General features: G+C 54.8%; 1 protein-coding gene and 1 long non-coding RNA gene across 8 annotated transcripts; both read left to right on the top strand.

Annotated features, from left to right (window-relative positions):
- The first annotated feature begins 2,563 nt into the window (after window positions 1-2,563).
- On the top strand, window positions 2,564-5,922 carry LOC121018268 (uncharacterized). The gene is made up of 3 exons (XR_005785113.1): window positions 2,564-2,997; window positions 4,266-4,438; window positions 5,398-5,922. It is a non-coding gene; the product is annotated as an uncharacterized LOC121018268 (long non-coding RNA).
- A 21,889-nt stretch (window positions 5,923-27,811) lies between these two features.
- RSPO1 (R-spondin 1) lies at window positions 27,812-49,707 on the top strand. 7 transcript variants are annotated; one of them, XM_040469629.1, is made up of 6 exons: window positions 27,812-27,833; window positions 36,874-37,257; window positions 45,357-45,548; window positions 47,549-47,698; window positions 47,986-48,174; window positions 48,895-49,707. In XM_040469629.1, exons 2-6 carry the CDS (start codon window positions 37,164-37,166, stop codon window positions 49,059-49,061), a joined length of 792 nt encoding a protein of 263 aa, XP_040325563.1. In that variant the 5' UTR covers window positions 27,812-27,833; window positions 36,874-37,163; the 3' UTR covers window positions 49,062-49,707. The 7 variants fall into 7 exon arrangements, with proteins under 7 accessions (XP_040325563.1, XP_040325536.1, XP_040325588.1 ...); XM_040469602.1 differs by lacking the exon at window positions 27,812-27,833 and adding an exon at window positions 32,278-32,599; XM_040469654.1 differs by lacking the exon at window positions 27,812-27,833 and adding an exon at window positions 34,582-34,601.
- Window positions 49,708-61,876: the final 12,169 nt, after the last annotated feature.

Genomic DNA, 61,876 nt, shown 5'->3' with positions numbered 1-61,876 from the left:
GGTTCTGTAGGGTAAGGACAGAACCACGCAGGCTGTGATCTCTGTAAGAAGAATTTCTTGGTGGGGAGAGGGGTGCCTGAGTGGCTCAGTTGGTTGGGCATCTGACTGGCTCAGGTCATGACCTCACAGCTTGTGAGTTCCAGCCCCTCGTTGAGCTCTGTGCTGACAGCTCAGAACCTGGAGCCTGCTTCGGATTCTGCGTCTCCCTTGCTCTCTGCTCTCCCTTTTCATGATCTGTCTCTCTCTCTCTCTCTCTCTTAAAAATAAAAAAAAACATTAAAAACAATTTTTTTTTAAGACGAGTTTCTTGGAGTGCCTGGGTGGCTCAGTCAGTTAAGCGTCCAACTTCGGCTCAGGTCATGATCTCACGGTTTGTGAGTTCGAGCCCTGAGTCGGGCTCTGGGCTGACAGCTCAGAGCCTGGAGCCCGCTTCGGATTCTGTGTCTCCCTCTCTCTCTGGCCCTCCCCCCGCTCATGCTCTGTCTCTGTCTCAAAAATAAATAAAACATTAATAAAAAAGATGAGTTTCTTGGGCTGTAGGGGAGCTAGCTTGCATGGACTGAGGGGTGACATGGGATGAGGCCACGGAGTGAAGAGTGCAGACTTTCAAGAGGGAAAGTAAGACAATAGCTTGCAGGAGATGTAGAGGCTCTGTTAGAATGGAGGGGACAGGAACTGTTTGTGTAGGTGAGAGGGGATGGTTGGTGGCACCGAGTCCCAGGGCACAGGTGGAGAGGCTGGCTCAGGCCCGGGCAGGGAAGGACACAAGCAGTCCCAATGGGTGTGGGGGGAGGGAGGAAAGGGAAGGAGCATCATCTGGGTGGCAGGTAGGAGGCAAGGTGGTTTGCTATGGGGCACCAGCCAGCGGGGGCTTGAAGAGAGAGGGAAGGTTTGGACGGCTGCCAAGGAGGCTACGTGAGGAAGTTTCAGGGCTCACAGAAAGCCTGGCTTGGGATTCTTCTGCCCCCCACCCCCACCCCCCTCCACCCACAGTGGACCCAGGGGCTCAGAGGACACCACAGACTGGCTTGAAGAAGGACTTCCCTTCAAAGAGCTCCTCATAGCTTCCCCTAGAACTTCCCACTTACCCTCTCCATATTGGGAGGAAATGGACGGAAGAGAGGTAGGAATTAACATCTCACTTGATGTGGGGAAATAGAGGCCGAGGGAAGGGAAGGCTTCACAAAACTGAACGCAGCCAGGACCATAATGCAGCTGTTGTTTCCCTGAGTTGGGGCCCGTGGGGTCGTGCCTTCAGCAGAACCCTCCTCTTCCTCCCCGCCAGGGCTCCCTCCCAGGCTTATCCACCTTGACTCCTCTTCTTTCCTGCCTCCTCGTTCCCCTCCCCCATCCCCCTCCAGGTGAGGTGGCCCTGTCCACCCCTCTCACAAATCTGTCCTTCCCTTTTCCTGCTGCCGGGACTGTTGCTGCCTCTGCCCCCAGTCTCCCCCCTTCCAGTCCACCCTCTGCCAAGAGGGTTGCTGCAAAGTAGAGCTCTAACTATGTGGTCCTCTTACTTGTGAAGTCTTTCAAAGATTCCCAGAGTGTCCAGGTAGAGACCCAAACTCTTCATGGAACGAGCAGGATATTCACAGCCTCTCCTTAGCCTGCTGACCCCGCTCTTCATCTCCCAGCATACTGCTCAGGTCTCCCCTGCCCCCATCCCTTTGTCCGCAGGCTTCTGCCCAGAAGTCCTTGTCCCTGTATCCACCCAGGGTCGTTCTTTTTGCTTGCGGTTGAAACATCACCTCCTTTGTGAAGTCTGCCTTGATTACCCAGGCCGAGTCGCCTCCCTCATCTGAGGCTTCCCAGTACCTCATACTCCGGGAGAACAGCCCATCCCGTTCTATGGTGACCAGCTATTTTTATACATCGATCTCCTTCCCCTGGACTGTGAGCTCCTCCAGAGCAGTGGCCAGGCTCGGTCCTCTGTCATGTCCCAGCAAGGAACAGAATCGGGAGCCTCATGGGTGCTGAAAATGGGGGAAGAATCAATCAGTGTTCTCATGGATCTCGTGTCATCAGTGTGGGAAGCACTGCTATAGCTTGTTATCTGGTTTTGTACAATCCAAAAGTGCATAGGGACTCCAAGACCCAGGGAAGGGGCTTTGCAGCGCGTGGAGGAGGACTCAGGCCCCCCGGGAGCAAGAGCGTGTACAGAGGACCATGGCACCTTGCTTCCAGGTGCCCCTGCAGAAGCCCTCCATGAAGCCATTAGCCAGCACCACGGCGGAGTCACCCCCTGCCGGCTGGGCCTCTGGACAACACAGACCCTAGAAGCGCTGATGGCCAGGAGGCCCGAACGAGGTAGCAATCACTCATCAGTTCAGGCTGGCACAAGTCTGCCCTGTCCGGCGGCAGGGGGCTGCATGGAATGGACCCGGCTCCGAGAAGCCTTGGCTCCCCGAGCCTGCGTGACAGCCCAGACAGTTAAAATGGTTGTGCGCAGTCACATCTGCAGGTAATTTCTGCATCCATCTGCACTGGAATGGATCTCAGTCAATTAATTAGAACAACACCCTCTGTCCCAGCGCCATCTCTCAGGAGGGGGGCGGGGTGCCCCGTGTCCCCTGGAGAGCACGTTGCTCAGGCTCTGTGTTGGAACCCACCGTCTCCTAGTGGTCTCTAATTGCATTAGGGGGAACCATGAGGTCAGCCGGCATGCTCGTTCCGGTCGGCCTGGCCCCCAGCCGCCTGGGTGCGTGCGCAAGGAGCTCCCAGGCCGTGCTGCCTGACATTTGCAATCGTTTAATGGGAACAAGTTCCATCTTTGAGCTCTGCGCAGCCTTTCATACAGCAGCCAAACTGTCCGCCCTAGACGGGACATAAATCCTGCTGGCGAGTCACTGGGCCAGTTCTCCTCCTGGAGCTGCTTCATTCCCAAAGCTGGCCAGGGGCAGCTCTTCGCACCCCGGTTTGAGAAAGACCCCAGGGAACTGATGGGGTGCAGAGGAGAGAGCACTGTACTGCGAGGCAAGGAGCATCATTCCAGGCTGGGTAAGCCACTTCACTCTCCGAGCTTTAGATGATACCTGCTTCTCTTAATTGGTCTAACAACTAAAGGCCCCAACTATGCCTGACACCCTGCAGAACACAGAAAGTGCTTCTTTCCACATGTACTAGCTGCATGACCTTGGGTGAGATACACAGCTTCTCTGCGCTTCCGTGACCTCATTTGCAAAAATGAGACCGTGATGGAGTGCATCATCCACGGCGGTTGTGAGGCTGGATGTGAGCATGAATGGGGTGTGATCAGAGCGGTGCCTGGCACATAGAAAGCACTCAGCACACGTCACTATACTCTTAGCACAGCTGTCTTTGGTTTTACTCCTTTGTAGGACACAGTTATAGGAGAAAGACCTGGTAAACACATTTCTTGGGATGTCTTGGAGGTTAATTCTCTCCTGGTGGGATCCTGAGCTGAGACGAGTTGCAGGTTTGGAGGAGAAAGGAGGCCAGTGGGAGGGGAGGACTGAGTTCCAGACTGACCGAATGTCTTATTCATTTAACAAAAATTGATTGAGGTCCTAGTGTGTGCCAAGCGCGAGGCTCAAAATGTACAGTTGATAGGGATGTCTATCCAGGATACTGTCACTCATGTGATCTGGTGATTTCATTTTCCTCTTTGCTGGGCTATCCATTTTCTGCAAATCACCCATGAAAGGGAAAGGCTCCCTGACACGAGCCCAGCTGAGGTTCTGGGTGCATCTCACTGGGGCACAGGTCCCAGGCCCACATAGTTCTAGGATCTTCCTCTGTTCGGGGCTTTCCTTCTTTTTCTGGTCCAAGCCCTCTTCCTCCAGGAAGTCCTCCGAGTTCCCCTCTTGACTGGCTCACGTGTCCTGTCATCAGCTCCCCATTCTCTATCACTAACAACGTATACCTTGACGTTGCCCAGTTCCTTGTCCATGACCTCGGGTGGGTCGGCACTGTGTCTCTTGTTGTCTACTCTTGTCCAGAACCCAGTAGATGTCCAGCACAGAGTAGGTGCTCCACAAATATTATTTGTCAAACAAACGAGTGAAACACGGACTTTGGGCCTGTGACCAGGTGTAGGACTGGGGCCCTTGAGAGGTAACCAACCTCCACCTTGGACAGTCCCTCAGGCTTCCCCCACACCCAGCCAGTATGGACTATCTCCAGGGCCAATGATCTCGCCCTCTTCCTCTGGTTTCTGTTCTGGTTTCGAAGTCCCTATTGGTCAGGAAGTTCTTCCCGATGTCTGCCTAAATCTCCAGGAATAACTTAAGCCTGTTGTCCCACAGCCAGGCAGCATGGGGGCAGATGGGTGTCCTCCCTGAACACCTCTCCCTGCTTCCCTGAGGGAAAGACTGCGCCAGGGACCAGAACAGGAAAGCGAGTGGGGGTGAGGGACAGGTTGGAAGTGGAACTTTCAAATGTCAAGCCCATGTTCCCGAGGAAATAGAACGTAGTTGTGGTAAGTGGGGCTTGGCAAAGCAGAGCTGTGTATGACCAGAACCTTAAGAGCTTCCCTGGTGGAGAGGCACCCATGATGGAGGGGGGTGATCTCTCAAGCCATGGGCAGCCAGGCCTCCCCGAAGCATGGCAAGTGCTTGCTAAGTGCATGTCCTGAGGCAGCGGGAATCCTGGAATGCCTACCAGGTGGTAGTGGAGGAAGCAGTGGGGTGGAAGTCTCCAGAACCTTCGCCTCCCAGGCTGGCGTCGAAAAGAGAAATGCAGCCTGACCTGGACAGAGGACCCCAGAACCCGGGCCAGGACTACTCACCCCCCGGCAGCCCAGCAAGAAGGGCAGGCCCTGTGCTGGCCCAGAGAGATGATGAAACGGATTTACAGGGGCCCAGGAAACCGCAACCCACACTCTCCTCCCCACTTCCTCGCTCCTTAAAGTGATGTTTTCAGTCTCCCAAATTCATGCTGGTGATTCCAGCAGGGTCGTGGTGGGACAGCCCTGGACCAGGAGGCAAGGAACTTGCAGTCAGGACCCAGTGTGTGTAACCTTGGGCAAGTCTCTTCTCTCTGAGCCCTGAGTTATTTCTGCCATACGGAGTGGGTGAGGGGCGAGACGATGAAGTGCTCCCTTGCTTTTTACAGGAGTAGGCACTTTGGCATTTGGAGAGAAATCCGAGGTAGAATGCCCAGAAGGAAAACAAACAAAAGTGGGGCTGCTCTGGTTGGGGTGGGGGAGGGCCTGGGGTCCCACCATGCCCTTGTGCCTCTGAGCATCTCTGCCAAATTCATGGCTAGAAGCCATGGGACTGCATGGTCTCTAAGACACTTGTTCTCAAGCTCAGTGGGGCTCCTAAGCAGGTTAGGACTGGGAGGTTCAAGGGCAATGCTAGAGCCCAGTTTAGTAGTGGAGACAGAGGATGCTAGGCCCGCTGTGGCATGCTTGTGAAGAGGACATTTCTCAAACAGAACTAGGTTCCTGGGGATGTCCTGCTCCACCTGAAGGACCAAAATGAACCGCCTCCCTCCTGAAGCTGTGCACGGAGGCAGACCCAGACTTTCCTCGGGATGCCGTTGGGGACACACTGCCTAGAGGAGACTGATCTGATGACCTCTGGGGGCCTGCGCCTTGGGCAGGGACAGCAGGAAGCAGGCGTGGAGGAAAGCTCCGAGCACGAACCCCGACCCCGTCTAGAAGTGACTTGAGTCCTTGTGTCCAGACTTGCTCTCTCCTGGGGGAGCTAACTTTGAGAGCACCGGGCCAGCCCCTGCCTCCAGCTTTCTGCCCCGGAAACCCCCTCATTCCACGCTATCTGCTTAATCCCTGTTAACAGCAGGCTGACCTCCCGCCTCTGCGGCCTCACATTGAGCCTGCCCCAGTCTTCACAGGCCTCCTTCGAAAAATAAATAAATACTCTCTCCATTATCCCATTAGCAGCTTCACAGGTTTTTCTGATATTAGTTCCCAACTCCAGTGAAAGTGGAAACACGTGTCCTGAAAAACCTCTGCTCGCCCACCGGCCACGGGGGTGAGGCAGGCGGATGCTAAACTCCAGGCAGGAGTTGGGCCGGTCCACCTGCAGCTGCGCCCCCCCCCCCCCCACCCCCAGGAGAGAAGGCTTCAGAACCAGCTCAGCTTCCCTCAAGCTGGGCCAACCCCAGCATCTACTGGAGGCCTCCCCACTCCAGACTCAAGGAGCTGGAAGATGCAGCTTCCGCACACGGCTCCTTATTGGCTGTGTGTCTTCAGGCAAAGCTCTTTACCTCTCTGGGCCTCATGTTCTTTCTTAAAATGGAGATTGTAACTCCTATCTTGAAGGATTGGAGGACCAAAATAATCTGAGAGAACAAGGAAGGGTCTTAAAAGGCACAAAGTGCTTTGCCAGTGGGGGCAGGGTAGCTGGGAAATATTTTACTTTTCTGGCTTTTGCTTCTGCAGATTTAGAAAAGGAATCAGCCAGGCCTTCCCTCACCATGCTGTCTGACAGCCCAAGAGAGGGGCCTTTGGGAGCTCAGACACTCTGTGAGTTGGCCTGTCTGCCTTCCACTCGGTGCCCACCAAACTCCACTTATCACGGCCACAGCTCTCTGAGAAGGTTCTAGTATGCCAGACTGTTGGTTCCTTGAGGTGGGGCAGGGAGCTGCCCAGGGGCCTCATCAATACACATCGAAGGCCCCAGCACAGCGCAGAATCAGGCGGGGAGCTGGGGATGTGTTTGTTTCCCCACTCCATCCATCTCTTGGCCCTTTCTCCCTTCTGCCCATGGCCCCGGGCAAGGGGCCCAGGGAAAGGCAAGGCCAGCCCTTTGGTCCAGGTGTGCAGGGGTGTGGGCTGCTTCTGGCTGCCCACTGGGCACCAGAGACGCGAGCAGGCAGGCAGGCAGGCAGGCAGTTCTATTAGTCTGAGCAGAGCCTGTCAGCAGCCAGGATCTGTCAACAGTGCCTGTGAGGTCACTGCTCTGCCTCCCTGTTCCTAACGAAGTAGGACTAAGTCCCAGCTGAAGCCATCTCCAAAACCCTCTTGTCTCTTGGCTCCCATCCTCCTGCCCCTCCCGGTGCCTCCCAGAACCCAGTCCTGCTTCATTTCTGTGCAGGACTTTCTTCCAGCATGCCCAGGCCTCCGAGACAGCCATGCTCCAATCAATGCCATTCAATGCCAAGTTTGAAATGTGACTCTTCTTGATCGGCTGCGTGACGTTAGACAAGCGGCCTAACTTCTCCGCACCCCTGACTCTCTCAGCTTTAAAGTGCAGATGGCATGTGACATCGCCGCGACAGTCTGGTGAGATCAGGCGTTAACGCGGTACCTGGTGCTTTGCAAGCCGCCTGGAGAACAAACCGTTGTCAGTTCTCTCCCTCCATCCCTGGGAATCAGCACCAGGAACAGTAGAGCAAGCCAATGAGTGCGTGAAGGCATGCTCAGTCCTCGGCCCCACGCCCCAGCTCCCCCGCTTCTAGTTCCTGGCCAGGTGGGAGACCCTGTCAGCTTTGCCAAAGTGTGGTTTCCTGGCGGACGGGAAAGGCTGTCCAGACACCTGGGAGCAGCAGGATGAGTATGCCCGGACAGCCTCCCTGGGCAGACAGGACCCTGGAGCACATTCCTGGCTGGCGAGCCGAACTTGCCCACCTGTACCACCGCCCTTGGCTTCAGTGCTCCGTCTGATGAGTTGGCCTCATCTTACTAATCCCACTGCTCACTGTGGGTCCATGTCAGCTGCATGGCAGCGTCTGGCCTTCCTTTCCCTGAGATTGGACCAGGACAGTCTTCCACCGGTGACCCTTGGAGGGTGCGGGGAGGCTGGTGGACGCCTGTAACCTATCGTAGGCATCGTTGGTCCTCAAGGGGGCAGAAGGGAGGGCTGAGCCTTCTCTCTCCTAGGATCTTGGGCTCTCTCCCGCTGGGGGCTAGAGAGTCCAGGGAGGGTCTTGGAGTCAGCTGAACACTTTGGCATCAGGTCCCTCATAGGCTGGGGTGGGGGTGGGCAGGCCCAGCCCCCTCTTGCCAGACATTGGTGGGGGGCTGGGCACGGCCTTGTGGGGAGCTGGCCTGGACACGGCAGGGGGGGCTGGACCGCCTGACCTCCTGTGCGTCCAGAGGCTACAATTCATGAGTGATTCTCCCCTCTGAGCAGCTCTCCTGGGAAAGCAGGCAGGTCTGGGTCAAGGGGAGGGAGTCTGGTATGGACCATATTCAGGGGCGGATTAGCTGGGGGAACTGCTCCCACCAGCAGGGAGGGGAGAGATAAAGCCTGTGAGCTGGAGAAGGGGGCCCAGCCCGGAGACATTCCCTCCCCTGACCCCAGGCCCGTGCAGAGCTGATGTCTGTGGTGGGGGAGGGGGCCGCCCCCTTTCCCAGGGTACTGGCCGGGGGAGCCCAGCACTTTCTCAGGCCCTTTATTAAATTTCTCAGGAGCAAGAGGGGAGGTTATCCCTCCCCTTCTTCCCTGAACTCCCCTCCTTTTGTCTCCCTCCCCAGGAGGGTCGGAAAGGAGCTTTTCTCATTATTGTGGTTATTAAAAAGTAAATGAGCCAGAGACACACACACACAGAGACAGAGACAGAGACAGAGGCAAGCAAAGAGAGACAAAGAAAGGCCGGCAGATAGAAGAGGGAGCTGGGAAGACAGAGACCGAGGGAGGTAGACACAGAGACTCTGAGAGACAGAGAGAAATAGATGGCCGACGATTCATCCGGGGCACCTTGGTGAACTGGCAAAAATGGAGGCTTTGCACTTTCAACCTCTTTTAAAAGGCCCACCTGGTATGCAGTCGTGTGGCCTTGCTTTGTTTAGTATATGTGCTGCCGAAGCGAGCACTGGCCAAGCTCCTTCGTCTACTTGAGTCTCAGTTTCCTCATCTGCAAAATGGAAAGGATAATTCTTACTTTGTAGCATCACTGTGAAGTAGAGAAACACATCTGTACTGAGTGCAAAGCCTGGAAGTTCAGAGGCGCTCAAAATATGGCTTTAAATGCACGGTATATGCTACCCGTGTATATAGGGCATGGGGGCCGTGGCAGCAGGCACTCAGCGGTGCCTTGGGAAGGCGAGGGCAGAAGCCCCTCCCTGGGGAAGGCCTGTTTTGGGGGCTCGGTACCCCCTCCTTGCTCCTCACCTCACTTCTGTGAGTCAGTTCTTGGCTACTGAGTGGAAAGAGTAAACTGGACTCGGGATGTCCACCTCCGGTTGTTTGTTCATTTTTTGTTTTCGTTTTTAATTTTTGAGAGACAGAGACAGAGACAGAGTGTGAGCAGGGGAGGGGCAGAGACAGAGAGAGAGACAGAATGCAAAGCAGGCTCCAGGCTCCAAGCTGTCAGCACAGAGCCTGATGCAGGGCTCGAACCCACAAACCTCGAGATCATGACCTGAGCTGAAGTCGGACGCTCAACCGACTGAGCTACCCAGGCGCCCCTGTTCGTTTGGTTTTTATCTCCCAGATTGAAGGACTGCAATACTGGGCTTTGGAAGCAAACAACCCTGGCATTGAATTCCAGAAATTTCCTGTGAATTTTTTTAAGCACAAAAAGACTAATAATGTTCGTCTTGTATGTTTTTTTAAATAGCTTTCTCGAGGTATAACCCTCACTCATAAAACCCACTCACCTGGAGTGTATAATCCAGTGATCTTTAGTGAACATACAGAGCCGTGCTCATCACCCCTGTCCAATTTTAGAGCATTCCCATCACCCCCCAAATGTCCCCTGTGCCCGTTTGAGGCCACTCCCTGTTCCCACCCTGCACCCCGGGTTCTGTCTCTATGGGTTTGCATTTTCTGGACATTTCCTATCAACGGAGTCACACAACATGTGGGATTTGGCGTCTGACTTCTCTCACTTGGCATCACGTTTTGAGGCTCACCCATGTTGGAGATGTAGCAGCACGTAATGGCTTTTTATTGCTGAGTCCTATTGTTTCCAGGCGGGCCACGTGTTGTCTGTCCATTCACCAGTTGATGGACATTCGGGTTGTTTGTACGGTGTTTCAAGGGTTAAATAAGATCCTGTCTATCGAGTGATTGGATCAGTAAATCACAGAGAATTTTAAATAGATTAAGAGAGAGAGAGAACTTTCTCTGCAGGCTGACCCAGCGCCAGGCACCATCAGGAGCCCTTTACGGTAATTTAGTTCTCCCGTCGCCACTCTGGTGTAGGTAGTACTGTGATCCTCTCTGCTTTACAGCGGAGGAATTCCCGGCCTCCGGAGGGGACTGGCTTGTCCCCGGTCACACCTGCTAATCGTGGAGCAGGGACCGAGCCTGGCACCTGGCCCCAGCCCTGCGCTCTGTCCTGCACACCCTATGGTACAGGTGCTGGGACCTGCACACCACCCTGGGGGAGTCTGAGGGGCAGAGCAGGATTTCCCATAGGCCTCTCATCTGAACACCCAAGACTGGCCTCCACCCACATTAGCTAAAAAAAGACCCCCTTCCCTGCATTCCCACCCCCAGAGTCTCCAAGTGCCCAGCGCCTACCGTGTCAGGCACTGCTTCACAGTTGTTGAGTTAATGATCTACTTTAATCCCCGGGCAACCCCTGGGCATGGAGGTGTTGGCACGAAGGCTCAGAAAGGTCCAGAAACATGCCCCGGGGATCACACAGCTCATGTGCAAGTGGTGGAGCCTGAATTCCAGTGTATACATCTGTTTGACTCCAAAGGCCATTCTCCCTCTCTCTCCTTCTGCTCCCCCCTCCCTCACAGAGGCTGGAGCTCCACATCTGGCTCCCAAATGACCCCCCAGGAGGGAAGGCGAAGGCCTGGGGACCCTGTTGCAAGAGAAGGAGGGGAGAGGTGGGGGGCTGGAGGAGATGGGCAGAGGGCCTGGCTGGCCTCCTTCCCTCGGGCTTGGAGGCCCTCCCCAGGGCGGCAGGGCACTGAGCTGCCCTCTCCTCTCCTCCCAGCTTCTTCTGGGAGACAATGTGCTTCTCATTAGGCCGGCGTTGGGTTTTGCAAACCGCACGTCTAATTGTGAAGGTTTGAGGGTGTGAGTAACTGTGCATCTCGTGTGAGGGGAGAGCCGTCAGGCCTCTCCCACTTCCCAGAGTGACTCGGAGCTGTGCCCCCAGCCCTCGCGAGCTGTCCAGAGAGGCAGGGAACAAACAGGCTTTTTGAGGGGAGTCCTTTAAAGCATGGAGCTGGGGTGGGGAGGGGGGGCGGGGGCGCTGAGACCAGGCCACACTGCCTTCATCTGTATCCTTTAGGGACATGGAAGAAACATCCAGCCAAAGGCATCTTTATACCATCTCTCTGATTAGGGCTCCCTGAAGGCAGGGCTGGGGCCCCTCACACCCTTCCAGAACCAACGCTCTCTCCCTCAGCCTTTCCCCATACCCTGAAGGAGACATGGGGGTGGGGGGTGGGGGGCAGTGGCTGCAGAGCTGCTAGGGATGGGGGCACATTGGGTTCACAGTGGAGAAGCTGTGTAATGAGCGTATAACTGAGTTAGGCCCACGGGAGCCTCCAAAGGCTCCGGTTTCTTCCCCACCCAGCGGTTTGTCTGGGTGACTACAAGGGGCCAGGATGCCGCCTTCTCCAACGGTCTGAAATCCTCTGAGTCCGAGCCAGGTTCCCGGCAGTGCAGAGGCCACCCCGACAGGGCAGGGTGTGAAAGTCGAGCTGCTGGAGCCCCTCATCCCTTCCCAATCCACACGAACACGCCCTGTCCCGGCCGCACGGGCACATGGAGACACACGTGAGACCCTCACTCCTGGTTAGTCACGTGTACCCGTACACGCGCGCGTGCGCGCACACACAGGCACTCACAGCTGCCTGTACTTCCAGTCACACGCACGCAATGCCAGGTACTAACACGTGAACACACACAGACAGCCACCCTAGGTAGACACTTAAGGGTCACTTACACACTCGAACACGCTTCTGGGGGCACGTGCTCAGGCATGCACAAACAGGCACACTCAACGACGCACACGCTAACGCCTGTCGCAGACACACTCAGGCGTGTCCTCATTCTTAGGGCAGGGTTATATGCAAGGAACCCTTGGCTCCAGCGCTAGAAGGGACCTTGAAAGTGTATGGACCTTGAAAATGCCTATGCCTGGCAGGCTCTCCCCAGCCCTCCCCAGCTGCTGCAATATCACCCCGGGGGGAGACCAGCTCTTGGTCCTGGCTCCAAGGTCAAGGAGCTCTCACGACATCCGATTTTGGTCAGATGGATCTTACTGCTCTGGTCCTTTGGGATCCACCTCCAGTGACTCAAAGCCTCAGGTGCTAGAGTCCGAGGCTGGCTTTCAAAGAGATGGGGCTCTGGGGAGGGGAGGGTGGGGAGGAGGATTCACAGGGAGCCCTTGCCAAAGGGAAGCATTGGTTTGGATTAGGGAGGACACCTTGTCCGGTCCAAGCTGAGAACGTTTGGCTTGTTTGCTTAAACAAAGGAGGAGAAGTAAGAAGCTCAGGCCCCTGTCCCTATGATGCCGGATGCCCTTGGCCGACAGGGAAAATGTGGGGGCGGGGACAAGGCGGGGAAGGTCAGGAAACCTGGGCAGGATAGCTGATTTGGACCCCCTCGTCTGGGCAGGGACTTAGCAGGGAGGGACAGGATCCTGGGCTCTGAGGTGGGGGGAGAGGAAGGGGATGAGGGTCATTTGAAGGAGGAGACACCCTCCCCGCCCCGTCTGGGGCTAAAGAGATCAGAATGAACACTTCGAGAATGAGCTAGAACAAAACTCGCCTCCATTGGGCCTAAGGCCCGAGCTCCAGGTGACCCTGGCTCCACTAATTTATTCCACTCATTCATTCCTGGGTTAGAGCCTTCCTCTAACCCAGGGCGTGGCTTCTGGGGCTCATTCATTTATTTACTCAGCCTCTCTTACCAGCTGCCCCACCTGCAGCCGTTGACTATCTTCTCTAAAAGATAGGTGGTAATAGTATCCTCCTCAAGGATTGTTAAGATTGAATGAGTTGTGGCTTGTAAACTCACAGCACACCAACTGGCACAAAGTAAGTGCCGGGTAAATGTTAGCTTAAAGAAATTTACAACTTCGGGGGAGCCTGGGTGGCTCAGTTGGTTAGGTTAGGCGTCCCATCCAACTCTTGATATCTGCTCAGTTCATGATCTCAGGGTTCTTGAAATTGAGCCACACGTTGGGCTCTGCACTGACAGCACAGAACCTGCTTGGGATTCTCTCTCTCCCTCTCTCTCTACCCTTCCCCCTTCCCCCATCCCCCATTCCCTCCTCTCTAAAAATAAATAAATAAACTTAAAAAAAAAAACCTTGTAACTGGGATCGCCTGGGTGGCTCAGTCGGTTAAGCATCTGACTTCAGCTCAGGTCATGATCCCACGGTTGGTGAGTTCGAGCCCCTGTGTTGGGCTCTGTGCTGACAGCGTGGAGCCTGGAGCCTGCTTTGAGTTCTGTGTCCCCTCTCTCTCTGGCCCTCCCCCATTCATACTCTGTCTCTGTCTCTGTGTCTCTCTCTAAAAAATGAAGAAACATTAAACAAAATTTACAACTGTATGCCAAACACTGATAGGTGCCGGGGATACAGCAATGAGTAAAGTGAACATAGTGCCTGCCCTCAACGAGCTCAAAGTTTTGGAGGCTAGAGAACAGAATGGGGTGCCATCCTTGATCAAGTAGTCACAATAATGTGCAAGGAGTGTTGTAGTGGGTGAAGGCAGGACTTTAGGGAACGCAAAGCAGGGGATCCTAACCTGGGTATTGGATTGGGGGAAGGGCCTCCTGGGGCAGGGACTTTCAAGGCGAAACCCGAAGCGTGGGTAGGAGCAGCCGGCTGAAGAGTGGGAAGAAGGGTGTTCCAGGCAGAAGGAACAGCATGTGCAGAGGCCCAGAGACCCAATAGGTCATGGCTACAAATTCCACAGTCTAGCCCAGAACCTGGCCCAAATCCCCAGAGCCCCAATTTCTAGGGGACCTTTGTCCATCCTTAAGCCTGTGGTCTGACCTCTTCCCACACCCAGCCTCTCGATGGCCTGGACCGGACTCTCCCGCTTACTGGGCCTGCCTCTGCCCATGTCTCCTTCCCTGGAGTTGTTGGGTGCCGCATCTGGCCCCTGTCAGGTTGAGGCCTCTGGGCAGTTCTCAGGAGCGTGTATCTGCTGTGGCAGATGTGAGCCTGGGGTGAGGCCAGCCAGGATACCCCCTGTTTGATGCTGGCCTCCAGGCCCCCTGCCTTCCCTCACCAGCCCCAGCCTCTGTGCTTTTCTTACCAGACCCTTCAAACTAATATATCCAGGGATGCATCTTCCTTTGGAAAGCTGAGGTCCAGGAGGAGGCATTGGTGTGCATTGAGGAGGGTGCAGAAGCCAGGCCCAAGGAGCTCAGGGCCGGGGGGTTGGGGGAGGGGGGTTGGAGGGGGTGGGTGGTGAGGACATCGATCTGTCTGCTGGGTTGCTCAGTCCTGGCTTATAGCCTTCAGCACCATGTCTGCTCAACTGCTACCCTGTCTCCAAGTTCAAAATGCTTCTCCCTTAGGGTGCCGTATTTCAGACCCCAGAACTAACGCCAAGCCCACTACCCAGATAGAAGTACCAAGCCCTGTGGTTGCTAAGAGGGCAGCTGGGGGCAGGTCGGCCTTCCTGTCCTTCTGGGGCGGCCATTCCTTCCCGGGAGAGGGGAGGCCAGTCTGTCTGTCCTTCCACCCACACATCCTCAGGCCACTGGCAATTCCCAGCCCCTCTGGATCCTCCCTGGAGCCCGTCCCCAGCAACCCCCTTGCAGGGAATGCGATGAAAGGTCTATTTATTATACTTCGGCTCGGACAGTTGTTTCAGATGTTTCCAATTCGTTAGCCTCTCAGACATCTGTTCCTGGTTGAAGTCAGAGAAGAGAGAGAAGAAAGGAAAACTCACGCTTCACACACCCTCACTCAAAAGCACATGCATTAGCACCCCCCTCCCCAGCCCCCTCCCCCTCCCCACCACCCTAGACCTTCAGGGTCCGCTCCCTTGCCCTGTCCACTCTCAGGTCTCCTTCACTTCCACCCCACCTCACGTGGGTACGCACACCACCCTTGAGCCCCAGCTTCCGCAGATGTGCACAAGTCGACACACACCGCCCAGCGTGCACAGCCTCACGCCTACACATCTTGGGCACTTGTCCCCTCTTGGGGCCTCGCACGCACCGCCCCCCCAGGTCCTCCACCATCTGAATACTCACGAGTCCTAGGTGAGCCTCGCATGCCAGAGGGTGGCCGGGGTCAAGCCTTAGGCTCCAGTCTGGACGCTGACCCTCTGAGTCCTGTGACCTTGCTCTAGCCCTCTGAGCCTCTCAGTTCCCCGGTTTATAAAATGGGGGTTGTCACCTGGGTGCCTGGGTGGCTCAGCCAGTTAAGCGTCTGACTTCGGCTCAGGTCGTGATCTCACAGCCTTTGAGTTCGAGCCCCGCGTCGGGCTCTGTGCTGACAGCTAGGAGCCTGGAGACTGCCTCGGATTCTGTGTCTCCCTCTCTCCCTGCCCCTCCCCTGCTCGCTCTCTCTCTCTCTCTCTCTCTCAAAATAAATAAGAAAGAAGTTTTTTTTTTTTTTAATGTGGTCATCACCTTCTTTACCTCATGGGACTATTGTGCTGTTTAAAATCTTGTGTGCAAGCACCTGGCCTGGTGCCTAGCAGGCCAGCTGCTGCTCCTAGAAGAGAACCCTGGTTATTGTAACTGTTCCTCGTTCTATCTTCTCCTGCGCACATGCACCCCGCATGCATATTGGCTCCTCCACTAAATGCAAGGGCACAGGGTGGGACTGAAAGGTTTCTAGGGTCCCTGGGAACACTGGGGTTCCGTGATTCCGGAACCCCAGAGGAGCACAGCTGTGCATACGCACGTGCTCGGCAGCCCAGATTCTCCCCAACGCATACACACGCACGTGAACGAGTGGACCTGTACTCAGAAGTGAAACCTCCCACATCCACACTCCTTAATACACCCGCACTTACCTACACACTCACCCACACCATAGTGCACACTCACACTCTCCTCTCAGCCCATTCACACATTCCTACCCAGTTGGGAGGTTTGGGGGGGGTGGGAGGGGCTGGGGATTAGATGAGGGGGGTGGTTACTGGGCTGAGGGAGGGAGTCAACCGCTCTCCTGCTTCTTGGGCAGGCTGGGGACATTACGACAGGGGGAGCAGCCCCCCCCTGACTCTGGGGGCCCGGGGTGGGTAGGGTGGGAGATGATAAACACCCGGAGTGGCAGGCCTCACCCCAGTCACACACACCCCAGGAGAACTCTCCAGAAGCTCCAGGTGAAAGGGAGGCTCTGTGGGAGGAGGGGCGAATCAGGAGGGTGAAGGGTCAAGGTGATGATTCCCCTGCCCAAATAGTCCATGGGTTGGCACCTCCTGTCCACCAACACTAGTTCCCAGATCTGAGCCATGAACTTGGAAACAAGAGTTTCCACCCCCCTCTGCATTCCCGCCAACCACAGGTGGCTTCCATCATGGCTGGGTCAGACCAAATCAGATAGCTCCTGCCTGGGGCACTCCAGGCAGACTCTCTGAACCCCTAAGAGGGCGGGCACAGTATTGGGCTGCTGTGGGACTGAGGAGCTCTGAGAACCGGAGAGCAAGGAGCTGAGGCCCCCAGGGCCCACCCTTCCTCCCTCCGCTTCCCCCAAGCTCACCCTCCTATGAGTCACAGCCCCTGCTCCCCCAGCCCAGATCGCCAAAGCAGGTGGGAGGATTTTCTTCGTTAGATCTCGGTGAGCCCAGAGCAGCCCCTTCCCCAGCAGAACTCGGCACACGTGTGAGCCCCGCTGCCAGAGACCACCCCCCCCCCAGCCCCCGCCAGTGCCCTGGTGCCCCTCCCCTCCCTGCTCACACTCTGGGCTCTGAGGCAAACCAGGGCCTCCTCCTTCTGTTCTTAGAGTCAGAACAGACTCAAGTTCAGATCCTCTCTGCCATCGACTTGCTCTGTGATCTGGGGCAAAGCATTTCAGCCCTCCGAGCTTTGGTTTACTTCCCTGCAAGCGAGGACCCTCTGAGGTCGCCAAAGCACCTGGCCCTGAGTAGGGGCTCAGTAAAAGCTTGTTGACTCAATCCTGAAGCGAGACCTGTCTCCAGTCCAGGGCAGGCTGTACCCTCGGGAGTCCCATCCTTTGGCAAGCACCCCCACGTGGGCGTCCACCTCGGTCGGAGAGCATCCTGCCTGGATGAGCAGGGGCAGCGTGTCCCTCAAGGAGACTCTTCTGGCTCTTACGGTTCTCCCGTCGGTCCCCGGAATCCTAAGGAGCCATACGCCATTGGGAAGGGAGGGGTGCTTGCTGGGTGGCAGGTGGTGCTGGTGATGTTTGGAGCTGCCTAGTGACCCCCGATGGGGACCTCTCCTTGCAGGCGCAAGAACGGCAGTCAGGACAGAAGCCCTTCTTCCCCTCCCTGCCCCAAGGCCAAGGGCAGCACTGGCTACTGCTGTGCTTTTCACTGTTGCACTCCTGAAGGGTTTCACAGCTCTACCCACCCCATTCCTGCCCTTGAAGAAGGCTTCTGCCGGAATCTGGGCTGGAGTCAAGACTGCTGAGGGAGGAGGGGGCGTGAGAGGGGCTCCTTGCCGGGGAAATGATACCAGATGGGAGGAAAGGGTAACAAGTAAACGTTTACTGAGTGCCTACTGTGCGCCAGGCATTGCTTCAGGACAATGCGCGTGTTAGTATGCACTTACCAGAATGTAGCTCCAGGACGGCTGAGATTTTTCTCCGTTTTGGTCAGTGTTGTAAGCGCAGTGCCTAAAGCACAGTGACTGGCATGTAAATACGTGTTGAACAAAGGAATTTGTACCCGTCATGCTCTCATAACTCTGTGAGGTAGGTGCCGTTATTATCTTCACCTGAAGCTCAGAGAGGTTAAGTGAGTCTCTCAAGGTCACACAGCCAAGTGAATAGCAGAGCTCGGGGGGTGGGGGGGGGCACCCGGGTGGCTTAGTCAGTTGAGCGTCCGACTCTTGGTTTTGGCTCAGGTCGTGACCTTGTGGTTTGAGCGCGGCGTGGGGCTCCACGCTGACAGTGCGGAGCCTGCTTGGTATTCTCTCTCTCTGCCCTGCCCTGCTCATGCCCTCTCTCTCAAAATGAATAAATAAACTTAAAAAAAAAAAAAAACAAACAGCAGAGCTGGGCCTGTCTGGCTATAAAGCCCTTTCTCTGTCCCCTTCACTGTTAAACAGGCCCAGAGGACCACAGCTTTTCTGTGTGGGTAGGTGCCCTGGCATGAGAGTGTCCTGTGAAGGGGTACGTTGTCCCCCACAGTCTCACAGACACGCACAGAAGTCCTTACACGTTCTTGTGTCTCAGCATGCCCGTGAGGGCTTCCAGAAACCTGGGCATGCACCAACCCCAGCTTCATGTGACCTGGGCACCCACTGACTATGGACTGGACGTGGGACGTAGGACGCAGGACAAGGACAGGGCACCCGGGCCGCTTGGGGCACACCGCGACCTGGTCGGTTCTTTCCGTCCCTTGAACCAGTGCCCAAAGAGTGTGAATGTGTGTGCATCTTTGTCCTCATACATGGTGTGCACGCGCGTGTACACATGTCTGCACGTGTGGGCGTGTTGGGTAGGCACGCGTGTGCATGTGGCCGTGAGTTGCTTCTCTGCCTCGGGGACCCGGGCCCACCTCGCCCCGGGGGTTCAACTCTTCACAGACAAAACAGGGTCCTGGGAAGGCTGCACGAAGAAGGCAGAAGAAGTCAGCCTTTGGCCTGGTGCCACCGGGTAGGAGTGTATCAGAGAGCAGGCAGCCGGGGGTGGACACCGGGGGTGCAGAGTAATGCTTGGGCCGGGGTTGGCAAATGCTGACCCTCCTCCCCACTCCCAGAAAAAGAGGGGCGCATCAGATCTAGAGTTAAGTGAGAACACATACGCACGCAAGTACACACGGTCGCACAAGCACACGGGTGCAAGCACGTGTCTATGACCATTGATTCCCACACATACAAACACACACACGTGTTCGCGTGTGCAAACGTGCATGGACGCACACACGGACACGGGCTCCCATCCCCAGGGACGCAGGTTCGTGTTGCACATAGCAGGCAGCCACACATATGCAGGTCCTCAGACAGATTCATACTCCTGGGAGGAGCTCCTGCCCCTGCACCTGCCCCATCCACCCTGCCCCTCCACCGATATGCTTTTTCCCCAAACCCGAGCTCGCCCGGGCCCTGAACTGCATTGGAGGTTAGACCGAACGGAACGGAGGGTTCGTTCTAAAGGATGGTTGAGGGGCCATCCGCTGTCCCCTCCCCAGAGTCCAGGGGCCACGGCGCCTGAACCTAACAGGCTGCATGGCCACTCTGGGTCACTCCTGTCTGGGGCAGGCTGGCTGGAGGAGGGGCAGGCACAGCCTTTGTGCACCCAGACTCAGGCAGCCCCCACCAGCCCTGCTCACGTAGCATCATCTCTTGTCACTCCAACTTCACAGTGTGCACTCGGTCATCTCCTACTTCCTGGGTCTCTGATGATAATCTACCTTCAGCCTCCAGGACTTCCCATGTGCTCTTGCCCTCATAGACCTTTCCTGGGGCACCTGGGTAGGTAGCCCAGTTGTGTAGGCGTCTGGCTTCGGCTCAGCTCATGATCTCCCGGTTCGTGGGTTCGAGCCCCGCTCGGGCTCGCTGCTGTCCGCGCAGAGCCCACTTCGGATTCTCTGTCTCCCTCTTTCTCTGCCCCTCCTCCTCTTATGCTCTCTCTCTCTCTCAAAAGTAAATAAAACACTAAAAATAGAGAGAGAGACCTCTCCTCCCCACTCTTGGCCTAACCAACGTGCGCTCTCTCTCTGGTGCCAGCTTGAGAGTCACTGTCTTCAGGAATCTTTATGGCTTGTCCACCTCTGCTCAGTGGTCCCACTACCTCCAATTCATCCCAAAGGAAGCACCACCCCTCTGAATTGTAATAGCTACCTTCCTTGTCCCTCTCCTCCTCTGGGCTGCCCTCACGGGCAGAGATGAAGACTGTCGTGTTGCCATTTTATTTCTAGTTCTGTTTGGTCTTAGCTGAGAAGTTGGTATACAGCAGACGCTTCACACATATGAACTGAGTAAATGAAATGTCTGCGTCCCTGGTTTTGCTTGGAGCGGCTGGGGGATTAGGAGATGGGGGCTTCAGCGAGGAGTGGGGACACCTGGCTTCCCAGTCTCTAAGTTGCGGTGTGACCTTGGGCAAGGCACCTCCCCTTGCTGGGCCTGGCTCCCTCTCTGTGAGGTGGAGGGACGCCGATGGCCATGCCACGTGCTTCCTAAGTTCCTTCTAGCCATGCCACTTCACGTGCCCCCAAGGTCTCGGGCTTCCCTACTGTGGGCCCTGCGGTCTGGGCGGGGCTGGGTCTTGTTTTCTGGGAGGGGCGAGGATGTGAGTGGTCGATCTGAGCATTCTTCACTCCATAAAGTCTGACTCTGGTTTGGCATTCGGGGCCTTCCACAATCCGTTCTCAGCCCCGTTCTCTTCTTTTTTTCATTCCCTCCACTCATCTCATGCAACACACACACACACACACACACACACACACACGGTCATGGACAGTGGGCAAAACCACAGCTCAGCCTGAGACCGTGAGTCCAGCTTGCAAGAAGAAGGGGTTGGGGGCCTACGCCAGCTGCCCGTTGTTGATTTGGGCTTTCCCCAGCATCTCCAAGTGATGGAGGGAGCACGGACGGAGGGTCAGGCGGTAGGAATTCGGATCCAGGCTTGGCCACCGACAATCAGTGCTGCCCACAGGTGGGTCGCTCAGCCTCTCTGTGCCCCGTCAGCAAAATGGAAATGGTAATCCCTTCCCTGTGGGGGAGCCTTTGATCAAAAGGAGGGAGAGTGTCCACAAAGCACACGAAATGTCATGTGACCCAGAAGAACGATTTATTAGAAATCTGCCTTGTGCTCAGGCTCCTGACAAGGATTTGAGAGATACGGGAAAGGTCTGAGGTGCACGTGCTGCCTGCTTTTTGAAACTGATGGTCTAACCAAGCGAATGGATGCATGCTCAGGAGCCCTGGGAGACAAAATAATGTAATCTGAGGCGAAGGGCCCATGAGAGGCTGACGGATACAGTTGCAATGAACATGATAAGCAGATAACTAATATTCTGACCATATGACAATCTTATACAACTTAAGGGGGAAAACAGCCCCACAAAGTCCCGAGAAGATTAACGGGCGAACGATACAGATACAAAATTCAGAGGAGAGAAATCATAGACATTTGTAAAATGTCTTCTCAAGCATCGAAGAAAGGCAAGGGAAAGCCCGTCAAATTAGCAAAGCATTTTTTCTTTATTTTGTTTAAAAAAAATTTTTTTTAATGTTTATTTTTGAGAGAGAAAGAGGCAGCGAGCGAGCAGGAGAGGGGCAGAGAGAGAGAGGGAGACACAGAATCGGAAGCAGGCTCCAGGCTCCGAGCTGCCAGCACAGAGCCCAACGTGGGGCTCGATCTCACGACCCATGACATTATGACCTGAACCGAAGTCAGATGCTTCGCTGACTGAGCCACCCAGGCGCCCCTTTTTTCCTTTAAAGAGAATACCCAGTGTAGTGAAGCCATAATGAGAAAGACAAACACTGTCCCCCTTTTCACGTGTCAAGTCAGTACTTCTCAGGCCTCTACCGCGTGCCCGGCACCGTCTGGGTTCTGGTAAGCACATTGGCAATATGGACGAAGGGCCTGGAAAGGACTCACACCAGCCATGCAAAAAGGAGTCGTGCCTATGACACTGACTGACACGACTGAGCCTGGTGGTGGTTCACACGGATGTGGATCCAAACCCGGAGTGTGTCATTCGTGGCCGCGGCACCGCAGGGGAGCTGCCCGAATGGTCAAGGCCTATTTCCTCATCCTGTAAGATGAGGATAATGATATCCGCTCACAGCATTGTCCTGAGCACGAAACGAACCGCAGGCATAAAACGCCAGGCCTCAAGTGGCAGAGACTGTGAAGACCTGCTACCCATTGGGCATTACTGGTGGTGGGGGAGAAGCCCGCCCACGCGTCCCGACAACCAAAGGGCGTAAATATGTGTTGTTACATTCGCCGCTTCACCTACAGAAGCTGCTTACAGGGGCCCTTCAAAGCCCTTTCGTGACATAGCCCAATGCTTGTAAAATGATCATTGATACACCCTGCACACGACGAGCGATATAATGGTTGCAAAACAGCGTACCTGGAAGGAGTGGATTCTACCACAAACGGGGGATTAAGGGTCACTCTAATCCTCCTGTATGTTTTCTAAATCATTATAATTGCTCCCATAACTGGGAGCTAGTTATACATAATTAAAGCTATATACTATAATTAATGGTTCATGTATTGCCAGGAGGGCCTTGCCAGGCAGGAAGTCAAAAAGCTATTGCAAGTGAGTGACGCAGACCTATCAGGAAACTTCAGGTTTCTTAAAGGGACTATTTCTCACTTATCTTTGTTTTCCTGGCGCATTGCTGGGAAACTAATCAGTCGCTGAGAAAATATACATAGGCCTGCTTCACATGAATGACATCAGTTCTCACAAGGACCCTGTAAGGCAGGAACTATAATAATAATTATTATATTATTTTAAATGTTTTTTTTAATCTTCATTTATTTTTGAGAGACAGAGCGCAAGCAGGGGGGAACAGAGAGAGAGGGAGACACAGAACCCGAAGCAGGCTCCAGGCTCCGAGCTGTCAGCACAGAGCGCGACGCGGGGCTCGAACTCACGAACAGCGAGATTGTGACCTGAGCCAAAGTCAGACGCCCAACCGACCGAGCCACCCAGGCGCCCCTATGTCATATTATTATTATTTCACTCACAAGGAGACCGAACTTGTCAAGTTCAAGAGACAAAATGAGCAGCGCTGGCATTTGGACCCAGGTGTGTCTGGCTCCAAAGCGTGGGGCTTCACCACTCTGCCCCACGTGCATGTGCACACTCATTCTCTAGGGATGGGGACCGGGCAGGGGTCAGGAGGAGACAACCATGTGGGCTGGGTGGGGACAGGAAAGCAGACACTCTGTCCGAGGCTCTTGGATGGGTGAAGGGAGATGCAGGGTTTGGAGCTGGGCTGGGGCAGAGCCAGGAGAACTAGGCACACGAGCCAATTTGGGGGGGAAGAAGAATCTGGCTTTTTCTGAGCTGAATTTGAAGTCACGGAGGGCAGCCTGTAGTATTGACAGGTGTAAAGATAAGAGAGCCATGCTGGAGACAGAGGTATTGGGAAGCCAGAGAACTATGGGCCAGTAAAACGGAAGGGAGGTGGGAAGGGGAGAATGTTTGATGAGGACACACTATGTGCCGGGCTGTGCCAAGTGCTCTGCATTATAGCAGATGTGTTTGGGGGGGTCACTACCTGGTCACGCTCCTTTCTTTGGAATCGGCCCCCATCCACAACCCCTCCTGAAGGCACGTGCCCAGGCAGCCACATGTGCCTCATGACCTCCACATCCCGCCTGCAGGTGATTGTACCGCGGACTCTATTCAGGGCAATTGGATGCTCTTTTTCTGGAAGAGGCTGGGGACCCCGGGAGACAGAAATTCATCCTGGGCAGCGACGCCGTAAGGTAGTAGAGAGTTGAGGCTGTGATGGGCCATGGGTGGCCATGTGTACACAGAAGAAGCTGGTCTTCAGAGAGAAGGCCCAGTGAGTGCAGACAGAAGTGGTGATGAAGGAGCAGGCAGCCTCATAGTGGGAGGGATGGAGGGTGACAGCTATCACCTCTGGGTCCTCAGGAAGTAGCCCATCTCTCGTTTTTGTTTCTTCTCCTTGGATGCTTGAAGATCATGGGTTACAGCCTTCCAATAAACCCCCTTTTCCTTGAGCTGGCTTGAGAGGGCTTCTTTTCTTTCTTTCTTTCTTTCTTTCTTTCTTTCTTTCTTTCTTTCTTTCTCTCTCTTGTCACTGATGACCTTGAACTAAGACGTGAACATTCTTTTTTTTTTTTTAACGTTTATTTATTTTTGAGAGACAGAGCATGAGTGGGGGAGGGGCAGAGAGCGAGAGGGAGACACAGCATCCGAAGCAGGCTCCTAAGACATGAACATTGTCTTAGGGGCACCCTAAGGGGCACCCAGGTGCCCGTAAGACATGAACATTCTATGTGAAACGTAAAGTTCCTAGTGCATTGCTTGACTCATTATTGGCAACAAAAAGTGGTAGCTATCATTACCTCATTTACTCCTCAAAAGAAGCTGATAAGACAGAAAGTAAGATTATTGGGAAGATGAGGAGGGGCACCTTGGTGGCTCAGTCGATTGAGCATCCAACTTCGGTTCAGGTCATGATCTCACAGTTTGTGGGTTCAAGCCCCGCGTCAGGCTCTGTGCTGACAGCTCAGAGCCTGGAGCCTGCTTGGGATTCTGTGTCTTCCTCTCTCTCTGCCCCTCCCCTGTTCACACTCTGTCTTTCTCAAAAATAAACATTAAGAAGAAGAAGAAGAAGAAAAGAAAAATGAGGAAACCAAAGCTCACTGATGTATCCAACAAATACTACTTGAGTTCCACTGCCGGCATACTGGAGCAACAGGGTCCTAGCTTTGAAGACATCTGCGTTCTAACGGGGGAGATGAACAACCAACAAATAAATAATCAGCAAGAAAACATCAGGCACAGATTAAGTCCAACGAAGAAAACAATTTCAAATGGCCCATGAGAGGCACTTTGGACCAGAGAAAGCCTCTCTGAGGAGGGCTGAGGCCTAAAAGACAAGATGGGGCCGAAGAACTTTGGAGTCAGAAAGGAAAGCAAGAGAAAGGCTTTATGGCAGGACTGTGTTTGGTGCATGCAGGGGACACCAACATTGCCTCCATGGGCAGAGTAGGTGAATACGGGCCGGCTCCCAGGGAGGGGGCGGGTGTTGTAAAGCAGGGGAAATGTTTGCTTTTAATTCTAAGTGCAGTGGGGACCCGTTGGGAGGATTAGAGAGCTGAGCTAGACACCCCCCAAAGATGTCTGTATCTGAATCCCCAAAACCTGTGCCTATGTTAAGGATCTTGAGATGGGGACATTATCCTGGGTCATCCAGGTGGGCCCGTCTAATCACAGCATCCTTATTAAAAGGACGTGGGGAGGGTCAGAGTCAGAGGAGCAAAGGTCAAAGTGATCCAAGGAGGGGGCATGAGCTAAGGGTGTGGGCGGCCTCTGGAAGGTGGAAAAGGCACGCAGCCCCAGTAACCCATCTCAGACTTCTGACTTCTAGAACTGTAAGATGATACATTTGGGTGTCTTAAGCCACTGAGTTTGGGGTGATTTGTTACGGCGGCCACAGGAAACTAATACAAGCACTACGGTAGGATTTATGTTTTTTAGAAATCAGAACGATTTTAAAACTCGCTCTGGCTGCTGTAGACTGTAAAGCAGGAGGGAAGGGGGCAGACAGCTCCGGCAGGCAGGTGTCGGCGTTGCGGGGACCAGGATGACAGCAGAGCCGATGGAAGCCAGTGTTTGGAGCCAGGAGACCCTCTGGAGGTGGAAGGGAGACAACTTGCCGGTGGACCAGACCTGGGGATCGGAGGAAAGCTGCCAACCAAATCTCTCAGGTTTTACCTCGAGCGGTCAGGTGACTAGAGGTGCTTTTTATTGATACGAGCAAGACTGGAGCTTAGATGAGATCATCCATCCAGCCTGTGGCAGACTTGGGACTGACGCCTAGATATCCAGACTCTCAGGCCCAACAGACTTGGATCTGTGAGAATAATCTTATTAAGGAAAGGAGTTTGGGGCCGGGCGGCGGGGGGCGCTGGATGGCACAATTAAGCGTCCTGTTCTTGATTTCAGCTCAGGTCATGATCTCACGGGTTCATGAACTCGAGCCCCACATTGGCCCCCGCACGCCCACAGTGCAAATCCTGCTTGGGATTCTCTCTCTCCCCTCTCTCTCTGCCTACTCGGGCACGTGCATGCTCTTTCTCTCTCTCTCTCTCTCTCTCACAAATAAATAAACTTTAAAAAAAAAAAAGGAAAAGAGTTTTGGATTCTTTTGGTTAACTTTCAGTTATCACTTAGTGTATTAGAGTTCTCCAGGGGAACAGAACCGATAATGTGTGTGTGTGTGTGTGTGCGCGCGCGTGTGTATTTTAAGGAGTTGTCTCACACAATTGTGGAGGCTTAGCAAGTCCAAAATCTGCAGGGTAAGCCAGGAGGCTGGCGACCTGGGGAAGAGTTGGTGTTGCAGTTTGAGTGCCAAGGCTGACTGTTGGCAGGATTCTTTCTTGCTCAGTGGATGTCAGTCTTGGTTCTATTAAGGCCTTCAACTGATTGGATGTGGCCCACCCACACCATGAAGGGTGATCTGCTTTCCTCAGACTCCACCGGCTTAAATGTTAATCCCATGTAAAAACACCTAGAATAATGTTTGTACCATGGCCTGGCCAACTTGACATATAAAATTAACCATCACATTTACTTTCCTTACTATTGGATATTGTGTTTTTTATCTGTATGATTAGTTCATGGTTGAAGGGAAGGGCAGAGAGCCAGCAATAACCTTGGGCCTGCCTACAGTTAGGGCTTGGAGGAGAGTAGGCAGAAGGACAAGGAACTGGGACCAGGAGGGTGGAGGGAAGCATTCCAAGAAGGAGGGGGCGTCAAGAGTTGCAGAGAGCGAGAGAAGGAGGAAGACAAAGGAGTTGCAGAATAGGACGATTTGGAGGTTGTCCGTGACCTTGGCAATGGACCTTGCAGGGCATGAGAGGGCTGTGAAAGAGAGAAGGGCTCTTTCCCACACAGGCACCGGGAAGTGGAGGCTGGAAGGGGAGCAAACAGGGAAATGATGAGCAAACACAACGTCCAATAGAAAGGAGGCCGTGGTAAGGGGTGATGGGGGAGCTACTGAGACAGAGAGGTCGGGGTGGCCCTTCTGACACAGGGGTGGGAAGCTGAGAGTGGAAGGAAGCAAGGAAGCTGTCCATCTGGAGGACTGTGCAAAGGCCCTGAGGCGAGGAAGGGTTTGCAGTGTTCGAAGAAGCCCAGCGAGGCAGAGGCTGAGAGAGCAGACAGCTGAAGCCAGAGGGATGCGGCCTTATAAGGGATGCTGTTTGGATTTGATTCCAAGTACAATGGAAAATCACTGGGAGGTTTAAACAGGGTAGCGAGTGATGGGATCTGCCTTATAATTTTTCAGGTTTTTCTCCGGCTACCATGCGAAGCCTGTGCCGGTGGGGGGATAGAGCGGAAGCAGGGGGGGATAGTAGGGGACGCTCACAGTCGGCCAGGTAAGCAGCAGCAGTAGGTGAGGAGTCCGTGGGTTTGGGCCGGGTCTGGAGGTAGACCCAACAGGATTTGCAGATGGAGTGGATGTGGGAGGGGAGAGGGGTGAGAATGAAAACAACTCCCAGTTTCCTGTTTATCAGGTTCACTGCTGTTTACCAAGAAGGGGGCATCTGGGGAGAAAGAGGTTCTGGGTAGGGATCACGAGTTTAGTGTTAGCAGAAGGAAATTGAAGGCGTCCCCTGGCTGTCTCAGCTGTCTTGACGAGGGTGGGGCCCGGGCGGCTTGAGGGGTCAACGCTGGTGGCCGAGGGCCCGGTGGAGCCTGGCTGTGGATTTGCAGCAGCCCCCGTCCAAGGTAGCTGGGGGATTGTCCTGCGGAGCTCAGCAGGAAGAGGCAGAGGGTTTGCCCGAGGAAGGCCAGCACCGAAATCATCACTGAGTCGTCAATATGTCAAGAACCTGAGTTAGGAGGAAGGGAGCAAGGGTCTGGAGCAGAAGGAGGTTATAGTGGGGGGCCTGGGGGCTCTGGGAGGTGGGTCTTAGAGCCTGTGATGTCAGGGATGGAACAGTTTGGGGGCCAAGAGGGCGCGGCCACGTGAGCAGGAGCCTGCAGTGAAGTGGACGAGAATATCAGCACCGTCTGGGAGGTCCAGGAGGTGACAGTGGCGCTGGCGTGGAGAAGGTCCCCAGGGTGATGCTTGAGGCTGCTGTGGAGAAGAGGGCCTTGAGACCGTTGTCAAAGTCCTGTGTGAGCAAAGAAGGCACCACGGGGCCCGTGGCAGGTAACGTGGGTGAGGAGGGGTGGGGAGGGAGAGCAGCAGGAATCGAAAGGATCGGGGGCATTCGAAGGATGGTGGAGGGAGGGCCACGAAGGGAGGGTCAGGGGGAGAGGAGGCCGCTGGCACAGGCTGGCTCCTCACTCCTCGTGAGGGAGAGCCAATGGTTTTCCGGACCCCGCAGGGTGAGAGCTGCGTGTCCCAGGTGTGCGTTAGGGGAACCCCGTCCCCGTTACGACAAGATGGAGAACCTGGGAGGCTGTGTTTCTGGTGCCCCGGACACAGCCGGCCCTCTGGAAGGGATGTGGAGGGGGGAAGGGGAAAAACAGAGCTGTGCTCTTTGGGATGACCCCCTTATCTTCTCTCGCGGGGGCTCCTCACCCCCTGCCATGTCTCCCCCAACCTGCCTCTCACCCACCTCGGCAATGCTGGGGGTGGCCCACTGCTCTCAAGGTAAAGTCCCTGCTGTTTAGCCTGGTACCCAAGCCCCCCTTGGAAAATTATCGTCTGCCGCCCTCCCCCCACCTCACTCTCGTCCTAAATCTCCGCACAGCAGAACTCCTTAGGTCTCCGAGGGCGCCACCGTGCATCAGGCCTCTGGACCCCCACACGCACCGCGCCCTCTGCCCGGAACACCTTTTCCACCTCATGTGCCTAGAAAATGCCAACAAGTCTTTCAAGCTTCTCTGGAGAAGCTTCTCCGACTCCCTCCAGGAGTGGTGATCACCCCTTATTTTGTGCTGTCACTTTTCCCAGTCTTCCTTGTCTTATAAATCGGTCTGTCCCACTAGTCTAGGAGCCCCTCGGGAAGACAGACAGTGTGACGTTCGTGTCTCCACCCTCCATCACCAGCCTGGTGCCTGGGATACAGTCACACTCAGTTAATATTTAATGCACTAGAGGACAAACTCATAGCTAATTACAAGAGCCAGCGCGTACTAAGTACTTGCTGTAATTCCTAGCACTGTGCTAAGCTCTTTAAATCCATCACTTTTGGGACGCCTGGGTGGCTCAGTCGGTTGGGCATCTGACTTCAGCTCAGGTCATGATCTCGGGATTCGGGAGTTCGAGCCCCATGACGGGCTCTGTGCTGACAGCTCAGAGCCTGGAGCCTCCTTCGAGTTCTGTGTCTCCCTCTCTCTCTGCCCCTCTCCCCGCTCACACTCTGTCTCTCAAAAATGAATAAATGTTAAAAATAAAATAAAATAAATCCATCACTTTATATTAGCCCCACGAGAAGGGTAGTGTAGATACTGTCCTTATACCCATTTTACAGATGAAGGGACTGAGCCTCAGGGAGGCGAAGTGACTTGCGCCAAGGACGTTGAGCTAGTTGGTGGTAGAAATGGGCTTTGAACTCAGGGCTAACCGAGCTAATCGCTAATGCAATTAAGCACTATCCTATATTGCCCCCATGAAAGAGAGAATAACAAGATCGCAGAGATTAACAGGGTCGGGGAGACTAAGGTTTGTGGGGGAGTCTGTGATAAATTGATATTAACAAAGTCAGTTTTGTGTGTGTGTGTAACACGGATGGCCACGGTCACTGTTGGTTGCCTGCCCAGAAGCCCATTGTCCCTTCTTCAGTGCAACAGAGTTCTGCTTTTGTCCATGAACACTCTTCCCCACATAATCCTGATTGGTCTAAGCTGATAGCATCATCCTTCTTGTCTGCAATTGGTTCACTGGTGGACATGTGATCCGGTTAGCTTAATTAAAGAAAATTGTGGTCAATATATGTAACACAGAATATACCATTTTAAGCATTTTAAAATGCCAGTTAACTCTTTAAAAACAGACTGCTGGACTTGTTGCTGGACTTAGTGGGGAAAGATGTGGTGCCTGGAGCTCTTGCAGCCATCTTGTGATCAGGAGGGCAGTAGCTGTGGTGCTGAGGTTGATAGAATGAGAATATAGGAAAGAATCTGATTCTCGATGTGGTTGCTGAGCTGCTGGATCATTCCTACCTCTGCCCTTCTTGATAGATGAGATAATAAACCACCCTGCTGTCTAAGCTATTTTGAGCTGGTCTTCTGTTACTTGTAGCTGAAGGTATACTGGTAAGGTGACAACCCCGCTGGGAGAACAGTTCTCACCTGGTAAAGGATGACGTAAACTATAAGGAACTTTGCTGATCTCTAGGAGCTACAGCCCAGGCCTGGATCCACTGACCTTTGGTCTTCTAATGAGAAGGGTGATCTTGGTTTGGGTAAGGAATGATAATGACCTGAGATGTCATCTGAATCAGCTGGCAGGATCTACAAAAGGCACAATCCTAGCTGTCCGGAGGTCCAGTTCACCAAACATCAGTTAGGTATGTTCATGGTGCTGGGGTCCTCAGGATGAATCAGACACAGGTTTTGCCCATAAGAGGCTCACAGTGCAGTGGGAGAGACAATCACAGGCCAGTGATGAGTGATGTGTAGGTCTACACAAGGTCCAGAGCCTGACGTGCAAGGTGGCTGGGTAAAACTTCATGAGGGCATTTTGAAAGACAACAAGAGAAAGGGTCAGAGAGAAAAAAAAGCATTTCTTGGAAGAATGGGCAACATATGCAAATTCGGGACAACCTGGCTCCCTCGGGAAAATTACAAGTCATTTAGCGTAATGGCAACCGGGTTGGCCACCTACAGGTCATATGTCTCTGGGCAAATTACTTGATGTTCCTGAGGCTCAGAACTCACATTTATAAGAGAAAAAGAAAAAAAAAAAAAAAAAAAAAAAAGGAAAAGCAAATGGCTGCAAAATTAGGCAACAGAAAAACATGCGAAGCACAGGGCTTGGCATATATTAGGTGCACAAGAAATGCCCTTTATTTTCGTCACATGGTTCTAATTCATTATCTTCCCTGACCCAGGTGGTTTTCTTCCCTTTCTCACTCATTCCTGAGCCTAGTAGTGAGGCCCCCCCAACTCCCGCAGACTTTTCCTCAGGCAGGAAACCCGAGCCCACGGCCTGGCCTAAGACATCTTCTAGGGCTGGATGGTTTGTGTGATTCCTTCTCTTCTCTCTCTTTTTTCCCCTAAATGCAACAAAATAAAACCAAACAAAAAGCCCAACGCCTGGCGTGGCTTGTCAGGGAGTTATGCAAGTGTGTAAAAAAATAAAATAAAATAAACACTGCGTTTTCGGCATTTGGGGCTGTTTGATTAGGCACGGAGCAGAGCCAAGGGCCGGTGAGACATAGGGACAGCTCAGGGCAGAGTGGACAGGGGAGCGGCTTTGAGAGGGAGCTGGGGGTGGGGGCAGGAGGAACTTGGAAATGGCTGTTTGCCTCTTGCAAACTTGGCAGGGCTGTGGCTGAATGAGCCCAGCCACTGGGCATTTGGGACCCAACTGCTCCACATTCTTTGGCCATTCACCATCCCTGTTCCCTGGCCACCAGGACACTCCAGGGGTCATTCCATCTATTCCCCTGTCACTGTAAAAGACCCTGCACCCTTGTCTCAATAGTTAGGGCTCCCGCCTCCCGTCCTGAGGAGATCCCACAGCCTGTCTTGATTACTCACCACCCCTATCCGTGTGCCCAGCGCCCCGGGCCCCCCCCCCCCGCCATCAGTATAGCTTTTCTGCTCTAACTTAACTCCTGCTAACTACAGTTTTAGCCCATTTTCCTTTAACCAGTCTGAAATGAAGCTGGAGAACAGCTGTTTGCCGCCCCAAGACGTGAGTCTCCCTCCCTCCCTTCATCAGGCTTGACTTCAACATCATGTGGGTCCCTGCGGGTGTCCGCAGCCCTTCAAGACACTCCACAGGCATTCACAGCTCCCCCGCCACTTACCAGGCTGTTGTAGCTTTCGTTTCACTGAACCCTCAAAACAGATGAGGCTCAGAGAGGTTAAGTCACTTAGGTAGGGCCACACAGCTGGTAAGTGATGGAGCAGGGGGTTGACTCTGGGTTTTATTTCAGAATTCCCCCTCGCTCTTCGGCAGCATGTCCGTGTGGAGGCGTCCTCGCCCGGATTTACCAGAATCTCACAGCCTCACATTTCCTCTGAACTGGGAAGATGCTCTGAAGACTCTACCCTGGGAGGAGGAGGGCGTGGCCAGGACCACGGGCCCTGTCGAGCCTGTTCCTTGTCACTTTCTAGATTCCTGATAGGGAAACTGAGGTTTCGAGAGGCTCTCAGACCCAGTTCTGACCCCCACGATGCCTGGAGCTGCGGCGGGTGCTGCGGCTGCGTGGAATCCCCAGAGTGCGGGGCGTGGGGAGGGGAGGAGGCAAGGGCAGAGGGTCTGCGCCAGGCCCCAGAGGACATGTGCCGCGGCCAGCCCCGCGCTCCAGCGCAGCGCCCCAGCTGCGGGCAAGCGCTTGCGGGAGGGGGCTACGGACTCCCGGGCCTGGCACTCCAGTCCGTTTTTTGCTGCGGATCCCGGCAAGGGGGGCCGGCTCGGGGGGTGGGACTGCAAAGGGGGGGGGGGATTCCCTCCCTCGTGCGAGCGGAGGACTGGCCCCTCTCCGGGCTGGGAGCTCCGGCCGAGCGGAGGCGCGACGGAGAGCACCAGCGCCGGGCGGAGAGCGGGGAGCGGACCGCCAGAGTGGGGCTTTGCGGAGAGCGAGGGCCGGACCGAGCCGCCCCAAAGGACCGATGCGCCGGGTGGGGCGCTGGCCCCGGAGGGCGTGAGCCGCCCGCAGATTGAGCAACTTGGGAAAGCGCGGGCGGAGCGGGGCGAGCCGGGCGCCCAGGACAGTCCTGCGGCGGGCGGGCGGGTGAGCCGGCCGCGCCCTCGCCCCTCCCGGGCCTGCCCCCGCCGCGGCTGGCAGCGCGGAGGTGAGTGCCCCCGGAGCTGCCCCGTCCTTCTCCCTGGCGCCCCCTTTCCCGGGACCCGGGGCGCCGCGGGCCGTGCCGTCGGGGCTCCGCCGAGCTGAGTGCGGGGGGTGGGGGCGGGGGGCGACAGCGAAGGGAAGGGGACTTCTGACTGCCGTCGGGTCGGAGGGCGGGGGAGGGCACCTCCCGGAGCCGCTCCTGCTTGTCCCGCCACCTCCGTCATCCCTCAAGCCAATGCGCAGCCCCCTCCCGGTTGCTGCCCACGGTTCCCCTCAACCCCGCAGTCCCCGGTGACCGTCTTCACTCTCAATCTCATCCCATCTGACTCTGACTCTGAAACTGACCGAAGCTGATCGTTCTGGATTCCCCAAACCCATCCGCCCTATTCACCCCTCCTCCCCAAGCCAGAAGTTCTTGATCCCCTGGTGTCATCGCCTCGGATCCCCCTGAATCCCATGGCCCCTGGCTCCCCCCACCCCAGTCCCGCAGCCCGGGTCCGGGTCCGACGTGGCAGGCAGCTAGCACGGCCTCCCCCAGTGCCCTGCGAGGTGGCGCGACTCCCTGACCCACGCGGGTCGGGCGCTGAGGGACGGGGGTGCTGCTTGGTCGGGGAGAGGTGGGGGCTGTGTTCGCCCGGGGTTCAAAGGAGGGCGACGACGGATTCTGGGTGCGGGCGCTTGGGGGCAGGGCTTTTCTTGTGAAACTGGCCTCTTAAACTTGGAGAGTCCTCTTGGATTTGGGGGGACAGCCAGAGGTCCGCCTCCCCTCCCCCTGCACCTGCTGGGCCTCTCCCGGATAGTGGGGAGGGAAGAAGAATTTGCGCGCGTGGGGCGCAGATGGAGGGACGTGAAGGAGCCTTTCCCCGATGCCGTCGGTGTTGGGGGGTGGGGGGCGGCCCCAGCACCTGGCTTGGCTCCGGCCGACACTCTAATCCCGACAGGTCGGGCAGGCACGTACTTGGTCCCGCCCCCCGCCCAGCAATGCTTCTGCCCCCGCCCGCCAGCCGCGAAACTCTCCACCCGTAGCCGGTCCCGGGGAGGGTTAATGAGAAATTATCGGGATGGTTTACATTTTTGGGTCTGTATCCGGCCCCGGACGGAGTACCAATTTATCCTGATAGTGTTACAGGCAAGAAGGTGAAAGTGACTCCAACCTTATGGGGGCACCGAGTCCCCGCCCTCAGCTCCACCCCCGGCTGTGTTCCCCTCCGCAGCCTGTGCCCTTCTCTGACGAGACCACCTAACAGGGAGGGCACCGCCTCTCTCCTGGGTCTCCCGCCCCAGCTCTGCCTCTGCCGCCAGTTCCTTCCCCACCTCCGGGGTCAGCTCCCTGTCCCTTGCCTCGCCCTCCAGACACTCAGTCCTAAGGTTGGTAGCCCTGAGACCCGTAACCTGTCTGGACCAGAAAAAAAAAAAAATGGGAGTAATTCTACTTCCTTCCTAGAGTTGTGCTCAGTGAATGAGGGCCTAGCGCATGGCAGGTGGTGCAGGTACCTGATGAATGTGAGCCTTTCACCCTGACCCTGGCTGAGACAAAATGCTCTTCCTTCCCCACCCCACCCCCCCCCGGGGTGCCTGAGACCTTGATTACTGCCAGCAGTTCCCATCACTGGCTCTGCCCATCCAGGGTAGTCTGTGTGTGTCCACTGCCCTTGGGGGTCGTGGGGTAGGACGGGCAGGGGCTGGCTGGAGCTAGCTGGATGCACCCACCTGTGATCTTCTGGGGCTGGGTTCTACCGTGTTTTCAGTCTGAGACCTGTCCAGCTTTAAAAATTGCATTTCACATGCGATTCTGAATTTTCAGCTTCTCTTTTTAAAAACATCAGAAGGTCTGACCATATGAAACCATTATTTCTGCCCATCGACAATCGATCAACTGAAAGTGCTTGAACTTTTCCCCATCCAGTGATAGGTGAGGGAGGCCAGTGTCATTTGCTCCAGTGAAATTCCTATGTGGATCGTCCTGCCCGTTTTCTAGCTGAGATCGTGGTTCCATAGTGATTCAGGTGGGAGAGGGCCAGGGTGAGCATGGCAAGAGCCAGGCTGAAAGCTAAGCCAGAGTGGGGGTGGGGGTGGAGGCGGGGAGGATTGAAGGGAATAGAAGGAAAGTAGAGGCAGGGCAAGGAAGGGAGCTGACCTTTGCCGAGCACCAAGCCCGATGTGCCAGGCACCGAGCCAGGCAGACACAGGAGATGCATAGGAGACCTTTCCTGCTCGTAGGACCCCATCGATACTGATCGCAGAGTGAGACCCAGGATTTAACACCAGTTGATCTGCGTGGCCTTCTCCTGCAGTGTTTGTCCGGTGTAAGGACCCACGGCACCCCGAGCATGTATCTGCCAGGGGTCCCAGGACCTCACTTCCACACATGCCTCAATTAAAAGTTAACCCTGCCATGCTGAGTGATCGCATTGGGGCCAAGGCAACTGACCATAAAGATCCAAAAATGGAGATTGCGTAACAGTGCTCAGCATCGTGGTTGGGATCCAGATGATACCAAAACAAAATGAAACACCCGTCTCGCTCTTTAGATGACCATTGGCGTGTCGACACAAAATTGTGTCTTCTTGGTCACAGAAAATACAACAGCTCCGAGCGAGCCGTTCTGAGCAGCGGCCTGCATTAACTCGTTTAAGCCATGAAAAACAACCACCCTCTTGCAGATAAGGACACTGAGGCGACCGCCCAGTCCCACCTGCGGTAACCGCTAACACATAGCGTGGCCAATACGGTGATCTGACTTCCGCTCTTAAGCATCGTATGTTCCACGGGCCAACCTCTGGCTGAAGACCCCAGTTCGATAAGCTCAGCCGGATGACGGTGATTTGTAGGCGATGGAAGTGTGTGGTGGGGGCTGGGGAGCATGGGAGGCTCTGGCAGTTCACGCAGGGAGTACTGGAGGGGCATGTAGGGGCTGGCATTTGGGGGTGGCTGGGGGCGTCTCCCCTGGCTCCGGCTGCAGCGCCAGGTGGGACCCGTCAGCCTCGTGTAAACACTTCTCCGGGCAGCTTAACCACTTGAGTGTGACTGGCCTTCAAAGCCGGGCGGGAGAGGCCGAGGAGGGAGGTGCTGAACTCCCTCGTGGGATAATGATTTATCTCCCATGCAGGTGGGCTCACTGGGGCCTCCCTGAGAGGCGAAGGGGAAAGGGACTGGGATGGGGTGGGCGGGGCACTGCCACTCTAGCATTTCAGATTTCTCATTCGTAAGCCAAAAACTCAGCCAACTCTCAGAGCAAGCCTGTGAAATAGGCATCTTTGTCCCCATTCTATAGATGAGGAAACTGAGGTTCAGGGAGGCTCAGTGACTCGTTCAGAGGCATCTAACCAGCAGACGGGAGGGCAGTGCTTCCCTGGCATCTCCAAAGCTTCCCGAAGGCTCGCTGTTTCCTTCTATCCCTGGGTGAGCGTGGGCGGGTCCGCACCAAAGTGTTCAGGGCAGTGCTCGGGCAGACCTCTCTGCTGGGAGAATGTGTGGGAGCGCGCCATCCTGAGCGTGAAGCGGGGTTTTCGGCCTCGGACTCCCCGGTCGGGCTCCAGACACATTTCACTGGGGAGGGACCAGCTCCCCCTGCCCCCATCACCCAGCCAGCGGGTCCAGAGACCTGGCTCTCGCTGGGCTGGGGGATTATCCCCATTCTCTGTGTCTCTGGCCAGGGCGGGCATCGCTGCCTCTTTTATCCTCTCACAAAGGCCAGGCCCGCGGGGCCTGCTGTGTCAGAGTTTCTGTGGCGGGGGGAAGCCTTACTTCCTTTTCTCCCACCAAGCCCAGAGGGCCACGCAGAGTCTGCCGGCTTGTCGGGGGCCACTGCTCTAGCCCCACAGGTGAAAGGCACAGGGGTGACTCAGCACCGGGAAGAGAGGGCTGAGGGGTCCCTTACAGAAGGACAGAGAGAGCTCCTCTTCTAGAGAGAGGCGATTGCTGCAGCATGACGTCCGTAGGATAGACCTAAAGAAGGACTTCCAGTTAGAGCCCGGCCAACATTGGGCAGGGGTGGGGCCAGCTAGTTCCCAGTGATCCACAGATTTGATCTGTCTACCATATTCCAGCTGCTTGGGTAGCCGGCTCCAGTCCCAGGTTAGGGGACTCTGCAAACTTCCTGGGAGAAGGGGCAGATTCCTTCTACAGGGGTGCCAGGTGGGGAGTTTGTAACATTCAACCATTCTGAGTTCTCACAGTCTCCTGGCTAAGGAGAGCCACAGGGGAGGGTAGGAGGTATAAACTGGGGGGGACCGCGTGGTTCCCCAGAATTAACCTTTCTTTCTCCTCCCCTACCAGGTTGGTTTTTGGAGGCGTCCCTGCTGAAGTGACAAAGAGTTCTCCCACGTGACACCCCAAGGTGCCTTTGAGGAACGCTCTCTGGACCTCCCTATGGGCTGATGAAGAAGTTGCCTCCCCACGCCCTCTGTGTCCCCAGCTGAGATTATGGTGGATTTGGGATACGGCCCAGGCCTGGGCCTCCTGCTGCTGACCCAACCCCGCAGGCGTTAGCAAGAGCCCTGCACTGTCCGCCCCCCCCTCCCCAGAGACCACCCCTCCTACCAGGGGCCTGGAGTTGGCGAGTGACTATGCGGCTTGGGCTGTGTGTGGTGGCCCTGTTTCTGAGCTGGATGCATCTCGCTGCCGGCAGCCGGGGGATCAAGGGGAAGAGGCAGAGGCGGAGTGAGTAATGGAGGGGGGCCGGACCACGGCTGGCCTTGGGAGTGGGCGGGGGCCGCCTGGGGACTAGAGGGCCATCGGTGGTTTCCTTCTCTGATGACCATTGCAGATTCTACTTGTCTATCGCCACTTCGTACTTTCCTCAGTAGATTATCCTGCTTGTGGATTATCCAGCTTGTGGATTGATTTGGGGGAGATTACCCACTCTGCAGATTACCCACGTCGTCTGTTTTCCCCTTTGTAGACTCTGCTTTCTAGATTAACCTCTCTCTTGTGAGGATCCAGTTTGTGGATTATGCCCCTTTGACATAACACCAGCTTTGTGTGGTATCCATGGAGATGTGTCCCCTACCGCTGTGGCCTGGGGTTCATGGTCCTCTCCTCACCGACAGGAGTTCAGGGCTCTTTTCTTTGAGTCTTGGCTGGAGTGCAGCCCTCAACCCCTTGGGGCCATGAACTCTGCTCAGCTTGGGCAACGGCTTTCCCTGCCCAGATCACCGGGCAGAGACAGCGGAGCAGGGAGGCCCTTGAGACTATCCACTCCCGTGGTTTTTAACTCTGCCCGGTGGGATTCAGGGAGCCGCACGGGGGGGCTGAAAGGGAGGCAGTGGGAAGGCGTCTGGCCCCACTGCCCACCCAACCAGAGCGCCTCACTCTTCCCTGCTTTCGGTAAGATTCCACGTAAGATGTCACTGGAAAGAAGGGTCCTCCCAGTTTAAAAACTAAACCGAACTAAATTCTATTATTGTACAGATGGGGAAACCGAGGCTAGGACACGGGAGGAGATAATAGGCCTAAAGACACAGGGTCGGTATTGGAACGTAATTAGTTCCCGTGAGCCCAGTCTTCCTAAAAACAGAGCTTGATGGAAATCGCGACTGACTGGGCAGCCCTGAGAGCCCTCGGGCCTCAGCCTGGCTCCAGCAATGGGGCACCCGTACCTGCCCAGTATGTAGTGGGAGTGGCCACTGTGTGTATGGAACCGTGCCAGGGAGAAGGAGGAGGCCGATGTTACAGACCCCAGGGCCTGTCCCCCATAAAAGATGCCACGCCCCCAGGCCGGAGGCTCCACAGAAGTGTGGCACAACCAGACGGAGGCCCACGAGTAAAGGTGGAAAGGCAGTGGAGTTTTGTCGGGCCTCTGCGGGAGCGGCCAAGGCCAGAACCCAGCCCAGGGAGAGAAGCTCAGAGAATTGGTGAAGCTGAAAATCCCCAGCTTAACAAACAATTAGAGACGGTTAGGTTTAATCAGCAGCGAGGCCTTGATTTTCCTCTCTTCCTCTCTGTTGCGGCCAGCGTTTTGGACTCCATGGGCCAGATGCGGTTTAGCGGTTCATAACCAGTCTCCTCTGTTTCCAAGATGGGAGAGAGAGAGAGAGAGAGAGAGAGAGAGCAAACGGGAGGGAGGGACGACTCGTGCTCCCGCGACGCACACTGGCGGTCACGCTTCCCGCTCGCAAGCAGAGCCACGCATCCCCCACCTCCCTAAGCCAGGGGTCGAAGAGCTGGGTTCAAGACTTTTGTACAGAAAAAAAATAAGTGAATAAAAAGCACTGGCCTGAGCCTGCAGAAAGGGCTCGGTCCCTGCAAAGGGCCATCAAATGCAGCAATTTGGATGGGTCTACTTTTTTTTTTTTTTAACGTTTATTTATTTTTGAGAGAGAGAGAAAGCGTGAGTGGGGGCAGGGCAGAGAGAGACGGAGACACGGAATCCGAAGCAGGTTCCAGGCTCCGAGCTGTCAGCACACAGCCCGACGCGGGGCTCGAACTCACAAACTGTGAGATCGTGACCTGAGCCGAGGTCAGACGCTCAACTGACTGAGCCACCCAGGCGCCCCTAGTGTATGTGAGATTTTATTCACATGTATTTATGTGTCGTGAGCTCTTTGTAAAACACCAAGCTCTGTATAGACTTTGGGATGCACGTCACTGTTATATAAACAACGTGTGGGCCATCTTGCGCTCGGGTTTTCAGGGTTGAGGGGAGGGAAGAAAGAGGCCCAAGATGTGGTGTGTGGCTACCCTGGCCTCCTAACCACTGGACGGCAGAGGAGGCTGGCTGGCTGTGCTGTGAGCCTCTGGTCTGTCGACTCTGCCATCATCTGTAACTGCGTGTCAGTAGGGCTGTTAGAAGCCACCCCATGCGGCTCTGATCTGGAGGCACACACCAGTTTTGAGTCCAGAAATGGCTGGTCGCGTGTCTGATGGTCTCCCTGCCTGGAGGGGGAGAGACTGAGCGAAGTGCTCTTCAGTTGTGAGTTTCGAACCCTGGCAGATCGACTTCCTCCTCTCCTGTTCGCTGAGGACGCATCCCCTCCCTGAACCCCGTCTTCACTCACTCCGCCTCTTGTCTTCTCGCCCTCTCCGGAATGCCTTCCCACCTGGATTTTGTGCCCCTCACCCTGCCCTCATGTTCTCACTACTCCTGGCATTGAGGGCTCCTTCCCCTTACTGAGACCCTTCTCCTAACTGATTCCTGGGCCCCTTGCTTAGTCCTGCTCCCATGAAGCCCCCATTCCTTCACTGAACCCTGACTCCCCCATCCAACCCCATCCAGACTTTGTGGGGAAGTGAGATCAGGGGAGACTTCCCGGAGGAGATGACTTTCGTTCTGAGGCTTGAAAGAGTTACTCAGGCTCAGGAAGTGGCAGAGAATGTTCCAGGAAGAAGGACCGATTTGGGCAAAGACACGCAGGTGTGAAATAGTGTGATGTGGCCAGGCCCCCCCCCCCCAAAAAAATAGCTGTGGATGGCTGAGGGGTAGTGTTGAGAAATGAGGAGGGTAGGATCAGCTCAGGGAAGCTTTCCAGGCCAGGCGGAGAAATCTATAAGGCCAGATGGGTCTCAATTCTGCTGGTAATAGGGAGCCATTGAGGGATGTTGGGCAGGGGTGTTTTGGCTTTAGGAATATCAACTTGCAGGGGTTTTGCACAAGGATGAAAGAGCCACACAGGCCGCGGGGGAATGGCGGGGGGAGGGCACAGCCTTGCCTTCCTGGCCTGGGGAAGTGGGCTTCACTGAGGACTTGGGGGAGGGCAGGCAGAGCCGTGGGAGAGGCTTTTGTGAAGAGGTTGGGAAGCAGGCTCCATCCCTACTCCGAGTGCCCTCCACTTCATCCAGCCCACCCAGCCTCCTCAGCCAGACTGCGGCCCTCCAAGGCTGCCTCCCCCGTGTGCCTCCCTCCATCGTAGGCAAAGGGTCCTTTCGTATGGTGAATCTGGCCATGCCCTTCTGCGGTCACCCTCCCTGCCAATAGGAAAAAGCCCTATGTTCCATTCTGTGAATGCACTAGGATGTTCGGTGCCTCAGAGCCTTTGCACAGGCCGTTCCTCCTGTCTGGCACACCCTCTTCACCTAGCCGGCTGGGTAAGGGAGTGCCTTTCATTACTCATCCACTTACACGGTGCTAGCCAGCCCTGCCTGCCGCATCCCTGGGTGGGCCTTTGTTTATATCTCCAGGTCCCCAAGCTCCTAGCACTTCTGGGCACGTGTTAGGTGTGCCATAAACGTCTGTGGAATGAACGAGCCTCGGTTTTTCCCTTTGAATCATGACGCGCCCCCAACACCCACCGTCTTCCTTGGACCCCCCCTCCCACACACAGACCCCCCTCCCTATGGCTGTCCATTGCCCCACTGCCCGTGCGTTTGTCTCACTAAGCCGAGAACAGCGTTGGGTTCCTATCCTTCTTGACCAGCATCCCTTTCCTCACTGAACTTCCCAGCTTCTCTCTGAGCCCCTCCTCCTCTGCTGGCCTGTGAAGCAAGCGCGGCCAGGCTGCTCAGCCTCTGCCCGGGAATGCCTCTACTTCCACGGTGGAACCACGGATGCCCACGGCTTCCACGGACAGATCCCCGGGGTCTCTTCCCCACTCCGCAGCTGATTTCTTGAAGGAGATGGCTCTTCTTCCTCTGCTCCTCGACCACTGCCCTCTGCCCTTGCCCCCACCAGGGGCGCCAACCCCTGTCCTCTGCTGCCTCGTTATCTGACACCTCAGCAGCCAGGGTCCTGCCCAGGGTGCTCTCCTCTTGGCTTGCACTGAGTTAGGTCCCTACCTGTCCGGTTGCCCCCTCGCAGCCTCCTAGCCGCCCTTCTTTCTTCTGTCCCTCCCTTAACTTCCTAATTCCTCCTCTCACCCTCTGTGCCCACTGTCCGCTGCCTCATGGGCCCCCATGCCTTCGGGACTGTTTTCGTGCCAAGGACTCCACATCGAGGTCTCCAGCCAAGGTGTTTTTTCTCTCGAGCTCCAGAGCTACGGGCTCGACTTCCTCATAGACACCTTCCCCCGGATGCCCCACAGGAACCACAACCTCAACCCATCCAAAACCCGACTATGCATCATCTCCCCCACCCAAACCTGCTCCTCTTCCTGCGGTCCCTCTCTCGGTGAAGGGCCAACAGCCACCCTGTCACACAAGCCCGACACCTGGGAGTCACCCTCGGCTTGCACTTTCCCCAGCCTCTCGGCCCCACGTCCAGCCCATCACCTGGTCTGGTTGCTTCTCCCACCTGAATATCTTACCTATGTCTGCTCCTTTGCATCTTCTTGGTTCAGCTGTGTCTCTTCGAGCTGAGGAGTCTTCCTGCCTCCAGATTGCCATCCCCGCAACCCTTTCTCCATACCATACAGTGATCCTGACCACGTCTCCGATTTTAAAGCCCCCAGTAATTCCTCACTGCCTGTAGGGCAGTGTCCAAACTCCTGTGTACAGGTTTAAGACCCTTCCTCATCTGGGCCTGCTTCCCTCTCCAGCTTTCTGTCTTACTCTTCCCTCCGTGGTCCACCCCCCCCCCCATGCTGATTTCAGACCCCGAGTGCTCCACGCTTTCTCTTGCTGTGTCATTGAGAGATCCGAAGAGAAATGCACACAGAGATTTGTTGTCGGTTGAATGTGAGGAGGATTGCAGTATTCTGAGGGGCCTTTTGCAAATCTGTCCTTAACAAAAGTGACAAGGACGGAATGAATGAGCATGGGGACATAGCTATAGTGGCTGGCAAATGGGACACCTGGATCAGTTCGATTATTGAAACCCAGGCAAGATGGGGTGCCTGGGTGGCTCAGTTGGTTAAGACTCCCGACTTCGGCTCAGGTCATAGGTCATAATCTCGTGGTTCACAAGTTCGAGCCCCGCGTCAGGCTCTGTGCCGACAGCTCCGAGCCTGGAGCCTGCTTCGGATTCTGTGTCTCCCTCGCTCTCTGCCCCTCCCCCGCTCATGCTCTGTCTCTCTCTTTCTCAAAAATAAATAAACATTAAAAAATTAAACAACAACAAAAAAGAAACCCAGGCAAGAATAGAGGGAACATTCATTTCAACAATGTATTCAGTAAGAATCTTGCATAACAGAGGATGTAATGTCTTGGGGGTAGAAGCAGTACCTAAAATCTGCAGTACCTTATTAATTTGTAACACAGCCGAATAAAGACTCAAAGTGGAAAAGTAGTCCCCAGGGCTCCCGCGTAACGCCAATGCAACATGTGAGTATTTTTGCTCTTAGAAGAACTAAACCAAGAACAATATTAATTGTTAAGTGCACTGGTCGATTAACACTGACTCTATGCAACTAAATTCTATACTTAAAAAAAAACAACAACAATCGACTCCTACTTCTGGTCCCCACGTCACCCGGCGTGGTCCTGCCCTTGGCCTTCCTAAACTTCGTTCCCTCTGCCTGGAGCACGTGCGGGCCTCGAAGACTTGGCCAAGTCCCGTCACTTCTCCAGGTCCTCCCCCGTAAAAATGAGGATGATAACATAATAACAGCACCTGCTTCATGGATTGTGCGAGTTAAGTGAGTGAACACTCGATGACCTCTGAGGACAGATTCAGTTCTGGACGCTTGGTAGTTAGCGGCCGTTGCCGTGGTTACCGCGTTGTGACATGGTTGTGTTCGTCGTGGTCTTTTTCGCTTCTTCTGCTCGCCTTCTCAACTCCAACTCATTCTCCTGTTCTGAAATCAGGGATCACTCCTCCCAGCAGCCCTCCAGAGTGGACATCCTCACGTCCCTCTCCGGTGGTGGCAAGGGAGGCACACTAGACACTGTGTTTCGCCCCGGGTCACAGGCTGGGGACTTGGCTCCAGCTCTAGGTGACTCGGGAGCCTGAGCTGGGGGTCCACTATGCTGCGTGTAGTGGCAGTGGTCCCGCCGTCTGTTCTGATCCTGCGCTCACCCCAGACTCCTCCCCCCCTGTTGGTCACTTCCGCCTACCGGTTATAGTCCCTAAGCTTTTCTCAAATCTGTTTCTGTCCATCTCCAACTGAGCAGGATTTTCTTTCAGACATTCTCATCTTCCTCATCTGGATGAGCTGGTCCACTTCCTTCCAAATGGTCCTTCAGTCTCTGGTCTCCACCCACGCTGCCGGAGGAACCTTCCAACGTACAAATCAGCCCGGGTCCTGCACCTTGCCGATAGCTTCCTCCTGTCTAATCAGCTCGGAGAAATGTCCCAGGAAAAGCTCTGCAAAACAAGGGTTCTGTGGCCAAAATGTTTGGGAAACAAAGCTTCCTCTGTCCCCCTCTTAGGGAGCCACTGCACGGGAGCATAATAAAAGGGTTGAAGACGCCCTACAGTAAAGAATCCTGTTTAGACTTGTGGGACCCAGCGGTTCTCAGTCTTACCTGACGTAGTGGCCTTTTCTCCACGGCCTTTGATGAACATCTAGGGGAGAACATGGTCCCAGGAATGCTCTTTGGGAAACACTGCCTGGCAGGATCAAGTTCAAATTCCTTACCGTGATATCGAAAGCTCTTATCTTTCGCCATCCCCCTCCCTACCCCTCCTGCACCCCAAATTATCTGCAATTCCCCTGGCTGTTTTACACCTCTGTGGTCCTGTTCCTAGAAGGCTGTGATCTCTACTTCCTAATGGACGAATCTCTACGGATTCTTCAAGAGTCGGCCCAAATGGCGCCTCCTTTGTGACTCCTTCCCTCTCTTCTTTTTGGGTTCACTATCGCCAGGCCTGCGGCTGTCAGCATTTGCCCGTCTGCAGGTCTGTCGGCACCACCGAAAGATCAGTTTGGAGGGTCAGGCGACCTCGTGTCCAGGCCCCTGGCGCTCACACTGCACAGGGTACTTGGGAGGGGCTCGGGGAGTGTTGGTTAAACAAGTCCATAAAGGAATGACATCGAAGGTTTGAGACCCCGTGCGGGGGCTGGAGATCACACCGCCTCAAAGGATGGCCAGGGTTTCTCAACCTCAGCATCAGTGCCATTTTGAACCAGACAATTTCTTGCGGGGGCCACCCCGTGCATTATAGGATGTTTCGTGGCATCCCTGGCCTCTCTCCATACCGGTAACAACGCCCCTCCCCGGAGTGACAGGTCCCTAGACGTTGCTACATATCCCCTGGGGAGCAAAATCGTCTCTGGTTGAGGCCACTGTTCTGGACATAGTTATTCTAGTTGTTTTCCTGTCTCTGACCAGATGATCCTTTGCTCAGATAGGTTAACCCATTGTCCTTCTTGACCTTAAACCTTTCTCAAGGCTAAAAAATACCCGCCTTCCATACCTGAGCCTTCGTACCTGAGGCTGAACCTTGCGTCCTCTGGGGAGGGCAGGGGTAGGTCCTGGGAAGCGTGCGGCTTCAGCAGCTTCTCCCGCAAGGGTAGAGCAAGCCCGGAGAGCGAGCCTGTGTTGTGCCTGGAGCTAGAGAGACACTTAGGGTGGACGAGGGCACTTGCTTCAGGCATCTGTGCTAGTTCCCTTGAGAGATGATGCTGGGGAGGTTTACAAAGCAGTCTTAAAATGTTTATTCATTTTCGAGAAAGAGAGAGACAGAGCGTGAGCGGGGGAGGGGCGGAGAGAGGGGGAGACACAGAATCGGAAGCCCTGAGCTGTCAGCACAGAGCCCGACGTGGGGCTCGAACCCACGACCCGTGAGCTCATGACCTGAGCCGAAGTCGGACGCTTACCCGACGGAGCCACCCACGCGCCCCTATGAAACCGTCTTAAAGAGGTGCCATCCTGGCATGTGCCTCCTGAGAAGCACAGTCATTGCGCGGGAAGAAACCCCAATCTACTCACTTCCCAACCGTGTGGGGGCCTGGGAAAGACGGTGGCCTCGCCTACAGCCCCTCCTTCCCCCTGTCCCACCCTTGCAGTCAGTGCCGAGGGGAGCCAGGCCTGCGCCAAAGGTTGTGAGCTCTGCTCGGAAGTCAACGGCTGCCTCAAGTGCTCGCCCAAGCTGTTCATCCTGCTGGAGAGGAACGACATCCGCCAGGTGGGCGTGTGCTTGCCCTCCTGCCCTCCTGGCTACTTCGACGCCCGCAACCCCGACATGAACAAGTGCATCAGTGAGTGTGGGGAGGGCTGGAGAAGGCTCTGGCCCCCGGGGGAGGGTGCTTCGGACCGTTGGTGGCCGGCAGGAGGAGTAGAGGGGACACCGAGGGGTGGGGGGCAGGGATGAGGCTCCTGATTCAAGTAATCCAGCTGCCAGCCAGGCATCTCAGAGGGTCCATTCTCCTCTCCGGCTCAGCGGGTCCACCTCAGAACCACATCTCCTGCCTCCGGACGTGCACCCACCTGCACTCCCGCAGGGTCCTGAGCCACTCACACCACCGACTGGAGAGCCGGCCTCTCGGCCTCTCGTTGTGACGCCTCCGGTCCATCCCATAACCACATGGTGCCCGCCGCCTCCCCTCTCCCTCCATCCTCACTGCCATGGTCTCACCCAGGCTCCTGGCACCTCTCCTCTGGAATATTGCAGGAGCTTGTTTATCTGTCCTCCAACCCCACCCTCCCTCCACACCACAGCCAGAAAGCCAGGTGCTTCTGAGACGTGTGTCCTTTCCCAGGACACTTCTGCTTGAACCCCCGCCCCGGGCTCCCCTGACTGCGGGGAAATTCAAGCCTCCCCTGCCTCCGCCCAGGTCTTCTCTCTGGCTGGGGTCCGCTCTATCAGCTGCAGCTCCGTGTGCTCTAAGGCACGGCCCGGCCCACCTCTGTTCAGGCTCACGGTGGCACCCTGGGGGACAGGCAGGGAACACACTCTGGTGACCAATGCCAGTGCGCCTCCCAGTTGGTCAGTGCCTCGGAGTTGAGAACGCATTTCCAGACCTCCTATCAGTGGAGCCTCACAACAGCCTTTGGAGGGAGGTGGGACCTAAGTGACAGGGGTCCTTCTTTTGGATGACAACGGTGAGGCCTGGAGGGGGAAATGACAGCCCCGAGATCGGCCCTGGGTTCTAATCTCAACTCTGCTTCTCACTCGTTGTGCAACATCAGGATTTTGCAGCCTCTCAAATCCTCATCTTTGAAATGGGAGTGGTAGTTTTTACCCCCCCTAGGGTTGTCATCAGAGGCATATCGAAAGCCCTAGATGTCTGGCGCTCTGTAAGTGGTACCTGCTGTTGTCTTTACTGTATTTCACCTGCGACCAAACCCAGGAATCAGCAAGACAGGAGGGAGGCTAGCGGAAGAAACAGAGATAAAGCCAAGAGCCCAGGAGGCACAGAGGAAGGGTGGGGTGGGGTGGGGTGGGGTGGGGAGCTTGTGAGGCTAGAGGTGGGGCCCTGGGGCTGCCCTCTTGGTCCTTGGGGTATTTGGGGTAGGAGTTCCTGGCTGTGCCAGCTCCTGCGAAACTGGCAGCCCCAGCTCCAGGTGCCAGAGACTGGGAGGAAGTTAGTCCTGCCCACGATCTGGGAAGGGAGAGATTGTGAAAGGCCCTGCCTACTCTAACCCCCACCCCCCACTTCCCCAGAGGAGGGAGAGCTGGCAGGAGGGGATGGGGAGGGACCCAGGAGTCCAGCCGGGGTGGTTCTTGGAACCAGGCCTTACAGGGGGAGAGGAATTTGCCCTGGGATCTCTCCTCTCCCCGCCCCCCTCCAAGCAGACTCCTTTCGCAGGGCAGGAGGGGAACCAGAGCGTGGGATGTCGTGGGTGCAACGGAGAGAGGAAACCGTCGTATCCCTCCGTTCGACTCTGACCCTCTGACCGGGTGGCCCTCTAGGGTGCCACGACACGCTGGGACCCTTCTCTCTCGTCCCCACTGATCCCACAAGGTGTCCTGCCCTCCTCCTCTGAAAACAGCTGTCTTGGGCCTCACCCTTGGTTCCAGGGCCTGGTGTGGGGTTTGGGGTGGAGTTAGCTGACTGTCCCTGGCAGACCCGAAGAGTGGCCACTTCGGCCTCCTCCCCCCACCCCGTCCTTGCCTTCCCTCCCACAGTCATGGCAGCTCCAGGCCAGAGTCCTGCCCTCGGGGAAGTGGGGGGGGGGGGGGGGGGGGTCCCCCCGGGGGGGGGGGCTTTGGGGATGGGAGATGAATCAGAGGGCCCCCATCTGGCCCTCTCCTCAGAGTGCAAGATTGAGCACTGCGAGGCCTGCTTCAGCCACAACTTCTGCACCAAGTGTAAGGAGAGCTTATACCTGCACAAGGGCCGCTGCTACCCAGCCTGTCCCGAGGGCTCGGCGGCTGCCAACAGCACCATGGAGTGCAGTAGTCCTGGTGAGTTTGCTGGGAGCTGCGGGCAGAGGGTGCGGGACCCCAGGGGAGGGGCGGGCAGGGTGGTGTGGGGGGCAGGGCAAGCCTGGGCTTGGGGGGGGGGGCATGCAGCAAAGCTTACCCCCCACACACACCCACCCACGACCCTGTGGGGTTTCTCTGCCCTCTGCACTGAAGATGCCTCCAGGCACAGAGCAGGTAGGGGAGACTTCCGTGGAGAATTCTGGGTCGGGGGAAGAGGTGTGACCCTCCCCCCCCCTTTCTCTCCCTCTTCCCCCGCTTCCTGCCAGCACAATGTGAAATGAGTGAGTGGTCCCTGTGGGGGCCGTGCTCCAAGAAGAAGAGGCTGTGCGGCTTCCGGAGGGGCTCTGAGGAGCGGACACGGAGGGTGCTCCACGCCCCCGGGGGAGACCACGCTGCCTGCTCCGACACCAAGGAGACCCGCAGGTGCACAGTGCGGAGGACACCCTGTCCTGAGGGTGAGCTGCGGCCTCGGCCTCCCCAGGGCTGGGAGTCAGGGACCGCCACGGAGGTGCGGCCGCTTCCGCCTCCTGCCTGTCGCCCAGGGCCAGATGGGAACCCCAACTCCGGGTGCCAGGTCCCGGCAGAGAGCAGTCCCCAGGACTCTGTGTGGTGGGAGCTGGGACCTTCAGTGTCCACATCCCTCCAGTTTCCCCATCTCTCGGGAGCCAGCAGAGGTTTGGCACCGGAAGGACCCTCGGAGGTCAGATGGGGGCACAGAAGGGGATGCTAAGACCCAGAGAGGTGCGGTGACGTGACCAAGGTCACGCAGGCAGTAGGCGACAATGATGGGGCAGCTGGCCCTGGGGGCAGGGGAGTCGGGGGCTGTCCTGCTTGTCCTGAGAGCTGCACCGAACATCTTGGCCCCCTGGGGCCCAAGGTCTGAGGAGGTCACAAGGATGAGGAGGGCGTCTGGTTCGTCGAGGGGTGGAGGGTGAGAGGCTCCCGGACCCCCGTCTCTGTGCCCATGTTGCAGGGTCCTCTGAAGCAGCCGCCAGTCAGAGGAAGCCTTGAGGGGTCCCCAGCTGCCTAAAGGCAGCGACTCCAGCCCCCCTGCTGCCCGGCCCCCCCGGCTCCCTCACCACCCCCCCCCCCCCAAGAGCCCTCGGCCATGCCCAGGGCCACCTCGCTTGCTGTGGGACATCCTTTGTTGATTCTTCCTGCTGTTGGGGTTGCAGGGCAGAAGAGGAGGAAAGGTGGCCAGGGCCGGCGGGAGAACGCCAACAGGAACCTGAGCAGGAAGGACAGCAAGGAGGCGGGCGCCGGCTCCCGGAGACGCAAGGGCCAGCAGCAGCCGCAGCACCAGGGGACAGCGGGGCCGGTCACGCCTGCAGGGCTCACCTAGGGGCCTAGGGACATGCTTCAGCCTCCAGGCCTGTGCAGAAAGAGTCCAGCGCTGCTCTGTGTGATGAAAGCTTTACTGAACTGGAGCGCTGGGGGCACAGCGTTCACACGCTCTCCATACGTATACGGACACACACACACACACACACACACAAGGGTCCATGGCCAAACATGCAACCAGCGTACATGTGTGCATCCGTGCGCGCGCGCACACACACACACACACAATCGAGGCCACCGGATGACACTTTTATCTCCCGGACGTCACCGTGTGAACAGGGTGGGGAGGTGGAGGGGTCACCTCCGCCTGGCAGAGGGCCCAGCGTCACAGACTTGGTTTGCGATGCTCCCAAGGGACATGTCAGAGAGACCATTTCCCCGCGTGCAAGCCCAAACAGAGTGGAGCCTTCTGGAGGAGCTGATAGGATCAGTCCAGGGTGGCAGACAGGAACCAAAGCTCAAGGCCTGTTCAGCATCTCCAGCTGTGTGACTTTATCATTGGAGAGTATTGTTACACACCCATGATCCGTGTCAGGGCTGCCCCAACTCTGAAAACTGCTTAAAAGTTTATTTCAAATTAAAAACAAAACCAAATGACAACAGTAGCCACAGACAGCACGTTCCTTTTCAGGGTCCAGGGGTTGGTGGGGTACACGGGAGCAGGAAGGAACAGGGCTGAGTTTTGAAGAGATCCCCTAATGGCCTTCTGGATGGAGGGTCCAGAGCAGGAAGAAAACTTTGGGGATACTCTGAGGGTGATAACCAGCTTCTCTACATCCTTATTACTCAGAGTGTGGTCTGCATCAACGTCGTCACCGGGCGGCCCGTTAGAAGTGGGAGTCTCGGGTCACATCCCAGACCTGACGAACCAGATTCTGCGGTGTAACAAGGTTCCAGGTCCCTGACGTGCACATTCAAGTTTAAGAAGTACTGCTCGGATTACCTCTGCAGACGGAACCAAGGTCCTGGCCACCTGGCCTCGGGAAGGGTTCTGGTCGGCCGTGCAGGAAGACTTGCCATCTGGGAGAGGTAGAATCTGCGTCCTGGGGGGGGGGGGGGGGTTAGTGGCACCCTAGGGGCCAGGGACACCCAGGTTGTCTGGGATGGTTGGAAACCCTTGGATCCCAAAGACAGAACGGTGGGTAGAATGACCTCTTGTGGCATCCCCAAGTGTCCACTGGTAGCCTAATGGGCCCCAGGCACCGGACTCAGTGTTTGGTTTCCAGGGGGAGCCAGGCAGGGACCTTGCCCTCACAGAAGTAGAGGTTGGTAGGGGTGACAGTCATGGACCAAGGGATCCTTCCGATAAGTGTGTAATCACAAAAGGGTGGAGTTGAGGCCAGGCAACCCCTGGCACGTACACATAGCTATGAAAGTGAATTAAGGTGAATCGAAATAAGACTTTATCTCAGGGAAGCTTTTCAGAGAAGGTGGTATTTGAGTCAAGCTCTGAAGGGTGAGTAGGAGTTAAGACAGAGAAGGAATGGCGTTCTAGACCAGTGCTGTACGATAGAAATATCATATGAGCCACTGATGTCATTAAAAAGTTTTCTAGTGACCATGCTTAACGAGTAAAAAGAAACAGGCGAAGTTAATTTTAATAATGTCTTTTATTTAACCAAATAGATGCTAAAATGTTACCTCTTTAACATGTAATCAGCATAAAAATGATTAACAACATCTTTTACATTTTCTTTTTCAAACTAAGTCTTCACCACTCTGTGTATATTTACACTGCACAGCATATCTTAATTTGGACACGGAATTCTCACCGGAAATACTTGATTTGTATTTAGATTTCAGAAAAATTGAAAAGTAGATTCGCATACTGAATTCCTGGTTCAGGAATAGTTAACGGTTTTCCAACTATTGAATTGAATATGTTTTAAATTTTAAATTGAATAATTAAAATTAGATAACAGTAACGATTCAGGTCTTCAGTTGTACCAGCCATGTTTCGAGGGCTCACTAGCTACATGCTACTGTGTTGGACAGCAGAATTATGTATAGGGGGCACTGTACATGCAAATGTCCTGTGGCAGAAAGGAGCGTGGTGTTCAAGGGACTAAAAAAAAAAGCCAATGTAGCTGGAAGGCCTGGAGGGCAAGTGAGGTGAGAGGATTCCAGAAAGATCTCCCAGAGTTGGGTCTTTATTCTGAGAGCCAGGGGAAGCTGCTACAGGATTTTAAGCAGCAGGCCAACATGCCCAGATTTGCATTTTGCAAAGATCCTGGAGGCTGTCGTGTACAAGACAGATGGGAGGGAAGCTGCCTAGGGGGCTGTTGCTGTCATCCAGGTGAGAGGTGTTGGAGACACGGACTAGAGGAAAGGGAGACATGTGGATAAAGTCAAAAGGCATTTGGAGGATAATAAAGTTGGCAGAGTTTGGTGATAAACTGGATGTGGAAGAGAGACGAAAGGGAGAGGAGGCTTCAAGGACGAAGTTCCTATTTCTGTCTGGAACACTCACAGGTGAGACGGGGAACCCATGAGGAAGACCAGTTTGGGAGGAGAGGGTTTGGACCGTGGTGAATGTCAGGTGCCTCTGAGACATCCCGGTGACCATGGCGAGTAGATGGTGTGTAAATGCAGATGCAGGTCTAGCGTGTCCGGGGCAAGTCTGAGCTGGAGCATAAACTAGTATAGAGCAGATAATTGAGGCTGTGGGTTTGGAAGAGGTCGAATAGAAAGAGAGCCGGGGGAGGAGCGCGCTCAGGACTCAGCTGTGTGGCCCTCACAAAGATCAGACGGTGGGGAATCAATCCCGGAGGACGCACAGCAGAAGCAGATGAGAAGGACCCAGGGAGCCAGCGAGCAGGAGAGAGATCACGGGGACATATAAAGTGCTCAGGGACCACGTAAAGGAGGACTGGAAATCAACCGTCGGACTTACAACACGTGTGCCAATAGTCACCTCAGCGAGAGCCATTTGGAGGGGTCATGGGGGCAGAAATCGGTAGAGACGGTTCCTCCAGGAAGTTTAGCCCAGAAAAGGGGAGAAGCAGGACAGGGGCTGGAAGGAGAGATGGGGGTGGAGAGAGTCCTTTTTTTTTTTTTTTTTTTTTTTTTTTTAAAGGTGGGAAAGACTTGAACATGTTTAAAACCCACTGGGAAGTGTCCAGTTGAGAAAGAGGTCGAATCCACAGGAGAGCAAAGGGGAAACGAGTAGTGGGAGACCCCTGGCGGAGAGCCAGCTCAACAGCCGGGAGAGGTGTGTGCCGGGGAGGGAAGGCTAGAGGTCTGGAAGGTGGGGGAATCTCAGGTGCGTGCACCTGACACCCTGTGGGATCCTCTCTCTGCCTCTGCCCCTGCCCCTCCCTGTTTCTCTGACAGTCCTCCTCTTTCCCTCTTTTTGGCCCCCTATCTTTCTCTGTTCCCACCTCAGCCCCCGATTCTAGTTGTGCACGCCGTTGTTTCTCTCTGTTCTTCTGTCTCCCTTCTGGGCACCAACCCTCAGCCCCGCCACGTCTTGGCTGCCTCTGGCTCTGATTGGTCCTGATCTCCCAGATCCCCTGGGTCCCCAATATGCAAAGCGTAGCCATGGATCAGCAGCCTCGGAGCTTGTTAGAAACGCAGAATCTCACGCCCCTCCCACACCTAGAGACCCTGAATCTGCCTTAGAGCCCCGAGTAATTCACGTGCATGTTAACTCACGGGCATGCGCGTTGCCTGCAGCGCGCCTCTAAACACCCAAGCAAAAAATCAGAATCTTAGCAAGATGGAACGATCTGAATCCTCCTGCAACTCCTGTGTCACCTTGGTGTTACTCTGAGACCTTCAGCTTCTCCGCATCCACTCCTTAGGCTGCTCCTGAAGCTCTAGGCCAATGGGGAAAGGACCATGACGCAGGCTTCAGCGGGGCCTGAGTTTCCACACCTGCAGAGTTACGGGTGGGAGGGAATTCTCCTGATACCAATATGCCGGGCGCTTCTAGATATGACCTCTTCTTGAAAAGTTAGCCCCGCCTGGACCTACCCCTGTCTGTCTCACTCTATCCTTTAAAGACTAAGAATGTGGTTTTGAGCTGGTGGCGGGGTGTGGGTTCCACACGGTTGGGGGGGGGGCAGTGACCTGTGCATGGCCCTAGATGGAGCCCACCTGAGGCTGTGGACCACAAGGCTTGCCCAAAAGGCACACCTGGTGATTTTCAGGCACACCGGAAAGAGGGAGTGTGGTTGAGATTCCTAACCCTACCCCCCCACCCCCCCCACCCCCGTTCAGGCAAACACAGCACATGATTTTTATGTGGCCATTATGTGCCCACATTGTCATTTGGGAAAGGTTAGTTTTTTCCTCCACAAGGTCGCAGATCTGCCCAGACTAATACATCTCTGTCACCTTACCCAGTGCCAGCGTGGGTATGTTTCAGACCAAGTCTCTAGAGAATGGATTTGTTTTCCACTTCAGGATGTTGAGTGATGGAGTTGTTTTCTGGATTTTTTTAAAGTGGTTTTTCCCCCTCTCTGGTTGGTTTTGTTTGGTTTAGAAGGGCGGTGAGGGAATTTAGGAAAAGGGTCAATTTCCTGGGCCTTGATTCAAGCCCTTGACCCGGGCCCAGGCATTTAGGTGCTTGATCTTGTTCCCTGGCTTCCCATAGCTGTAGTCCAGACCAGACTTAAACGGACGACAGGTGGAAACCCCAGCGAAAGGTGTCAAAGGAAGGAGAAAACAGCCAGCAAGGAGAGCTTCCATTTTGGAGGATTAAAGAGATTCGTTGCGAGGGGGGTTGGAGTACAGTCTGGCTGGTAAAAGTCAGAACAAAAGCCTCGTTATAGGGGAGTAGGGAAGATCTGAAGGTGAGATGCCTCCAGGGTTGCTGAGGCCGAGCATACCAGAGCTGGGTGCACCTGCTTTGGTGTGGTGTGCCTCCTGGCGCTCCCGAGGGAAAGAACCTACACAGGGTGAAGAATAAACAGGTTTTGGCTGGAGGCTTGCTTGAGGCTCCTTCAGCATCGCATAGACCCCGGGTGAGCAGCCACTGAAGGGGCTGGGGGCAGAGCTACAAAACTCTGGTGTCCCCGTTTCTCCGGCACCTCGAGCCTGCCAGGTTGGTGGTGAGGATAAGAGACCCAGGCCTGTGGCTAGAGAAGGTGGCTTGGGTCCTACCCTAGAGCCCTTCCAGAACTTAAGTAGGAAATTGCGAAACAGAGCTACATTTTGAAAGAGAAAGTATGTGAAATATGGTTCCTCCCTCGCCTGTTCGCTCTCCCGGAGCTTGGTGCAGGGAGGTGGGTGAAATGGATTCCTGGCTAGACGCAGCCGGCTGCGGGAAAGAGGGCACAGCCAAGCCCCCAAGGGCCCCTCAGGCCAGGCCACCCCAGCTGCCAGCCTTTGGTTATTGATTATTGTGATCGGGATGTACTTTTGCCATCTGTGGAGCATCAGCCTGGCCCGTGGAGAAGGCCGGCTCCTTGCTCTGGCCGAAAAGGCTGGCTTCTGAGGGCTCCCTCTGCAACCCCATACGTACCATGGGCTGCTGATTAAATACTTGGAATGTCTTCAGGTTGAGCGAGGCCTATCCATAAAATGGGAGGCATTTTGGCAGTTCCAAGGCCCCTGGCACCCAGTCTTGGCACTAGCCCGGCTGTCTTCTTCAAGGAGCTGGGGTGGGCTTCCCGCCAGCATGCTTCCCTGGGAAACATCGAAGTGAGTTAAAGTCAACAATGAGTTCATCTCCAAAAGGAATAAGCCGGCAGCCTTCAGGGCAGGGGAGCAGGAGGGGGGGGGGGCCGGGAGTTGGGGGCCGCGGAGGGGGTTCCGTGATGCTGGAACAGCCAGGCCAGATCCAAGCCTGTCAAACAAGCTGGCAGCTCAAGGAACAAAGAAAAGTGCTTTCCCAGGCCAGCCCTGGAAAGCTCACTTGGCAAAAGGTGGTCACAATAAGGGTGTCACAATCCTGGGGGCCAGGGGAAGCGTCCTCTCAAGGATTGGGAGCTGGAGCAAGACACTGGCGTGGAAAGAGGCTGGTGGCGGTGGGGTGAGCGGATCCGTGAGCTCTGGCTCTCCTGGCCTCGGGCCTGCCCTGTGGCCACATGAGGATGGACGCTTGGGCAGTTGAACTCCACTGTCTCGCCTTGGAGGATCCAAGCAGGAAGATGTTGGTGTCAAGGCCAAGCAAAGAGCAGGCTCAGATTGCAGAAGCCGGCCGCTTCATCTGGGCATCTCAATCACTACATTGATCTCTGAGGGCTTTGCATCGGGCCAGTGGTGCCTGATTTGAGCCAGTGTCTCCCTTCTGTGTTCCTTACCGCCAGGGGGGGGCATGCTGAAACCGCACCCTCAATCCGGCTGCCCTGGACTCACTTGATCCAACGCGCTGTGGGACTGGGGAGCCAGCGGCAGAGTAAAGCCCGAAGTGAGCCGCACTCTGGGACTGGGCTGAGGCCGGAGCCACCTCCCTTTGGGCACTGAGCGGAGTTGCGGCCTCCCTGGCCACCTCAAGGGCTGGGCTCCCAAAAGCCTGATGACGGCCCAGCAGCTGCTTGCTGATACACAGAACCCATCTGGTTCAGACTCCAAATCCGCCCTGGGGGCTGGGAGACCAGCAACACCTGCCTCGAATATATACTTGGTCTTTCTCCCGGGGGCAGGACCATCGCCAGCGATAGACTGTTCGACATCTGCCCTCACATTTGTTCTACAAGGTACTTTATTGTACGAGGTATTTGCCTATCACGCATATTTATAATTCTTTTCCTGCCACCAAACCAACAGAATGTCCACAGACACTGCATCTCGATTTCTCACAAACACATTCTCATCAACATTCCCGTGGCTTGCCCTTCTCCTATTTCCTTCTTAAAAAACCCCAAAACCAAAAACCAACCTGCTTCATCCTTCTGGTCCTACTGATTCCTTTCCACGTTGGCCGATTTGGATATTTTGACTCTCCCAAGAGCTTTTTGGGCCCTTCCTACCTTTTCTTTCTTTCTTTCTTTCTTTCTTTCTTTTCTTTTTTTCTTTTTTACTTTTTTTTTTTTTTTTTTTGATATGCAGCCACAGTTTCTTCCCAGCCGTGGCTCGCCCAGTCTATATTTCCCCCGTATATTTGACCACTTGCATTTGTGTTTCGTTATGACAGCCTAGACGTTTGTTGAACGAATGCAAAAAAAGTGAATGAATGCGAAGGTCCCGCTTGAATGGGTTTGTTCTCACATTATTCCTGGAGATCATAATTATTGATAGTGACTACGCTCTTTTTTCCATCTGGGATGAAAAATGAGACCAGCATCAAAGTTCGCCAGGACACTGAACCAAAAGCAACCTGACCTTGATCTTTTTGTCATGTGGCCACGACTGGTTGGGACAACCCAGCTTTCCAGTCATCTCTGGCCACTCCCATGCCCCCCTCCTGTCTACTCATCTACTCAGTGATGCCTGATAGAAACAATCTTTCCAATTGGGGTGCCTTTGTGTGCGCCCTTCTTCCCCCCTAAGATGCACTTCCCCCATGCTCTCATCTGTGGATCTTCTACTTACATTCCATGGTGAGACCAGATTATTGTGTGAAGAAGCTCCCCTTACTGCGAGTTATTCCCCTCTCCGTATGTCTACGTCTGTGTGCCTTTATCACACTGGTGTCTATGCCCCCAGCCATACACCAGCCCCTGAGAGCAGGGGCTGCGGGATTCATTGTTGCAAGTCCCTGTCCCCACCCACCTCCCACTAAGGTGTGGATGCTGCTGGAAGCATACTCATAATCGCCCGTGGCAAACATTAATGGAGCCCTGACACTACTCTCAGGCCTTTACTTGCATTGCCTCCCTTAATCCTCAACGCGGTCCTGGGAGGTGGACACTGTTATAATGCCCATCCTGCAGACGACGACACCGAGACAGGAATTGGGGAAGGTGTGTGACCCAAAGCAGGCAGTTAATAAATGGTGGAACCAGGATTGGAACTCAGGAAGTTTGGCTGCACTGTGGCCCTGCTGTGTGAAAACTCACATTTTTGCACGTGCTCTTCCTCACCTGTGGGCCAGGACGCCCAGCCTGTCCAGGTCTCATCTGTTTAGTAGGAAGAGGGATGGGATCCAGGGGCTAGATCACATGAGCTCCCAAATAATGCCGGAGGGTCCTCACGGGCTCTCCACTCCAGCCCCTCACTGGTGTCCGTTGCTCGTGAAGCTGGTCACAACTGCCTTATGACCGCATGGCTGCCACCAAGCGTGCCAGCGTCGGGTGCGGGGACTGCCTTGGGATGCTCTGTTCCTACAGCTGTGCACCCCGAGATCAGCTCCTGAAGATTCCAATGCACCAGGACCACTTTGGGCAAAGCTGAGAGTCACTTCTCTACCTGTGCTGTGCTTTGTCTCAAGGTCATCGAAGGTAGTCTCATAAAGACCCCGGGCAGAGGGGCTCTTTGGATTTCTGCCGGAAGCTTCATTCTCCTCAGGACCCAGAAAAAAACAAAAACAGAAACAAAAAATCCCAGGACTCTGCCAGGGGACTGACAGACCAGTGCTGCTCCCCTCAGATCTCCTTTCTCCTATGCAAGGCTCCCTCTGCTCCCTCGCCAGGAAGGTTAAACCTCTATAGAAGCTCCCTCCTAGTCCACTAAAGCATCAGCTATACTCAGGTGTGCATCTGACCCCCTCATTTGAATCCCCCAGGCAGAAAAAAACCAAATGTACCTCCATATTGGGACAGGCAACGTTCACTCTCAGAGGACAGTGGCAACTGACAGCCAGTTGTAGTCAGTTACATGCTCATTCAACGCACAGAACACGCACCAGAACCCTAGGACGGGGTGTGGGCGAGCTCTCTCTATAAAGATCCATATAGCTACTCATCTCTGCCATTGCATTGCAAAAGCAGACGTAGGGGCACCTGGGTGGCTCCGTCGGTGCGTCTGACTTCAGCTCAGGTCATGATCTCGCACCTCGTGAGTTCAAGCTCAGCATCGGGCTCGCTGCCATCAGCCTGTCAGCGCAGAGCCTGCTTCAGATCCTCTGTCCTCCTCTCTCTCTGCTCCTCCCCCACTTACACTCTCAAATAAATAAATAAATAAATAAATAAATAAATGCAGTTGTAGATCACGTGTAAGCCAAGGCCGGAGCTGAAATTTACATTTCATGTATTCCTCAGATGTCACAAAACATTATTCTTACTTTGATTTTTTCCCACCATTTAAAAATGCAAATTCCTAGCTCACGGGCCATAGAAAAACAGGCGGCTGGCAGGATTTGGTGGGCAGGCTTTAACAGTTTGCCTACCCCTGCCCTTGGAGATGAGCTGCTTGGGTTTGTTGCTGTTGTTGTTTATTTTATTTTATTTCATTTAAGAGAGAGAGAGGGCAGGAGCGGGGAGAGGGGCAGAGGGAGAAAGAGAGAGAGAGAGAGAGAGAGAGAGAGAGAGAGACTCTTAAGCAGGCTCCACGCTCAGCACGGAACCCCACAGGAGGTTCCATCTCATGACCCGTGGGATCCCTTGACTGGGATCATGACCTGAGCCAAAATCAAGAGTGGGACACTCAACCGGCTGAGCCACCCAGGTGTCCAGGGCTACTTGGTTTATGCCCGGTGCGCCAATGAGGTGGGACAGGATAGGGAGGGCACAGCAGAAACCTGAATCCCCAGGTCCTGGGCACAGGGTCCAGGCATCCTGGGGACTTGCCCAGCTCTGGCTGGAAGCCAAACACAACTCTAAAGTCTCTCAATGAGAGGAATTTAGAAGATTCCTCCAACCTGGTTGCACACTGAGTAGTCAGAAGGATTGCTTTTCCCCTGAGATGAGGGGGTGGTAGACTTGTCATTTTTTCATCCAGACCCCAAAGTTACCTAAATCAAGATTTTGATCTGTTCTTCCTCTGCTACTTGAAACGGTACTCATCCTAACTTTCTTCTACACCTCAGCCTGAGTCTCCACGTCGGGGGTCAGATTTTGTTTCCAGTCTAGACTAGACCAGACAAGGGGACAAGAGGGATACGGGAGACCAAGGGAAACCTTAGTGTCTTGCTGGGCAGACGCTTGCCTCTGGGCAAGACTGACCTTCTGACAGAGAGGCCCCCCGCCCCCCCACATCGGTTTCAGGAGTTGACTTTTCGGATTCTTTAACGTGACATTGTTCTTCTGCAAACAATCCAAGGGACCCGGTTAACATTTCTAAAAACTGTTTTCCTAAGGAAAAGGGGGGAGGCCGGCAGGAGGAGAGGAGGTAAAGAATTACACAAAGATTTAGTCTAACGGCTTAAAAATCAAAAGGATCACTGGACAGATAAGATATCAAGTGTAATAGGAAACACACTGATCCTGGGGAGATGACTTAATACGGGCCCTTCAGTCTCTCTGGGGCTTAAACAATTATCTACGATTTGGAATTATGCTTTAAATTCCCACATCGGTGTGTGTTCTGGATGCATTTTTCGGGACGCAGCCAGCAATCTTGAGTTATCTAAACCAGGCTGAAAATTACAAGTCATTAATAGCCTCTCACGAAATTGCATCTCAGATTTTTCCTAAGTGGGATACGCTGAGGGCCACAAGGATTCCGTGATAGGAAGGAGCAAACTGCTGCTAGTTATTTTTCTGAAGCCTAATCGAGGGATCTTTTTGAAGAGCTCCTTGTCTGGCAATAAGATGAATGCCAAGACCAATATAGACCGTGTTTTTCCCACTTAGACGTGGTGATGAGATACATCATTCACGTGGAGAAATTTCTTGAGTTTCTCGGCCACGTTTCATAGCCATTCAGCCCACTGGCTTGCCATACCCTGGTCTTCAAGCTTCCCAGGCATCTTCGACTGAAAACTGAGGGCAATTTGGCCCATCAAACTCCCAGTTAATACACCTTAGTTTTCCACTATTCCCTTATAAACGGTTGAGCTTAGGTGACCAAGGACTCTCTCCTGTTGTTTCCTACAAAAGAAACAATACAACCAAAGTCTGAGACTCTCTTCCGGGTGCTTCTCTGTTCTTCCAGGGTCCCAGAGCCTCTGCCTGGGGGTTAGTTAACTGTCTCACATCCAGCAGCCGCCACCCAGGGGCCCAACCCTTGGCCTCAGCGGGCGGGGGGTCAATTCATCACCGACTTGCCAGAGGAGAGACACAGGAGACTGAACGGAGAAGCCTCCTCTCTCAGTTCAACTGGGAAGGATAAACCAACAAGCTGGCACTAATTAAGAGCTAATGGCCTTACAGTGGAGCGTTGCCAAAGGATAACGACCCTCAGGCTACAGCATAAATATCAAGGCATTTGGGACAGAGCCAAGACATATATTTTCAGAGTACATTAGACACCACTGCAGCCTTCCTTGCCCTGGCTCTGCAAGAAAAAAAAAAAAAAAAAAAAAAAAAAGAGGATTTAAGGTAGGTGGGAAAGGAGTGGGGTTGAACTGGAGCTGCCTTCTGGTCAGCTGGTCAGAAAGCCGGGGTGGGGCGGGGTGGGGGGGGGAGCTTTTAGGAAAGAATTTGCTTTTTTGATCTCTAACTTTTGTGTGTACCAGAATTACCAGCCGAGCTCGTTAAAATGTATATCCTGGGGGTATCCCCACCCCCAGGGGGTTTGGCTGCAGTAGACCCGGGAGTCCGCATTTGCAATCAGTTTCCCCCAAGGTGATCTTCCGACCACACTCTGAAAAATGCTACTCCCCCTGAAGCCCGGGAGTCCGCATTTGCAATCAGTTTCCCCCAAGGTGATCTGCCGACCACACTCTGAAAAATGCTACTTTAGGAAGCCGCCGCTACTGGCTCATTAGATCCCAAAGAGAAGGTTTTCACAGAATGAAGAAGGACGTGAGGTCGAGCAAGATTCTCGGCCTCCTGTGAACACACCAAGCCAAGCTCTCCTATCAGAACGTGGCACAAGACTGTTTCAGAGAGCTGGCATGTCTCCAGCAGGCTCCTGTGGGGATCTTCTTATTCAGACCAACCTGTGGTCACTGGGAGCAAGATTCCAGGGAGTGAGGAGCTAACCATGGGTCTGGAGGAAAAGAGAAAGCACCCGTGTGCATCTTCTGTACGATGTCTGCGATGCTTTTCATACACTAATTCATATGCTCGTACTGTAACCTTTCAGAGTCGTTAAATAAATACATCTGCTTAAAAGCTGAGGAATGATAGGCCTGGAGGTGCATCTTGCCTCCTTTGGTCACCATGACACGAGGAAGGGGGGGTGAAAAATAGTCGCTGTACTACAATTTGCAGCGAGCAGGGCGGGCAAACCAGACCAGTAACTTTGGCTTGACCTTCCTCGACCAAACGTCCTATCAGCTGGTCGAACTGAGGTTGGTTGTTGGGACCGGCAAATACTTGTGAAAGGATTGATGGATCAGATTATAAAAATAGATGGAAAGTTCCGACGATAAACGCAGCTGACTACGGGAACAAGAGAGAAACAACCCACCGTATCATCTGGGAAAATGAAACTCCTTGGCAAGACTTCACAACAGCCTGATTCAAAATTTCATAATGAAATTATGTCTCTGATCAAAGCCTGAATGAGCTCATGGGCTGATTTTTGCCATTCGTGTTTATTCTGGTCTGAACCAAATTGAGGCATCAGAAACACATTATGCTAGTCTGTACTCCAGGAGTGGGCTATTGCACCGGCGTTTAGGGGAACAAAGGGACAGTGTGAGGAGGAAGGGGACATCTTTGGGTCCTCACTGGGCATGAAGTTGTTTCTGACTGGCTCTCAGAGACTCCTCCGGGACGCCACGTCCGGGTCAGGGCCTTTGTAGCAAAACTGTGTTTAATCTCATGATACATGTCCTTGGGGCAATAAAAGTGAATGTCAAGGAAGAGAAGGTATTTCCCCGCCGTAGTCCAGGACATGCGCTGTTTTTGCTCTAGAACGAATGTTTTTTGTGGCTTGTTT

This window comes from Herpailurus yagouaroundi, unplaced genomic scaffold, assembly GCF_014898765.1.
Source record: "Herpailurus yagouaroundi ecotype Mexico unplaced genomic scaffold, PumYag 77, whole genome shotgun sequence".
In the NCBI taxonomy this organism is placed as follows: Eukaryota; Metazoa; Chordata; class Mammalia; order Carnivora; family Felidae; genus Herpailurus; species Herpailurus yagouaroundi.
Note: the sequence above shows the minus strand (reverse complement) of the source record. Positions and strands in the feature narration are given on the sequence as shown.

What these genes read in the sequence shown, in the direction of transcription:
- RSPO1 (XM_040469629.1), top strand. Translation starts at nt 37,164, where the DNA reads ATGCGGCTTGGGCTGTGTGTGGTGGCCCTGTTTCTGAGCTGGATGCAT. An exon ending in GGGGAAGAGGCAGAGGCGGA is followed by an intron (nt 37,258 to 45,356) that starts GTGAGTAATGGA and finishes CCACCCTTGCAG; the next exon opens with TCAGTGCCGAGGGGAGCCAG. An exon ending in CGACATGAACAAGTGCATCA is followed by an intron (nt 45,549 to 47,548) that starts GTGAGTGTGGGG and finishes CCCTCTCCTCAG; the next exon opens with AGTGCAAGATTGAGCACTGC.